General features: G+C 50.2%; 1 protein-coding gene across 2 annotated transcripts; it reads right to left on the bottom strand.

Annotated features, from left to right (window-relative positions):
• Positions 1-11,775: 11,775 nt before the first annotated feature.
• Positions 11,776-45,424, bottom strand: FAM167A (family with sequence similarity 167 member A). 2 transcript variants are annotated; one of them, XM_014456812.2, is made up of 4 exons: positions 45,367-45,424; positions 39,076-39,170; positions 26,583-27,370; positions 11,776-12,474 (listed from the first exon to the last, which is right to left on the bottom strand). In XM_014456812.2, exons 3-4 carry the CDS (start codon positions 26,976-26,978, stop codon positions 12,211-12,213), a joined length of 660 nt encoding a protein of 219 aa, XP_014312298.1. In that variant the 5' UTR covers positions 26,979-27,370; positions 39,076-39,170; positions 45,367-45,424; the 3' UTR covers positions 11,776-12,210. The 2 variants fall into 2 exon arrangements, with proteins under 2 accessions (XP_014312298.1, XP_023611548.1); XM_023755780.1 differs by lacking the exons at positions 39,076-39,170; positions 45,367-45,424 and adding an exon at positions 30,833-30,854.
• Between the last annotated feature and the right edge of the window lie 9,797 nt (positions 45,425-55,221).

Below are 55,221 nucleotides of genomic sequence, written 5' to 3'. Positions count from 1 at the left end.
ATACCTGTGAAAGAGGCTTTCACAATCTGTAAGGAAAGAGAAGGAGACCGGGGACTGTGCTCGCTTGACTTATTAGATTTGGTGGTTACGTTGAAACAACCCCAAACTCTAAAATAACATGACCAGTTCTCAGGTAGCTTGGGGATGTCAAGCTCCAGATTTATGGCCCTGTAAGGAATAGCACTGTGTTCTGGATTCTGAAGGCCGGGCCTGGTTTAAATTACTCTTTCCTAGTGTGACTCCCAGTGCCCTTGTGCTTGTCAGAGCTGCCTCTGTTTGACTTCGGGAAACACCACTGTGCTTCTCAGAAAACAGAAAATCTAGACAAGGTGCCTCTACTGCGCACCGTTCTGTGAGTCACCAGGAGTGATCTGATGGGATTTTAGTAGGAAGTCACAGTTGGTAGTAGGGCCACACACAGGATCCGAACAGGGTTTCACACTGGCTTTTGAGTTCCTGGAAGGCAAGGACTGTGCCTCATTCATTTCTGAACTCCCAGCTCCTAGCAGTGCCTCGTCTGAAAAATATTTGTTGAGTTGAAATGCAAATAAGTAAAGCATAGTTAACCACAACAAATAGGTACAGTCACTCCATCCTTTGAGAGACACGTGTAGAATGGTTTGAGCAAGAAAGTAAATGTTACATTACAGTTCTGCTTCTTAGATCTGCTATTGTTCTGTCAGTGATAGTTACTGCTCGTGGTGATTCCAATTCATTTCATAATAACTGAGTTCCTTTTCCCAGGGTCAAGAGGATAGGGAGTGGATGAATTTGGAAAGCAAAGTTCCTTGCACTTGGACTTGAATCCCGGGTCTGTCATTGGCTGTGTGATCTTGGAAACATCACTGGTCTCTCTGTGCCTCAGTCTCCTTTTCTGTAGTAATGGGCAAAAATATCTAAGTCAAGAGCGGATGTGAGGATTACATGAGAAACACAAGTGAAGATGTCTGGTCACGATCATACAATCCAAAGTGGATACAAAAGGCTCACAGATGCTGATCGTAACTGTGTGTAAGCACAGCTGGCCATTGGCTCAGAGAAAAAGTCAACCAAACCTACAGGTAACAACAGACAGGATACTAAGCTTTTAAGGTAGAAGATTAGAGAATTCATTTTAGATTTTTCTTCCTTTTTAATATAAATATTTAAAGCAAAATTTTCTCTAATCATTGCATATACTGGAATATCATAAATTTGGGTATATCATAGATCTATTTCAACGGGCTTAAAATATTTTCTAATTTCCTTTTCTTATTTCTTCTTTGACTTGTAGGCTATATAGTAGTATTCAGTAGTTATTTAGTAAATTGTTTAATTTCCTAAACTGATCTGGGGACTTTTCAAATAGAGAAAGGAGAGATTAGCATAGGCTCACTTGGTTCCCCTCTCACACCTCGGGTTCCTCTCTAGGACTTGGTATACCCAGGACTTTCTTTCCATCTGCTACCTCTAATGTTTTCTTTTCTGTGTCTGATTTTTTTTCTTGAGATCTAGGTGTGATGTTCTCATGCCAAGGACACTTTGAGGTCAGCCATGCCAGGATGGGCCAAGTTTTATTTGCAGGTGACTTGCCTATTCATGGATCATTAGAAGGAGGAGCACCAGAGACCCAGGCCATAGACTGCCCAGCTCTAGAATGCCCGATTCTGATCCGCTCGATCCTAACTGTGGAGCAGTGCCATTCTGCCCCAAGACTCCGAGGAGTCCCTTTCTGCAAACATCTGAGGTGGCTCAGACTTAAAATAGTTCTACTCATCCTCCCCACATGCATGGAGGGCCCTGGCTGCTCTGGGTACTGAGTTAGGTCCTAGGTCAGTGATGGCGAGCCTATGACACGTGTGTCAGAGGTGATACGCGAACTCATTTTTTTGGTTGATTTTTCTTTGTTAAATGGCATTTAAATATATAAACTAAATATCAAAAATATAAGTCTTTGTTTTACTATGGTTGCAAATATCAAAAAATTTCTATATGTGACACGGCACCAGCGTTAAGTTAGGGTTTTTCAAAATGCTGACACACCGAGCTCAAAAGGTTCACCATCACTGCCCTAGGTCTTTAAGTGGGAAGCTTCCAGTCTAATCATGGACTCACAATAAACACAAGAAGACCCTGGGCAAGACAGACACAGATGGGCAACGTGGAGATGGAAGAGACAAACTGAACCATGTGAGCCACTGTCTTAGAAAGTTGTCCTTCTGGAAGAGAAAGCCAGACTTCAGCTGCAGGCTGAGAAAAACTGTGAGGCTTTGAAACTGAGCGTAGCCAGTGAGGGGAATTCTGGACTAGCCCGGGCATTTTCATATGAAAGAACAGGTGATAGAAAGATGTGTTTCTTGCTTTTCAATTGTAATGGGGGGGAAATGGCTACACTAATTGTAGCTTTTATTATTTTTTTATATTTTTTTCTTTATTGATTAAGGTATTACATATTTGTCTTTATCCCTCCCTATTACCCCCACCCCCCTACTCATGCCCTCATCCCCCTGGTGTCTGTGTCCATTCAATTGTAGCTTTTAATAATGGAGAAGAAAAGCACCAAATTAAACAATAGACTAAAAAACATATCCCACTATTTTCAGATTAACGGCTATCTTATTTTCTTTTTTTTTTAATATATTTTATTGATTTTTTACAGAGAGGAAGGGAGAGGGACAGAGAGTCAGAAACATCGATGAGAGAGAAACATCGATCAGCCGCCTCCTGCACACCCCCCACTGGGGATGCACCCGCAACCAAGGTACATGCCCTGGACCGGAATCGAACCCGGGACCCCCCAGTTCACAGGCCGACGCTCCATCCACTGAGCCAAACCGGTCAGGGCCTTATTTTCTTTATAAAGAATTGCATTCCAGAACTGACATAAAACATGAATTTCCATTTGGATGACAGGAATGAAACACAAGCATTGTGTATATCCTCATTTTCTAGTCATCCTGCTTTCCTAGAGTGGGCACAGTGCTTGGCACGTACTAGGTAGTAAGAAGTATGTGTAGAATTAAAATAAATTATGGCAGAATATTCCAACTGGAGATTTTGTTTTTGAGCGGTGAGAATAGCATCTGAATTCTGAATTTTCCAACAAATATGAAAAATGGTGACAATTGGAAACGCCAAGAAAATGCAAATATCAAGAATATCAAGGTGTAAATTATTGGTGTCGATAAAGGATTTGACAAAAATCTGCATATGAAGAGATTTCTCTGTTTCTCCTGCAGGGGGCACTTTAGGATTTCCTAAACACAGTGGGTTCTAACAAGTCTGACAAAACCATTTGTTTACAGGGGGAACTTCACAGATGTGTTTTCTCAGGCCTCCTTCTCTGCATGGTTCTGGAGAGGAGAATGTGGAGGTCGAAGGGCTGTAGGAAGAGGGGGTGTTGGGAAGAGCTGGGATGAGCAGTAAGGAGGCCATGGACGTTCTCAGCTCTGCACCAACTGGACAGTGACCTTGGCTGGCCGAGTCAGTTCTCAGACCTGCTTCTTCGTCTTAGAAAAAAATCCGATTAATGAAGCCCTCTGACTCTGAGAGCATATGATGTGCCACACCTCAGCAGCTTGGGGTCAATGTAAGGTCATGGCTCCTTTAATATTTTCTCTGACATAATTCTGAGCCGCATTTTACCATGGCAAGCCTGTCTCTCCTCCTTCTTCCCTGAGACCCACCGCTTCCCCTGGCTGCACTTTGCACTCTGCTTTGCCCCTTGAAGTGGAGGCCATCACCTCCTCTCAGCCGGGCTCCCAGTGTCACAGTCCCGCAGGTCTGCGATTGCATCCATCAACCATCCTCCCCGGGAAGGAGTCAGGCGGTCGGTCCGGAGGTAGAGGTGCTTCTGAGATGCTTTCATAGCTTTGACTCTGTAAAGGAGTCGAGATCTCTTTCTCCATGAAGGCTTCTTGGCCTGGCCCCAATTTGCCCACCCCTGCCTAGCCACCGGGAGGGCAGTGTTGGCCAGTGCCAGCAGTCCTGGCTCATCCTCCCCCAGGAGAATAGTTGCTGACTTGTCTTTATCTACTTCCCTGAAAAGGATCACTCAGGCAGCTTTTCCCAGGGAGACTCACTGTCTCCTCGGCGAGAAATAGAAATGGCTAGAAACTTTGAACAAAAGTTGCTCTTAGAAAATCCAGTTCCACCTCCTGGGGTGCCCTGCAACATTTTTATGATGGTTCATTCAGTCTTTTAGAGAGAGAAAGAGAGAGAGAGAGAGAGAGAGAGAGAAAGAGAAACTTTAAGCTGCATGGGGATACAGGAGATGACATTTTGTGTTCCTTTGTCTCCCATAGGAAGCAAGCCAATAGGGACCTCCTCCCTCCCTGCATCCAGCCCCTAGATTCTTCCAGGGTTTCCATGCGCCCCTCCCTCTGTGGCCTGAGCTCTGGCCATTCCCAGAAGGGCCCCCTGCAGGAGGTGGCCTGCCAAGGGTGGGGCAGAAGGAGAGCAGGCACCGAGACCCACAGGCTTGGCTCCAGCTGGGGGTGGGCTCGCATGGGCTGAGGGGTGGCTGGCAGTCCTGTGGGTGCCTGACCTTGGATCTTCTCCTGCCCGCCGAGTCTCAAAGTCAGAAACTATGACTTCTGGGTCTTGTTTGAAGACCTGACCAGGACATTATAAAAAATAGTTAGGGACACAGTGCAGGAAGGGAAGGCTATTTTATGTTCTCTGATTTGGTGCCAACTTGGCCCCTTTTGCTCTTTCTTGCACCTTCTTTCTTTCTTGGCTTCCTCCCCCTCTCCTCTCCTCCTTCTTCCCTCTTCTTCCTCTCCCACCTTCTGGTTTCTGCTCTGAGGTTGGGGGTTGCAGAGCCAGGGCAGCTGGCATGAGTGTTACTCCTTTTATTAAAAGACTAAAGCACCGTGAGGGACCCCTGGAGGCCACAGAGGAGACATTTGGCTGGGGACGTGCCTGCGGCTCAGTCTCCTGGTCTGGCCCAGCCTTGGGTCTAGCAGCAGGGCCAAATGCAGCCCATGACTCTGCAGGCAAAGGCCAGGTCTCCACGCATGTCATGTTGCTCTCCGTCATGAGGTTTGCGCATATCCCCCCAACACATTTGCATGCCATATGATATATTACTGTACCGGCACATTATGCACATTTAAAGCAAATTAAAAGCAGAAAGGAAGAAATTAAAACTATGAATAGTTCTCTTGTCTTCTCACATGCCACCACATCAACCTGGACACTCCCAGGTGCCTATCAGAGTCCACTGGCCAAGCTGTCCCTAGAGCTACAGGCCTATGGGTTTTGCGGGCCGTGCCGGGTGAGGTGGGGCAGAATGGTGGGTGATCATAAATAAACTGTTCATAAACATTCCCGTTCTCCTCTGCTCCTGGGCACGTGGTCAGCTTGCACTTGCTCACCCCTGGAGGTTCGGTGACTTGCTTTGGCCAAAGAAACACGAGCAGAAGTGACACGAGTCACTTCCAGGCAGATGCTTTCAGAGCCAGGGCTGGAGGAAGAGGGGGGCTAGTCTGCTCAGGCTGCCACACGGACACCCCCACACTAGTGGCTTCCGTAACAGATGCATTTTCTCACAGTTCTGGAGGCTGGAAGTCCGAGGCCAGGGTGTCAGCAGGGTTGGTTTCTCCCGAGGCCTCCCTCCTTGGCTTGTAGATGGCTGTCTTCTCCCTGGGTCTTCATTTGGCCTTCCCTCTGTGTGTGTCTATGTCCTAATCTCTTCTTAGAAGGATGTCGGCCCTACTGGATTAGGGCCCACCCCCATGAATTCGTTTTACCTTAATTACCTCTTTAAAGGACCGATCTCTAAAGTCACATTCTGAAGTACAGGGGTTAGGGCTTCAAGATATAAATTTTGAGGGGACACAGTTCAGTCTGGGACAGCGTGTGACTGCGTCATTTCCCAGTGGCAGTGGCAGGCAGAGGTGCAGACAGGACGTCGAGGTGTCTGGAGATGAACCGGGGTGGGTGGTGCAGGAAGCTCCAAAGGCGCCTGCTGAGTTTGCTGAAATCCAGGTGGTTTCAGGTGAGTTCTGTGAGTCATCTCTTCTAGCAGACACTTCCCTGACTCTTCTAATCCTTCTGTAAACCCCCAGCCCCCGGAGCAGGTCCTTCCCCTGCTACAATGCTGAAAGCCGTGCAGGTGGGGCAGGGTTGAGAGGTTTGTCCAGCGATGCCCCAAACAGGGCACCCCTTCCAGGCGAGGCTCGCAGGCCAGTGGGTGGCGTCCCTCGGGTGCCGGCCAGGGGACCTGGAGGTGAGTCTCCGGGAGACTTAACCTTGGGACTCCGGATGCCCTTTGGAAAGTTGTCCTTCCTCAGAGCTTCAGTTGCCCCTGCGAGGAGAAGGGGGTAGGAAGAAGGGCGCTCGGGGGCTCCCTGTCTGACAAAATGGTGTAGGAAATCCACACAGTCCTTCAGAGCGGAACCAGGCCTTTGGGGTTTAGTCCCCAGGGAATGTCCACACCCTCCTGGTGCCGGTCCCTGCTGGTCCGGGACGTGTCCGCAGAGAACTTATCTCCTCGCAGGGAGCAGTGGGCGACTGCTTTCCAGAGCCCTCAAGCGTTTGAGGTTTCTCTTCCTGAATCAGTTTCCTTTGCAGCCCGCCTAGCTGTCTCCATCGCTGTTTGCTTTGAGCCTGTGAACAGGGGATTTAAAAATAGCCAAGCCTGAAAGCTTCCGTGGGCCTGAGCGTTTCTGTCAGATAGGGCCCGCGGCCCTGCGAGGCCTGTTTGTGTTGGCAGGGCCCCTTCGCTGCACCATGGTCTCTCTCCCCCGCCCGCCCGCCCGCCTGCCTGCCCACCCGCCACAGCCTTCTTCCCCAGGCGGTGGCAAGACCACAGGTTTTGGGCGCTGACATAGAGAGTCAGGAAGGGCCGGACATCTTCCCCTGCTGGGAAGTCCAAGGGAATGATGTCAATGGAGTTCAAAACACCCTTTTTAAATAAAGTTGATAAGATCTATGGGAGGCTCTGGGAGCCACTGTTTTTTGTTTTGTTTTTAAAAATTTATTTTATTGAGTTTTTACAGAGAGGAAGGGAGAGGGATAGAGAGTTAGAAACATTGATGAGAGAGAAACATCGATCAGCTGCCTCTTGCACACCTCCTACTGGGGATGTGCCCGCAACCAAGGTACATGCCCTGACTGGAATCGAACCCGGGACTCTTCAGTCCTCAGGCCGACGCTCTATCCCAGGGGTCCTCAAACTACGGCCCGCGGGCCACATGCAAATACAAATATTGTATTTGTTCCCGTTTTGTTTTTTTACTTCAAAATAAGATATGTGCAGTGTGCATAGGAATTTGTTCATAGATTTTTTTTTAAACTATAGTCCGGCCCTCCAACAGTCTGAGGGACAGTGAACTGGCCCCCTGTTTAAAAAGTTTGAGGACCCCTGCTCTATCCACTGAGCCAAACCGGTTAGGGCTGGGAGCCACTGTTTTGACTGGTCACCAGTATGTGAGGCACACATGTAGGTCATGGGGCAGCTAATGCAGCATCAGGCTGTGTCTGTGAAATAGGAAGCTGCCCCCTCCTGGATATGTCACCTCCATCCCCCCACACTCTGATCATCACCTCCCCCTTCCATTCAGTGTCCTTTTCTCCACCAGTACTCTCACTCAGCAACGCCCAGATGGCCCTGTGACCTCCAGCCAGGGCCCCCCCACTCCAGCCCTGTTGTCACCCCCGTCCCCATGTCCCCTCTTCTCTCCTCACTCGGCTTGGGTTCCTTGGTCCAACACTACAATGGCTCCTTTGCAAAAACAGTTCAAAGTTTGCCTTCCCCGTCCTTGTGCGTCCCTGCCTGACACATCCCCTCTGCTGTCCGCCTGGCCTGCGTCTGCACTGGGACAGCTAACCATGGCTGAGAGAGAACTCACTCACCCACACTCCCGGGCTTGGCTTCACACAGAGGACCACGAGCCTCAAACGGGCAGCCCACACCAGAGGAGGAGGATCCCCTTATGCTTCTCTAAGAAATTAACGTATTCATTTTCTGAGATAATTATTTCAAACTTCTTTCTCCTCAATCCTCTGACATTCCATCTGCTCCAAGTCACTTTCCCATTTCGCAGAGAACATAAGAAGGATCCAATGCACAGATGAGGCCCTGCATATATGGGATGGTGAAGGCTTGTGGTGGGGACAGGCTGAGGGGCCAATGGGGGGGGGGGAGAGGGACATATGTAATACTTTCAACAATAAATAATTATGTAAATAAATAAATAAAAATTTAAAAAAGGAATTAACAACAACAACAACAACAAAAAAGAAGGATCCAGTGGGACTTTCCTCCTCTTCCCAGCAGAGGTTTCCCTAGTCCAAGCATCTGCACCCAGGCCCTGCCTTCCCTCCTGCTACAGCGGGAGAAGCATTCTTGCTCCTCCCCTGCTCAACCTCCTACTCATACTGAACCACAGGGCCAATGGTGATGCCAGGTTTCCAAGCGCCCACGCTGCCCCTCAGCTCACAACCCATCCTGTGCGCTCTTTGCGGGAAACAGATCTAGTCCCCCATGTTGTAGGCAGGGGATCAATCTCAGGGGACTGCAGATAGCTTCTCTTGGGCTGTTCTTTCCACAAAATGGGATTACTAACACCTGGTCGGACCCTCTGACGTAGGCCTCTCCTGAGACCCCTGAGGTAGGGAGTGATTCAAACATATCTCCGCTTGCCCACTCCATCCTTTGGAAGGTTTCTCCAAGGCCTGTGGACAATCTGTGCCAGTCTCCTGGGGCGTTTGTTGAAAACAGGTTCCTAGGCCCCATATTGGAGTTCCCATCCCTGCAGAGGAGCCCAGGAATTTCCCCGGGAATATGTATTTGCAACGGGTGCTCCGGGCGATCCTCATGCATGCTTAATTTTGAGGACTGCTGCTTTAAGAGGTTGAAAAAGTTTAAGGCACAGTTCTCAGAGCATGGCAAAGCTAAGCTCCACACTTCAAAGATGGAACTGTGATTTGAAATGCATGTCCTGTGGTTGCATGTTCAGGCATTGCTATAATCTAACCCAGTTACTCTGAATTCAATCAGAGTCACCTCTGGAAGGGACCACTGTGTGAGAGCATGGTGCTGGCCTTGGTGAAATTCAGGATAATGACTGCATCTCCTGATTCCACCCCTTGAGCTCACTTAGCCCACACTGGGAAGCCGCTGGCTGCAACCACCAAGAAGCAGCCCCTTGGGGGAAGGCACCATAGAGGAAAAGAGGTATTATAGTGAATCTTTTTCTCCATTCTTCTTCTTCTTCTCCTTCTTCTTCTCCTTCTTCTTCTTCTTCTTCTTCTTCTTCTTCTTCTTCTTCTTTTCTTCTTCTTCTTCTTCTTCTTCTTCTTCTTCTTCTTCTCTCTCTCTCTCTCTCTCTCTCTCTCTCTCTCTTCTCAATTAAGTGTTTGACCCTATCCTTTAACAGAAACAATATACATCTTCTTTTGAAATATTTTTATTTCACTTTTTCTAACAGCAATATAGAAACAAATAATTGTAAAAAATAAAATTATAAATTGTCCATCAATTATGTAATAGCACTTGGTATTGCTACAAGGAGGAGGCCCTGGCTGGGTCAGGCCGTCTCAAGCCTGCCCAGGCTCTCCAGGCCTCTGTGATCACTGCTGAGCCCATGAAGGCATCAGATGTTACCGCACACGAAGTGTCAATGGAGACTTCGAGTTTACACCCAGGGGTCCTTGGGGGTGGCAAGGAGATGGGTAGATAATGAGTAAAACTGTAAACAGTATTGTATACAAATGGTAAGCGAGAAGGTTGCTCTGGGGAACTGGCATCTATGGACCCACACGAGGCAGGGACTTCACAAAGCTGAATGGACTTGGTTAGTTATTTGTGTTCACTGTGGAAGTAAGGGAAGTCACAGACACTGGACAATAAGAAAACACACCAGTCTTTTCCTCTCCACCTCTCTTCTCTGATCCTCTCTTCTTTCTCCTTCCTTATCCCCAAATATTAAGTTCTCTTGGGATGAACTAAACAAAATAGCTGAAATAACTAACCTATCCAAAAAAGTGTGTCTTGAGCGCAGTTTCCTTTCCTGAAACAACAAAAAAAGTAGTAGGCTGAGCAACTAAATTGCCCAGTTGATTCCGATTCAATTGGGTTGACAAAATTCAACTACATCCTTCAACTTCAGTTGATTCCAGCTTTCTCAGTTACTGTGATGACTGATTTCTAGAAAGAAAAAAAAATCAGTTTGGCTCTTGTTTTTTCAGAATATGGAATGAGCTCTCCTGTGTGAGTAGGTGTATGTGTGTGTCTCTGTAGGGTGTGTGGTGGGTGTGCGTAGGCCCTCCTGACACCCATGACCTCAGGACTCATCTGGGAGAAGCCTGGCAGGAAGGCCTCTGCAGGACTTGGCAGTGCTTGGACGTATTCCTGGGGAGAGGTTATTACTCCCCCATTTTCTCCCCCGTTTCCTGCCTGGGGGAGGGGGAGGGGTGGATGGGCTTCAGACTTTTGTCACTGCTCAGAGTTGGGCCAAAACAAATCCAGCTATGTGGTTACAACTTCTCTGAAGGAAGCATAAACCCTCTGGCTCTTTGAAATCACAAGACCAACCTTCTTTTCTGTCCAACTAGGGACCATTCATTGGCATCTTCCTACTCCTGGCCACAAAAGAAAAGCAACCTTTTCCTAATATGGGTCCTGGTGTGTGTGTGTGTGTGTGTGTGTGTGTGTGTGTGTGTGTGCACCCCAATGAGATTATACAGGAAGACAAAACATGAACATCAGGGCAGCAGGACATCTTACTTCGACTATGGATTTGTGATTGGTAATATGTGTTCTGTGGGTCTGCTGTCCAGACATTGCTCTGAGTTTGACCCAAAGATTCTGAATTGCACAGTGGGAGGTGCACGTGAGGGCTGAGTGAGGTGCAGAGTAGAGGGGTTGGCAGTTTGTAGGTTTGGCAAAGCATTTAGGACCATCTTTGGAGTTCAAGTTCATTGATACATTATCTGTCTAGGCATTATCGATAATGATTTAACTCATCAATATGGTATAGCCACTCATGAGCTGCGCCACCTGAGGGAAGTCATTTTCTCCTTCCCTGGCTTCACTTTACTACTTTGTGAATGAGAGGCCTCGATTAGGTGGCATCCAAGGTTAAAAATTCCCACCTGCTGGGGAACACCTGACACATGGCACTCTACCGGGCTAACTTTCCTAACCTGTTCAGGTCTCAGTCCTCACCTTTGCGTTCCTCATGCAAAACCCTGAACCTCTGTGTTTGACCTACCTAACTGGCTTTGCCATTTGGACAAAAATCAAACAGTTATTAACAGGTTAGTGACAGATTAGTAACAGTCTGATTCCACTAAAATTAGTCATTTAAGTCAGGCACAGAATCTCAGAGGAGCTCAGGGTGAGCATCTGGGCTCCCTCCAGTTTCTCTGGGTGGGCAAGAAGGTGACGTAGGTGACACTGGCAGAACCCACCAGGAGGCCATTGCTGGGCCCAGGGAAAATTCAGTTATGGGAAATCCATGGACAGACCTGCCTGGTTCTGTCACCAGTGGTCTCCTAGGCACTCCCCCAGGGTATGGCGTGATGGCAAAGGGACTCTTTGGAAGTTGGCACTTGTACAAGTGGCCACGCAGGCAACAGAGGGCATCTATGCTTGTACAAGTGGCCACGCAGGCAACAGAGGGCATCTATGCTTGCTCCAGCCAAGCTAGACTGGTGTGTCCCAGCACCCGCTGGGTACAATTTACATTGTATCCTTTTGGTTTTCCTTTCCTGGTGGGTCCCTGTCGGGGTTGCTGAGTCACCCACTTAGGGTGAATTTGAGCCAGTACTTAGAGGACAGCCACAGCATGGGGGCTCCATGCCCGTGGGGAAGCCTTCTGTAATAATCACTGTTTTGCCCACCTCCTCCACCCCCACTTTGGGAGCCCAGTTCTCATAGCACCAGTGATTCCAGGAAGCAGGAACATGGATCACTGAGGGGAGGACTGAGAGGTGTCATGCTGGAAACCCAAGTCTCATTGAACATGTGGATGGAGTGGCCCTTCTGCAGGACTCTTTGGGTATTGAGAGCCAGTCATGGGGATGTTGGGTTCCAAAGCTGGGGCCCCAGGGAGATGCCCTGCGGACAGGCCCTGGGGTCCACGGTTCACCAGTCTCAGGGAAGCTGTGCCTCTGGGGAGACCTACTTGAGGTATCTCAGCCTCACTTCCCTTCTCCCCACGCCCCCTCTCCGCTTCCCAAACCCTCTGTTCTGGCTCCTCTGCCCTGTTGTAGGGCTGCTCAGCAGAGGGAGAACCTCCGGGAGTTGATGTTCATCTTGGTGACTCCAATGAGCTTGAGTGGCGTGGAGAGACTGAAGGAGGAGGCCAGAGGGGAGTCGCAGAAAAGGTCTGACAGCTCATCGCGCTCCTCCAGCTCATAGGTGGCGTCGTTGAGCATCCGCCTGTGGAGGTCGCAGGTCTGCTCTATCTTCAGCTTGTTGATGTCACTGCGCAGGCGCATGAGCTGTCTGGCCAGCTGCTGGTCCTGCAGCCGCATCTCGGTCTGGAAGGGAGGAGGGGGCGTCAGGGCTGAGCTGGAAGGGGCAGGGATGAGGGGAAGCGAGGAAGGGGGAAGGCTGCAGCTCCACAGTCTCTGACAAGCACAGACCTGCTAATAGGAGACTTAACTAATGGTTTGTTTCAGCAATTGGTCCACTTGGAGATATTAACACGTTCCCAGCTCAGGGAAGTGAAAAGGCAAACATAGGGAGGTGACAAATGAGAATGTGCTTGCCAAACAACACTTTGTGCTATGCTAGACCCTATGTCTAAATCCTTTTGGAAGGACATGTCAGTTCTGGTGTATTTCCAGCCCAGTCCCATTGGTTACAGATACGTACAGATGGAGTAAGCGTATAAAGAAATTAATGGGAATGATAAATACCAAATTCAGGAGCATGGTCACCTCTGGGCAGGAAGGAGGGAATGTGATTAGAGAAGGTGTCAGGGGCTTCCACTTGTATTGGTAATGTTTTATATCTTATGTCAGGTGGTGGGTATATTCTTCTTTAAAAAATTTTTTTTATCCTCACCTGAGGATAAGTTTATTGATTTAGTTTTATTTTTTAGACAGAGAGGGAGAGAAACATGGATGTGAGAGAGAAACATCCATCGGTTGCTTCCTGTACTCACCCCGACCAGAGATCAAACCCACAACCTAGTTATGTGCCCTGACCAGAAATCGAACCCACAACCTTTTATGTATGGGAAGATGCTCAACTAACCCAGCCAACTGGCTAGGGCTCTAATATACTTTAAACATTTTAGAATGCTTGCAATATTTCTTAATAAGGTTTCAAAAGAGCCAAACATAAATATATGCTAATATTTATTGAATATTTTCCTATAAGCCAGATACTGCTCTAAGCTCTTTGGGTATGTATTAGCCAGCCATACAAAATACCATAGACTGGGGGGCTTAAACAACAGACATTAATTTCTCACAGCTCCAGAGGTCAGGAAGTCCAAGATCAAGTTGGGAACTGATTCAGTTCCTAGTGAGGACCCTCTTCCTGGCCTGTATATGGACACTTTCTCACTGTGTCCTCACGTGATGGAGAGAAAGATCTCTCTCTTTTTATAAGGACACTAATCCTGTCATGGGGGCCCACCCTCATGACCTAGAAATCTAATCACCTCCCAAAGGTCCCACCCCCACATACCATCATATTGGGGATTGGAGCTTCAACATGTAAATTTGGGGGGGGGGGGAGACACAGACATTCAGTCCATAACAGGGTTTATTAATATGCAACAGTCAATCTTCTACAATTCCATCAAGTAATTTCACCGTCATCTCCACAATTTATATGTGAAGAGGCAGAGGCTCAGCCAAGTAGGTCACTGTGTCAAGTCCCAAAGCACACACATGGCAGAGCTGGGATTAGGAACGCAGACAATGAGACTCAGGAACCCAAGCTACTGGCAACTAAGTCCTGTGCCTCTTCGGGTAGAGTCGGAGCGTGGGGGTGTGGAGTGAGTTCTGTGCTCAGGGACCTCGAAGGAGGCTCCTGATATTTCCAGTGCCTCAGTGTTTCCCATTAGGAAGGGGTGTGATAGTAACTCCGCACCTGGTCTAACATTTACGGTTTCCATCGTTCATCTACATGTTAACCTTGTCGGAGCCACACAGCCAGCCCCAAGGTTCCCCAGGACAGTCTGAGTATTTCACAAATCTGGGGGAGCTTCTGTGATTGCTCAGTTTCACAGCTGTGCGGTGGCAGAGGTGGGACTGGAGCTGAGGGATCTCCCGAGGGTCCTAGTGCGGAGCGTTTTCCATTAACGACACTGTCACAAGGTCACCAGCTGCACCTGCTTCCTTCTCACCCTTTACTCTGCCTGTGTTCGCAAGGGGGTACTTTTTAATGGTTTTGTGTCTCAGCTGTGTCGTTTGTCCAGTGCTTGGAGCCAAACTGATTTAGAAAAATCAACTGTGAGATCCCAGAGGGACCCTCCCCCTGGTTATGTAAATAAATCCAAATGTTCTCACTTCTGCCTGTTCAGATTTGGAATCACGTGCATTGCAGGGTAAAAAATAAGCGACTTCACCAGTAAGCATTTGTTTTTTCTCTCTTTCATTCATTTTTATGTACTTCTACAGATCTCTTCCAATTTTATACATGAGGGAAATCAAGATAGAAAGTCTTGCTTGGGGATAGCAAAGTATTTAATGGCAGAATCAGGATTTAAGTTTACAGCCTTCACTTAAGTAGCGTACTTCTCAATCCTTAGGCATAACAACCTAAATTTATTGCCAATCAGAATCTATTGCTCTAGACCAGCGGTTCTCAACCTGTGGGTCGCGACCCCTTTGGGGGTCGAACGACCCTTTCACAGGGGTCGCCCAAGACCATCGGAAAACACATATATAATTACATATTGTTTTTGTGATCAATCACTATGCTTTAATTATGTTCAATTTGTAACAATGAAAATACATCCTGCATATCAGATATTTATATTATGATTCATAACAGTAGCAAAATTACAGTTATGAAGTAGCAACAAAAATAATTTTATGGTTGGGGGTCACCACAACATGAAGAACTGTATTAAAGGATCATGGCATTAGGAAGGTTGAGAACCACTGCTCTAGACGAACACCAAACTAATGAAGGCAGGTGTGCCCCAGGGTAGCTGGTCATTTATTCATTTGGAGGCCTTAGCCATGCCTGGAACGGGGCTAGGTGCTGCCTAAACCCTCTGAAGGAGACAGTGTTCAAATCTGTCTGAAAGACAAGGCTGGCTCACACCCACTGTTTAATTTGATAAGGTCTTCTGAGAGTTTTACTCTACCACTTCTCTTTTCGGGTATTTTAATTTGAAGAGAAATCTGTGAAAAGCTAGGAACCCTATAATTTCGATTTGAACTTTGGCCTCAGGAATTGGATCTTTGGTCTGAAAAGGTCCTTTAAAGTTGGAGACTTTCAGGTTGAGCAGGTGTCTGAGATGCGATGTGCCTTGCAGTGGGTACCTGGTGGGGGAAATGGGCCATTTTTCTATGACCAATAGATCTGGTCAAAGGCCAGAACAATGAGTTAGAGCAACTTGTGAAAACCCATTAGAATCAGCTGGTCAGAGGGTGATAGTAAGGCACATGCCCAGTTCCCTTTGACCAGACAAAGGCCACCTCACTGGAGCCACCTCATGAACCCATTCAACTCTGCAGAAGAGAAAGAAAAATCACACATCCAGTAGGGCTGGTGACTGCCCATTCTGCTGGTTTGTGTTCCAACACGAGGAGGGGTGGGGAATCTGCAGGTCTGGGCTCTGAGGGCCCCTCATAATGTGTGCGTCCCACCCTGGGAGTCTCTCGGAATATATATTTTGTTATGACCCCCGAACATAAATCAGCTATTTCATTTGATGCTCAAAGTAACAGTGTTTGTTCCAATTCTACAAGAAAAATCGGCAGTGCTGCCTAGTCTCACCTACTCTGTGGGCCACACAGGGGTTTTCCAGGGTGACTTTGCGCCTTAAATACTAACTGAGTCCCTGTTATAAGGTAACCCGACTGTAACCATATAGAAAAAACCGCCCCTGCAGAAACCTAAGCAAAATGTGCAGGGCTCAGAGGTGGTATTTTTTCTAGAAAAATTTTTTCAATTGTGATTAAAGACAAATAACCTAAAACTTATCATCTTAACCATTTTAAAGTGTACAGTTTAGTAGCATTAAGTACATTTACACTGTTGTGCAGCCACCACCATCATCCATCTTCAGAACTCTTTACATCTTGTAAAACTGAAACTCTGGGCCCTGGCTGGGTAGCTCAGTTGGTTAGAACATTGTTCCGATATGCCAAGGTTGTGGGTTTGATCTTCAATCCAGGGCACATACAAGAATCAACCAATTAATTCAATGAATGCTTAAATAAGTGGAACAACAAATCGATATCTGTGTCTGTCTCTCTCCCCCTACCCCTCTCTCTAAAATCAATAAATAAATTTTAAAAAAACAACAACAAAAAACTGACACTCTGTCCCCATTAAACAGTTTCCAAGCCCTGGCAACCACCATTCTACTCTCTGTCACTATGACTGTGACTACTTTAGAAACCTCATATGAATAAAATCTACAGTATTTGTCTCTCTTTTTCTTTTTAATATATTTGCTATTTATTTCAGAGAGAAAGGGAGAGGGAGAGAAAGATAGAAACATCAATGATGAGAGAGAATCATTGATTGGCTGCCTCCTTGAACACCCCCCACTGGGGATTGAGCCAGCAACAGGCATATGCCCTTGACTGGAATCCAACCTGGGACCCTTCAGTCCACAGGCCGATGCTCTATCCACTGAGCCAAACCAGCTAGGGCTACCGTATTTGTCTTTTTGTGGCTAGTTTATTTCACTCAGTACAATGTCCTCACAGTTCACACAGTTAAGAAGCTTTTTATAAATTAAATATTTTCAGAAAATGTAATGAACGTGTCTTTGCAGATCCTGTGTAGAGTAGGTCAGAAGAGTGGCAGTTCCTGAGGATGGTTCCCTAGAGCAGGGTCTGGGGATGAGCAACTCCTTCCTTTTTCTCTTTTCTGCCAAGGAGACACGTGGGGCAGCGATGACAACACCCTGTCTCCTGCCACATAATGCCAGATGCACTTTCCATATATTATTGCATCTTCCCACAACTCTAGAAGGCGGGTATTTTGATCTGCTTTATGGTTGAGGAAGCCACCTCAGAGAAGTTAAGGGACGCGCATGGTGGCACTCGGATCACACTGGGGCCTGTCAGAGCCCAGAGCTGGTGGCCTTTCTGTGACTTCTATTGACCTGAAGGGGGGCTGGGTCCCAGGGGCAGCAGAAACGGGAACTTCATTGCTCTGGGGTTAGAATCTGGGCTCATGCTGAACCTTATTCCTCATTAGCTGTGCGGCTTTGAGCAAGTCACTAATGCTCCTTGAATTTCTGTCTCTTCATCTACAGAAAAGGCATAATGCCTAGTCCAGGACTGTGAGAAGCAAATTAGATGGTAAGCAATATACCAACTAAGCTGAACAATGCCAGTCAGATAAAAGTAAGCGGTTCACAGCTTAAGTCTTTTCTCTCCAGACCAAGGTGTGGGATGTGGAAAGCAGCCAGGGCCTCCCAGTTTTAAGACTTTAGTAAAGAAACTGAGATGCTGGGCCCAGTGACTCAACTAACAATGTGGATTTAGTGCATTCCCTGGCCAGCACCCAACTGCAGGACGTGACTGTTTCTAATGCCCCGTCCCAGGGAGAAAGGCGCTTGCTGGATTCTCAGAGGTGTGGCCCGTAATCCCAGCAATCCTGTAATTAGGGTAGAGCACTTGGTGAAAGAGCAAGAAATGTCACTGCCTCGCTGTCAGTGCATTGTGGTGACAGGGCGTGTTCCCATCAGGGGAGAAAGTACATGACCAGTGGTCTCTTGGAATAACAGTGTTTGTGGTCTATGCTTGACTGTAGCCAACACAGGTGTGTTTCCTGTGTCAGACAAGAATGCTTCTCAAGTTGTTTTTTAAGGTAGAAGGTGAATCCCCCAGGGCAGGATTAAGTCAGGATTAAGTAAGTGAAGGCGGCAGTTGAGCTGCTCTGTAGGAGGAGATTGCCTTGGCTGGGCTTGGGGAGGTGTCGGGGTGGTGAGAGGCCCAGGTGGGGAGAGAGGAGACACCCAGGAGGAAGGCCAGCCAGGAAACTCAGAGGCAGGAAGATCTAAAATGAGTGTGTAAGTGGTTTGCTGTGAGGTTTCTTTAGTCAAGTCTCGTGGGTCACTGATGATTTAGAGGGAGTTAGAAGACGGGCTGACTCCTGCCTCTAGGCTGGTGAAATGAAGACAAAGCCTGCAGTAAAATGATGTGGATGACATATGGCAGTTACTCAATAAATGAAACATAGAGTTACCATATGATCCAGCAATTCTATTTCCGGTGTGTACCCACAAGAAAGGAAAGCAGGGACTCACACAGCTGCTTGTACCCCCATGTTCACAGCAGCATTATTCACAATAACCCAGGTGTCCATTGATGGGAGAATGGGTACACAAAAGGTGCTGTGCTGGACCCAGCTCCACCACGGAACGGAAACCTGGACACTGGCTTTGCCTCCAGCTCTCCTGAACCCCCCGCTGTTCGTTTTCCAGGACTGGATTAAGGAAAACGGGACTTTAGAAACCAAGGGATGTAATTCCAAGCAAATAAAGCTTTCTACCACATCTCATCCTCTTTTGTATCCTCCGGAAATACTTATTCCAGCAGCACCCCAAGAACCCACTTCCACTAGCGATGGAGAAAGACCATCCACACATTTATTTGATAACACCCCCCCCCCCCGCCCTGCCCACCCTGGGCTCTCAGGAAGACTCTGGAACTGTTGAGTACTGTGAAATGTGGCCAGACTGACCGTGGGGGCTGCTGACACGAGTGTGAGACAAGAGAGGGCTGGGCCGGAGCCGGAGAACAGTTGTCTGATGGGCCCTCATAGAATCTCTCTGCACATCTTCCCTCATTGAGAACTCAGGGCTGATCATCCTTTGGTTCCTTCCTGCTCTAGGATTGAAGGTTCTGCTCATAATTCGAACTAGCACTATTAGAATGAGCACAATCAGAAAGGGGGGGTTTTGTCCTCCTCAGTCACTGGAGCTGGGTGGGTGCCTGCCCTGGTGGGAGCTGGGTGGGTGCCTGCCCTGGTGGGAGCTGGATGGGTGCCTGCCCTGGTGGGAGCTGGGTGGGTGCCTGCCCTGGTGGGAACTGGGTGGGTGCCTGCCCTGGTGGGAGCTGGGTGGGTGCCTGCCTTAGGGGAGAGCTGGATGGGAGAAGAGAAGCTTCTCAACCTCCTGGAACCTGCCTTCTCCTGAGCAGCTTCTGGCTCGATAGTCGAGAGCTGTGGCTCCTGAAAGCCAGGCCCTTGGCACAGACATGGAGCCCTTCTCCACGCTGCCAAGGACTTGGCCGCCTTGAATGAGCCTCTCTGTGACTTTTCCCCAGCTTCTGTCTGCTCACTGGCTGTGACTGGTTCAGGCCCGCACACAGGGGCATGACCAACACCCACTGGGCAGTGCCCAGTTTTTCAGACCCTGGCAGCAGCCTGGGAAGAGGGGGTGGGTCCAGAAGCTTGTAAAATAATACATCCTCAGAAAGCAATTGCCCAGCCAAGGACATGCCTCAGGCTTGGACAGTCCCTTCTGAACCCATCTGCCACCAGACCTGGCCTTCAATTATAATAAGGAAGAGAGAGGGGGAGTTCTTAGAAAGAGAGCTAAATTGAGTAAACTTTGGAGAGCAATAGCCCAAAGTTTCAGGAATTGAGAGAACGTGTTGAATGAGCATAAAACTTTATGAAATACAAAGTGTACTCCTACTTGCTCACAGGAGCAATTGGCTGGTAGCAGCCATTCAAAGCAGGGGTTCAGAGGTCAGGCAGATCTGGGTTCAAATCCATGCTCTGCTGGTTGATCATAGGCAATTGCTTCACCTCAGTTTCCTCTTCTGTACAATGGGGGTAGTGATAGTGCCTACTGAATGATGTGATGTGTGTGAGTGCGCATAACCTAGTTCCTTGGCAGGTGCTCAGCGCCTTTCTCCTGCCCTCCTCACTGTCCTCTCATAACTCCCTGCCAGGTATTTATTACCCCCATTTTCCAATGACAAAGCCCAGGGCTAGGCTAGTTGGTTTTCCAAAAGTCACCCAGCTAAGATGTGGAAGAACCTAATTGGAAGTCTAATCTAGTTAGAAATTTTACACTTTTCCCAATCTGCCTGTGACCGGTTAATGAGCCAATGGCCTGAGAATCACCCGCAGGCACCTGTTAAACTCCTGACACCACTGCAGGTGTACCGGATCAGAACTTCTACGGAGAGTTGGGGCGGGCTCCATATTTTTAACACATGTCCTGGAGCCTCGCCCACACTACCCACTGACTACCCACTGTATAGTTATTAAACCAGGAGGGTGGCCATCGGAGGAACTGGGTTTTAATTATTATAGGAGAAATAAGGAGAAGCTTAATGTCAGTTATGCTTAAAGGTGTGGATTTGGTTGCTGAGGAGGTTGGGGGGTTGTGTATTTCCCTTTGGTTAATTTCATTGCCCACTGCGCCTGGCACAAGGTGACCACTCAGCTCCCCCAAGCACTTTGGAAGGACATTTATTGTATCTCTAGTATAGCTCTTGTCACACCTTGTCATTGTTTTACTTGTCTGTCTCCTTCACAGAGGGAGGAACCCCATGAAGACGTGCACCTGGGCCTCCACCCACACCAGCACCTAGGCCCAGGCACTAGTGAACGTGGGTTGTATTGAATAGACAGGACTGGATCAAAGGACCCTGCCTGCGTCTTATACCCCGAGACTGCCTCGTGCTGTTATTCTGGTTGGACACAACCATCTGACCTCTTCTCCTTCCCTCTGCCTCTCCTTTGCACTGCGAGACAGCCAAGAAAAGGAGGGAGGGGAGACCTCCTGATTCCTAGTCCACTTCATCTCATTGGTCCACAGTCCCCACCTCATCAGCTCTCATGCCAAGTAGGAAGTTTTTGGGGATTGCAGGCCTCATTTTTCTTATCTTATTCTAAGAGATTCTATGCCTTTTTTTTTTTTTTAAATCCGCAGACTATAGGATGAGGAATGTGTACCAATTACATTGGCAAGAGAGAGAGGAGTTTAGTTCTTATCTTTCTTTTGTCTTTTATTTTTTTTCTCCCTAATCTATCTATATCAGTGGTTCTCAACCTTGGCTGCACATTAGAATCACCTGGGAATCTTTTTAAAATCCTGATTTCTGGGGCCTCATCCTCCGGAAATTCTGTTTCATTGTTCCTAATGTTGTGGCCACACCCCATAACAAAGAAACAGAATTTCCGGAGGATGAGGCCCTGAAATCAGGATTTTAAAAAGATTCCCAGGTGATTCTAATGTGCAGCCAAGGTTGAGAACCACTGATATAAAGGGTTAATATGCTAATTGTCCTCCCCTCCATCCAGGTAATGACATCAAGTAGCAATACCCGGCTTCCTCTCTAGCTATGACTAGCCTCCTTGCAGTTTCTTCAGCCCAGGAGCACGACTTGTTTTATACCCAGGTGAAAACAGTTTACACTATAACCAAATGTCTGTGAAGCGTTTTCCCGTGCCTCATCTCATTTGATCCTCACAGAAATCCTGGAGTAGATAGATAGGAGACTTGGTGGAATCCTATTTTCTTTTCATTAGCCCAGCGGTTCTCAACCTTCTGGCCCTTATGTTGTGACCCAACCATAAAAATATTTTCATTGCTACTTCATAACTGTAATGTTGCTACTGTTATGAATTGTAATGTAAATATCTGATATGCAGGATGGTCTTAGGCGACCCCTGTGAAAGAGTCTTTCGACCGCCAAAGGGGTTGCGACCCACAGGTTGAGAACCGCTGGTCTATACATTCTGTAGTAACCACGAAGGGCCAGCCTCTGGTCAGAGGAATAGAACACTGTTTTCCTCCTGCAGCTCGCTGGTGTGGACAGGCTGAGAGGCTCGACACAGACTGAAAAGACTTCACCTGGAGCAAAGGGTCACCTGGACTAGAAATTCTCTTGTGGATCAAACCCAGCACCTGGTGGCTCTGAACAAGTTATTATTTTCATCATAGAATGGGCATGGCTGCCCTGTCCCTGCTAAAGGCTGTTATGATGTTATGAAACATTGCTAATAGCACTCTGTAACCCTTTACACATGTCCCTTTCTACAATTGCAGGGTTTCAAATGTGGGCTTTTTGACAAATCATATCCACCCTGACTCAGACATTTGATGTATCTATACCTCGTACCAAGGAAAAACCTCTGGAGCCAGAGCCAGGACATGCAGGTCTATGTCTTGGTTTAGCCACACCCTTGCATCTGACCTTGGGCAAGCTACACCTTGATGACCCTCGGGCTCATCGTTTCTGAATCTCAGCCTTCCTATCTGTAAAATGGGAATAGCAAATACCTCCAAGCCACTCACAGAAAATGGTATGTATCAGGCCTCTGGGACCACAAAATGCTTCCTAGATGGAAGGCATTAAAGTGGCCTCCATCTTCACATTTCTCATCTCCATCCCCCTCGAAAGATGCTTGGTGAGTTTGAACTGTCATTCGGCCATCTCATTCAGCAGAAATGACTGGCCTCAGAGGGCTGGGCTTGGACAGCCCCGTCATCTGCTTGCCAAGCACGGGCAGGAGAGGGTTAACCAGGGGAGGAGCAACTCAAGCTGCCACCACAGAGGGGCCAGTGGAGTCCAGGGCTACAGCCTCCTGCCACAGCAGGCCCTGGAATGATGAAAACTTGTCAGGTTTCCTTTTGTTCTCTCTAACAACCATAAACACCTTTGAGGGGCTCTGTCTGCGTGAAGCTAAAAGAAAAACATCTGCCCACACCCAGGGATTCTCGCTACAAAGACAACCCCTTAGGAGGAACCTAAATGCTTTGTTTTCATTTGGCATCACAGGGGCCAAGCAGAAGATTTCTCCCTTTTCTTTGCCTTACAGGTTGGCAAGGGGGACACTGCAGCAGGATTAAAGAGAGGAGACAGAGAGAGCTTCCCCCACTCCTCCCCCTCTCCCGCTCCCCCGCTAGCTCTGAAATCACACACACTCAGATGCATTTGTGATATTTTCTGAATTCAGCCAGTGGGTTCAGTCCCACAGCGTCAGGGCCGTGCTCTCTCTAACTCCCCTTTCCTGGAACATTGCCCCCACCCCAGCCCAGGCCACTTGACCAAAGGTGGGAAGCTGAAGGCTGCGACCTTCTGGCCAGGTGAGCAGTCTGGAAATATCAGAGTAGCACAAAGGCCACATAACCAGGTTCTGAGTCTGTCTCCCATGAACAGCAGAGCTGGATGTCGGCCTGGAGGAGCCAGGTGGCCCAAAGCCACCGAGGGTAGAGGCGGCAGCCCTGTCTGAATACTCAGGTCTTCCTACCTGGAGGGGCAATGCCAATAGCTACACCTTGATAAGCAACATCTTCCTTGTATCTCCCAACACAGGAGCCTGAAAAAAACATGCACCCATTCTACTCGAAAGTCCCTGGGGGCAGTCAAGAGTGACTGTCATTTCCTTTGGTGGAAAGTGAGAGGGAAAGGAGACCCCTGAGGGAGCAGTTGGGAGCCTTTAAAGCCCTGGAAACAAGTCAAGATCCAGGCAGTCACTGTGTGTCCCTGAGCTGGACTTGCAGGAGGCAGAGGCTAGACAAGCCGATCTTTCCAGACCAACATGGCCTGCCTCTGAAAGGGTCAACACTGACAACCAACGCCTTGCTGGTTGCGGTAACTGCTGCTGGGACCGCCTCATGAAGGTCAGAGAACCACTGGGCACAAACCCACAACTGAGCCAAAACACCGGTCATATTGAGTGTTTGGCTCTCTGTAGGGAAAACAGCCACACGTGACGGAATTACAGATTTCTAGTCTGTTTTCTCGGCCACTTCAGGGGGAAAAACAAATCTGCACCCGAGCTGGACAAATCAGCAGCAAGGGCTTGCTCAGGTGGAGAGAACACTTGATTCTGGGCTTAAAAGTGATTTGAAACTACTTTCATTGAGTTAAAAAAAATTGGTAATTTGAAGTAATACCTTGAATGAGTTAACAGATGATAAATTAGAAAAAACAATGACACGGAGTTTAATGTTTTGACTGAGGCTTAAAAACAGAAGAATGGGTTTATTATTCAAATGTTGAAATCTTGTTTTTAAATCAATCAGGATTTTACGAGTTGCCTTGTTACTGTTTAATCTCCTAAAAGGGCAGAATTGCATGCATTCGAGTTGGCCTGCCTGCCCTTTGGTGTTTGGGTTGCTTTTGACCTTAGACATACCCTCTTCTGAAAGAACCCCATTCACTGGCCGAGCCCCACGCCAAAAGGGACGGCGCAGGGTACAGGCTTGGGGATCCCTGGGATTCCCTCTGAGGTACCTTCTTAGTCCCTTAGCCCCAGTCTTGCCTGCCTATCAGTCCTGATTCTCAAAGTGTGGTCTGTGGACCAGCAAGGTAGCATCACCTTCAAGTTTGGTGGCAATTCAGAATCATGGACCCCATCTCAGATCTTTAGGATTAGAATCTTTATTTGAACAAGAGACCCTAGTGACCTGCATGCACATTAGAGTCTGAGTCGCTGCTCTAAGCGATTCTCTACCCTGCAGCCAGGGTGGCATGTCTGAGCAGCGCCCTCTGCAGGAGGGCTATCTCTCCAGCTTCTCTCCTGGCTCTCTCTCCCCAAAGTGCTCTACTCCCAGTGGGGAAGGCTGAGTTCAAGCTCTGGCTCTGCCACCTACTAATCATATGATTCTAGGCAAGTCGTCTGATTTCTATGAGCCTTGGTTTACGCATCTGTGAAAGGGGCACAATCACTGTAATCACACAGGCCTGTTGTAAGAATCAAAGAGGTAATGGAGTGAGGGCTGGGACTCCCTCCAATCTTGTTTCTCCTTTTGCCCCCACACCCACGCACTCTTAGATAACCTGTTTATGTTAATATAGCACGAGCAAGCGAGTGTCACTAATTGGCACGAGGCTGCTTTTGTTTGAGGGTGTATATAAGCTGCCACTGACCAGCCAGTTGCTGGCTGCTTTGCTCATAATAAAGCATGCCCCACCTACCTACTGTCACTCATCTGTTCTTCCAATTTCCTGCACCCAGAGGGGTCAATTCCCTGGCTGAGGAACTTGCACCCAACACAATGGTTCACCCCCTAGGTCAGTGATGGCGAACCTATGACACGCGTGTCAGAGGTGACAGCAAACTCATTTTTTTGGTTGATTTTTCTTTGTTAAATGGCATTTAAATATATAAAACAAATATCAAAAATATAAGTCTTTGTTTTACTATGGTTACAAAGATCAAAAAATTTCTATATGTGACACGGCACCAGAGTTAAGTTAGGGTTTTTCAAAATGCTGACACGCTGAGCTCAAAAGGTTCGCCATCACTGGCCTAGGTTGTGCTTGTGAAGTACCTGGGAGCTTTAAGAACCACTGATTCCTGGATCCTTAGCCCCCACCCCCCACAAGGTGTTCATTTGATTGGTCTGGGATGTGGTCTAGGATTTGGGAGGTTTCCAGGTTTCCGTGGGGATTCTAATATGCAGCCTGGGTTGAGAGGCACCTCTCTCTGATGCTACAGGACGAGGACAAGCTCTAGAGAACTCCCTACTGGTTTACACACAGGGAATTCCATTTCTGCTCTCCACCCCAAAGGGAGCCAATGGAGAATGCTCACTTAAAAAGTAAAAGCCTCTGCTCCCCAAAGCAATAGAACCTCAAATGAACCCTAACCCAACAAATTGAGTCCTTGATTAATGGAAATAATTTTTTGTTCCTCTTTATGAAAACAAATGAAAGCAGTTCAGCCTCAGGAATTGAAAGGGTAACTTCCAGGGTCTGCCCTGGCCACCGTGGGTCCATCTCCCCTCCCCTCCTGTACCCCCTTGAGCACCCAGTGACACAAAGAACCCACAGATGCCCCATCTTTTATGCAAATCAACTTATATCCCAGTTACTAAAGACATAGAGCAGTGGTTCTCAACCTTCTGGCCCTTTAAATACAGTTCCTCATGTTGTGACCCAACCATAAAATTATTTTCGTTGCTACTTCATAACTGTAATGTTGCTACTGTTATGAATCGTAATGTAAATATCTGATATGCAGGATGGTCTTAGGCGACCCCTGTGAAAGATTGAGAACCGCTGACATAGAGGAATGGCGCGTTTTAAGAAGCAGTCTCAATATCGAAAATTAAAACAAAAAAAAAGAACACCCCCGGCCCCAGCCACGGTTATTTCAACTCATGGGGGATTCCAGGCCCCAGTGGGGATGTATTTTTTGGGGATTGTGCAGGACAACCAAACAGGCTCTGCCTACATAGACTAACGTCAGGAGTGGCACTGGGGAAGGCGGGGGACACCTTCATGGGCTCAGGTTCTCATGGGCAACACTTGCTTCATAAGTACCTGTGATCAGGGGCTTATTGATGCATGGATGTCGTGTAACTACATGGCGATAAAGCTTACCTTTGCTTTAATAGGAAATGACAGATGTGCACTTGGGAGAGGTAGAGATGGGTCAGAAACAGAGAGAGGGGGACAGAGACAGAGACAGACACACACACAGAGAATGGCATCTTGGGATCCTTGCAGGGGCAGCCACTTACCAGTTCCTTCCTGAGCCAGGCTAAGGCCTCGTCGATATTCTCAAAGCCTTCCAGCTTGCCCGTGGACCCGGTCCCGGCATCCTGGCTGGCACTGGCATTAGGTGGCGGGTGCTGTCTGGGCTCTCTCGGTGGCAGGGAGGGCTCTTCCTCCCCACACTCCCGCTGCTCAGCAGCTGGCCTGGGGAAGGGCCAGGCCTGCTCCTCCAGCCTCGCCTGCCATTCCAGGTAGGAGGGCCTGCGGGTCTCCAGCCTCAGTTTCTCAGTCAGGGCCTTCAGGCTCCGGAGGTGGTCGTCAGGAGGCGGGGCTGCTCCCGCCAGCACCTCTTCCCCCACCACCACTTCTTCCACCTGGATCTGGGGCACAGACATCCTAGAGCCTGCTGGGCGGTCGGACATGGGAGGTGGTGGAGGTGATGAGGGAGTCCTGGAGGCTGGGAAGGTTGGGGCCCACTCTGGAATGGTCTCACCCAGCTGGGGCCAAGGCTCCCGTGGGCATCGCTGGGGTGTGAGCAGCTCCTGGAGCCGAGAGGGACTAGGCAGGAGCGCACAGGGTGCCGTCCAGAGCAACGATAGAGCTTTGGGTTTAAGATTCTCTCCGGAGTCCCGTGGGCGCCGTGCTCCGCACAAGGCAGGAACAGACAGGCGTTAGCAGGAATCTTTGGGGCAGGTTTGCCAAGAAGATCTATCAGTCCCGGAGATGCAGGCGGATCAGAGATGGGCGGGGAAGCAGCTCCCTCCTTGTGGGGAAGGGCAGGTGGCGAGAAGCTGCTGGCCAGTCCAGGGAGGCCCTGAGGAAGGATGCGAACAATGTCAGCAAAGGCTGTGAGCAGGGCCTGCGCGCTCCTGGGCAGGGGACACTGACAGGTTCAGTGACAAGGCTGCTAATTGCAACTTCAGGACTAGACATGAGGACTAGACATACCTTAACCTGGTGCAGAGGAGTTCATAATAAGTCAATACTTTGTACAGGGTTTCACGATTTATGAAGTGACTGCGCCTCTGTTACTTCATCGTCCTTACTGCAAGTCGGTGATTCCTTGCTTTTGTCCCCATTTTACATGTGAGATACCTGAGTCTCTCAGGGGTTAAATGACTCACCAAAGAGCTCCCAGCAATTATCCAGGACAGGGGCAGGTGGTTGGATTCTGAGGGCTCAGGTCTCCGTAAGGGCAGCTGCCTGAGGGTCCCCAAGCAGCGCAGGTGTGCCTGGGGGCCAGGAACCACTGACCCCGCCCACCTCACCCACCACAGCACCTGTCCTCAGGCACCAGCTCCTCAAGGCCAGTTCTACAGCCACTCTCAGCTGCTTCCTCCCAAAACAACACCTACTTCACTCTTCCGAGGAGGAAGCAAATAGACCTGCAGCCCAGGAAGAGCCGTGAATTCAGGGTGACTCACCGTTCTGGGAAGATGGTTATCACGGTCCTGCCCATACAGCAGTGCCTCCTGGGCAAGGGCTCCAGCTCCCTCATCTGATTTGGCCTCCCCACCTCTGGGGAGAAGGTTGAGCCAAGGTGCTCGCCCCATAATATCAGGGCACAGGGTAGAGAAGTGGCCTGGAGTTAGACCTTGCCGCCCCCCCACCCCCATGTCCCTGCACCCACAGGCTCTATCAGAGCAGGACCATTTGACTCAGACTATGGAGGGAATTTCTTGGCTTTCGGGGTGTTTAAAAAATCTGTGCTGAAGCAAGCTGTGAAAAAGAATGAAGGGATATGGAACAACGTCCAAGACACAGCCTCCCTGGAAAACACAGGGCATTTGCAGCCTGGAGAGGGTGCCACCTTGGTGTGGAAGGTCGGGGAGGGCGGAGGAAGAGACTTTTATTGACTTGTAGGTGCCTTTTAAAAGGTCTCTGCAAGGAAAATAAAACTGGAACTGAGAGTGCGCTTGCTTGTCTGGGGTGAGGGGACTGGGCACTGGGTGATGGTGGGCAGGCATAGGACGAGGCAGAATTGGAGGGGAGCAAAATGAAAACACAGGCGGGGCCACTCAGGGAGGCGGTGCGGCTTCTCTCCCACACAGGCATGGAGGTGCTCAAGAAGAGCAGAGCTTGCTGTCCGTTCCAGGTGTTTGTACAATGCCCGCCTGTGCTGTAACCTGCCCAGAGGAAGACTGGCTGCCCTTTTCCCATGCTCTGCTGCCCCTGCTTTGGGGCACCCCTGAGGAACAAAGAGGACTATTCCACCCCAATTGATGGCAGAGAAACCTGGATCTCACCTCCAACCACGCAGGTGGGGAGCCCCTGAGGAATTTCCACAAATGGTGCATTGCCAGGCCGCACTCCTGGGGGTGGGAACTCAGTTAATCTGGAGTGGAACTCCGTGGATATTAAAGCTCCCCAAGGGGTCTGAGTGAGGCCGGGGTTCCTAGATAGAAACACCAGATGTGGAATCAGACTGCCTTCGCTGAGGGTGCTGTCAGGCTGGCTGAGCCTCCGTTTCCTTGCCTGTAAAATGGGGCCATAATACCAACCTCCTGGGTTTGGGGCATTGGCAGAACTAAGGTTGGTCCATGTACTCTGTAGGCTTAGGTGGGGTGTTCTCATGGGTGTCTTTCTGTGCAGTCACGTGGTCACACAGGCGTCTTTAGAATCTCTTCTAGTAAAGACCAATTAGTCACTTTCTGGGGCCACTCCCAGGCGCCGTCTACCTCTTTGCTGAGATGCCAGAATCTGTTTTGAGTGTGCCTTGGGGCAGCTTCACCCCAGAAAGGCTTCTTCCCACTGACACAGGAGCTCTGATTATTTCCAGCAATGCTTTTTGGAGAGGATCTAGTTGCAGGCAACCATGAGCAGATGAAACTAATGGGAAGTCTCACGTGTCCTCCGTCTCCCCCAGCTACACACCCACGGAAGACGGCAGGGCATCTATAGCGGAGGGAGAACCTGTTAGGGAAGGGTCTCCCTTTGGGGTGGGCGAGTTATGACTGGATGACTTTATGAGGCTGCCTCCTTGGGAAGGGGGAGGTTATGTTAATTATCAGTTTCTGAATCAATTCAGAGAAGGCCTGTGAAGACAACGTCAGGGCAACTTGGGGCATTAACAGGAGCACCAGCGCACTGTGAGTCAGCTAATGATGATCCTTCAATCCGCTGAGCCTTAGGGAGTGTGTAAAAGCACCCCTGTGCACACCACTGCTCCTCCCAGTAGCCCCGAGCAGCAGGAGGGATCACCCCATTTCACAGCTGGGAGGGCTGAAGGGCCCGCCCCTAGTCCCGGGCAGGTGGCAGGAGTAGGACTTAGGCACAGTCTTCAGACTCTAATCAGCCTCTTTCTACTCTAGAGGGTGTGGGCCTTCGGATCAGACTCCGGGGCAGCCAACTCTCTGATCGTGGCATATTGTGTTATGACCACGCTGCTTCTGCGTCCTCTTCTGAGAAGTGGGGGTCACCAGGACCGGCTATGGAATTTGCCCGACTCGGTGCAAAATGAGAATGCAGGGCTCCTTTTAAAAAGAACGAAGACTTTTTAAGATGGCAACAGCAGAGCGTTAACCCAGGCGCAGGGCCCTGCGGGACTGCCTAGGTCCCTCACTCATGAAGCAGACCCTGGGGTAATACCGTGGGCTTCATCCGTCATTGTGAGGATTAAAGTAGCAAATAGCGAGCCCTTAACCTGGTGAGTGGTATACTTCAAAAAAGTATACCTCTAAAGTGACACTTTAAAAAGTATTATTCTTAACCTTTACAATTTTATTAACCAATGTCACCCCAATAAATTTAATTTAAAAAATATTATCCTTAAGATGATAAGACCTATCCGTGCCACATCAGTCATAGCCCCAGAAGGCCCCTTCGGGCTGCCCTGAGCAGTCATCCTGGTGGCCCCTGACCTGAGCCCATCTCCGCACCCTTCCCTTCCTGGAAAGCCAACTGAGATGAAGTCGGTGGACCCCCCTCCCCCCTCCCCCCTCCCACCCGATTTTCAGGTCTCGATTGCATTTTCATCATGCCAGACGAGGTCTCCCATAGCGAGGAGGAAAAAGAGCCCAGTTTACAAAATCACCACAATATATCCACTCCCTTCCCTTCCTGCTCACATTTTACTAATAAACACCCCAGCTCATGGCCTGGGGCCCAGGTGACCCAGGTTTGACTGTGTTAGCCACGAGGTGAGAGCAAGGACTGGGGTGGGATGCAAGCCCCTGGAATCAGCCCTCTCCTCTTGACCTCAGTTTCCTAATCTGTGCACTGGCGCCCCCCTCCCCATCTGCCTCTCAAGGATGCTGTGAGAATTAGCTGGACTCACCTGTGAAAGCTCTGCAAACTGTAAAGAGCGGTACCCACCTGAGGATTATTACTATCATCACGGCACGTGTGGTGGACCAGGGACTCAGCCCTTTAGAAGGTGTGGTCACGTGCAGCCTGCAGGGACCAAGTCCTCGACTGCCTCCTATCGCCCCCAGCACTCCCGGGATTTGCTGAAACCGAATCTGTCCTCCTGGTCACTGAACCAGGGAACACTGCCTCTCTGGATGTCCCAGTGCCCCAGGGCCCAGGGGGGTTTCTCCCTCCCTCCCAGCTAGAATGTCGCCCATGCAGGCCAGGCCAGGCATGACTGAGTTGGACCCAGTCTGAGCTGCAGGAGAGGTGCCAGCCAGGTGCAGGGGGCAGAGGAGCGCTGGCCAGCTTCCTGGGCCGAAGGGCAGTGGGGGCTTCCACTTATCTGGACAAACCAGGAACTTCCAGGGTGTGGGCTCTGGAGGAGGGACCCTCTAATGCCTGGACAGTCAGGCTTTCTTTACGCCTAACCTAAGTCCTTCCTACACACTTTCTCTCACTCGGCTTTGCATATGCCAGAGCCTGAGAAGGAAAGCCAGGCCTGGGACCTGGGGAAGCCGGAAAAACAAGGTCAGACCATAGTCCCCCCAGGCCCAGGTGAGGCCCACCAGGCAGTCCACCCCACCCCCTGCAAGGGACCAGCCCCGGGGCATGTGGGCCTTTTTTGCAGTGGGGACATGCCTTTCTGCACGCAGCGGCTGCTGTTCAAGCAGGCTGCCTGGCTCGCTCCAGACCACGGTGGCTGTGGGAGGGAAGGGCTGTGCCAGCCATGAGCTAATTCCTCTGGCTGCCGGAGGAGCCATGTGGGTGCAGCTCAGTCACTCAGCCAACACCTCGCCTCATGATGACCTAATCTGTTCACTTGGACAACTTTCAAACCCACTTCCTAGATGGGCTCCGAGGGCAGGGAATGGTACAGGGGGCTGCTGGCCCATTTTCTGTCTCTGTCTGTCTCTCTCAGACCTGTTGCCCTGCCTACATTCTTCTGAGAAACTAGAAAGCTGCCCGCTCTCTGCTTGGACTTATGGGCCTGTGCCTGCTCCTTCCGGTCTTAGGTTCTTCGCTAGAACCGTTCCATTTCTTCCCCATAAAGGCCCACCTGTCCAGCACTCCCGTCCCACTGAATTCCACGCTCTCTCAGGCCCTGTGACTTTGTACCAGCTGTTCCCTCAGCCTGCAATGCCCTTCCCTTCCCTCTATGCCTCAGTTCTCGGGAATTTTCTCCTTCAGGAAGTTTTCCTTAACTTGCCCGAGCAGTGTGTGTAACAAGAGCACTTCAGAGAAACAATGATGTCATCACAACAATATTAGCTAATGCTTACTCAGAGCATACCACGCCAGGCATTGTTCTAAGAGCTTTACATGCACTAACACATTTAGTCCCCACAACAACCCTCTGGGGCAAGTATCATCATTGTCTCCATTGCACAGACGAGGAGACCGAGGCACGGAGCGACTGAATAGCTTGCCCATGGTCACAGAACTAAGTGGTGAAGCTGGGATTTGAACCCCTGCAGCCGGCTCCACCCTGGCTTGTAACCACTAGGCTACCTGGCCCTTTCAAGCCACAGCACTTCTACTAGGGACCTTCTTTTTTTTCTTTTTATGTTTTTATTGATTTTAGAGAGGAAGGGAAAGGGAATAGAGAGAGAGAAACGTCAATTTGTTGCCTCCTGTACACACCCCAACCTGAGACTAAGCCTGCACCCTGGGTATGTGCCCTTGACCAGGAATTGAACCAGTGACCTTTCAGTGCAAGGGATGACACGCAAACCAACTGAGCCACACCATCCAGGCCAGGACCTTCTTGATGGTGTCGTCCACCAGACTGAGCTTCGTGAAGGTGAGAACCAGGCTCTGTATCCTGGAACCTCCAGCACTTAGCGCCATGCTGCTCTCTTTAAATGTTCATGGGCTAAATGAGCAAATGGAACAGATTTCCCCTCTCCTATCCCCCACCACCAACACACACTCTCACTCACTGTGACCTATACTTGCTCAGGTCTGAGCCGGTCTGGACAGGCTCAGGGAAGCAGAGTGGACCTGGACTTCCTGCGATGGCACCTTCACCACCTGTCCTTATCAGACCTGCCCTGACCTCAGAGTCCTGGACACAGGCTTTCAGGCCCTAGGAAGACAGGAGTGGCCTCACCCTGCATCAAGGGCCAACACTAGGTGCTGGCACACAGACAGGGCCATTCAGTATCCCACGTACAGCTCTAGGCCCTCCTCCCTGTCCAGCATCATCAGGCAATTTCTACTCAACATCCCTCCCCTCCTTCTTGAAGGAGCATTTTTTTTTCCTATGGGGAACCCCTCCATGTGCTTGCTGAGGACTGACAGTCCCTCTCTGGCCTCAGGGCGGTCACATGTCTCGAGCTGAGCCAATCAGAGCCCTCCTGGGGTTTTGCATCAGAACCATCCTGGAGCTGCATGTTCCCTGCTGGCTGGGGCTGCTGGCTCACCATCTCGCTCACCACAGGCAGAGGGGCTGCCTGACGAACCAAGCCAAGCATGTGAGATAGCCAGAGGCCCTCAGCCCTGTTGGAAGCCACCACCTAACCTTGATTATATAGCTTATATACAGTGGGGCCTTGACTTACGAGTTTAATTCGCTCCGAGACCGAGCTCGTTAAGGAGCTCATTAAGGAGCTCTTTAACTCAAATTACTCTATCAACTCAATGCAAAAAATCGGACGAGAGACAGCTGGTATCTCAAAAAACTCGTTAGTCGGGACACTCGTAAGTCAAGGCCCCACTGTACTCTCTTTGCTTAAGCTTCTTTGACTGGGTTTCTGACCTTTGCAGCCAACATAAGCATGTGTTGGACAAAGAATATAGAATAACATGGGCAATATTTGTTGATATTTGTCTTTGGTTTGTTTGCCGTTTACTGTTGGTAGGGAGCTCCCTGTTTTGTGCGGGAGAGCAAACAGGCCGGGCACCTGCCCTCTGAAACCAGAGGATCACGTCCTCCCTCCTTCCTGGCCACCAGGTGCCGTGGCAACCAGGTGCAAACATGTGATCTGAACTTGGCCAATCAGATGCCCAGGCCCAGGCCTCTGAATCTGGTGTGTGAGGGCAGAATGGAGGGTCAGGTGGGGTTCATTTGTAGCCATATTCAGCCTCAGAGGCAGATGTGACCTGTGGGGAAGGTGGGATTAGCTAAGCCATTCCCGGAAAAGGACTGTTGCGGGGTCTGTTATTGTGATATAATAAGAAATATATTTGGTCTCTATCCCCAGCTCCTGAGACAGAACTCCTAAAACCCTTTTTAAATATATACTTATATTTACATTTTATATTTATATTTGATTTCAGAGAGAAAGGGAGAGGGAGAGAGAGAGAGAAACATCAATGATGAGAAATCATTGATTGGCTGCCTCCTGCACACCCCCTACTGGGCATTGAGCCTGCAACTTGGGCATGTGCCCTAACCCAGAATCAAACCGTGACCTCCTGGTTCATAGGTTGACACTTAACCACTGAGCCACCACTGCTGGGCTCCTAAAAACGCTTTTCATCTTCTAGGTGACGAGAGTGATAGGAAAACCTGTGTTATAATGTCTGCTTTTTGTCCCCAGCTCCTGAGACAGCTGCATACTGATACAAATGAAAGGAGCATCTTTTGTTACTCACAGCAAGGCTCTCTCGACCCCACTGGAGCTCATGTCAATGAGCTGACATTTGGATAGCCCCTCAGGATAGGGCCGGCGGCCAGGGGAAATAACCAGGTGATAGATCATGCCTATCTAATGAGGCCTCCAAAAAAAGCCTAACTGAAGGGATTCAGAGAGCTTCCAGGTTGGGGAAGATAGGGGGTGCTGGGAGGGCAACATGCCTGGGAGGGCCTGGGAGCTCTGCACCCCTCCCTCACACCTGATTGATAGCCAGTCACTTAGAAATACAGGTGACAACCTGGGACTTGCGATTGATGTGTGATGTGGGGGACAGTCTAGTGCAGTGATGGCGAACCTTTTGAGCTCGGCGTGTCAGCATTTTGAAAAACCCTAAGTTAACTCTGGTGCCGTGTCACATATAGAAATTTTTTGATCTTTGCAACCATAGTAAAACAAAGACTTATATTTTTGATATTTATTTTATATATTTAAATGCCATTTAACAAAGAAAAATCAACCAAAAAAATGAGTTCGCGTGTCAGAGGTTTGCCATCACTGGTCTAGTGGGACTGAGCCCCTAACTGGCGGAATCTGATGCCAGCTTTAGGTAGACAGTGTCCAATTGAGTTAAAGTATAGGCTACTCAGTTGGTGGCTGCAGAGAACCGGGGAATCGGTTGGTGTGGAAACTCACACGCCTGGTGTCAAAAGTGGTGTGGGGCACTGTGTGGGTCACAACCTAGCACCTCTCTGAACGGTCTCAGCGGGTCATTTCACTCACAGGACTCTCTCCTGTTTTCCCAGAGGCCCTGCTTCTGCCTGTTTGAGTCTTTACCTCCTGCCACTTCTGTGAACACCTTACAATAATGTTGTCTTTTGATGCTTACAACCAAGAGCCCTGGCTGAAATGAGGGGAACGTACAATTCATTTGGGGAGGCGATATGTATAACTGAGGGCTGAGCAGTGTCATGAAACAGGGTGACTTCCCTCCCCACAACTCCATGTGTCCTTAGAGGGGCTGGTGCCACCTCCAGGGAGAACCACGGGGTGGTGACCATTGTCCTCTTAAAGAAGCTTTTACCAGGAGTCCATCTGCATTCATAGCTATGTTTCCTAACTTACAGTCTACTACAGGCAATGCTTGGTGAGGACATAACAACTTCATGCATGTGAACTTACACTCTTCCTTCCAGCAGAAGTGCCATCCATGGGTCCTTGTGCATAAACTGACACACTCTGGTTTTAGGCTTGGTGACACCCTCTGTACGCTCAGCAGAGGAGCCACAGACTGCTCTGCACAGGCATGTGAGGCCCTGCCTGCAGTCCAGGCCGGCCCTGCTCCCAGCAACAGAGCAGTGGATAGTAGGCAATGGTGGGCACATGAAGGCAGGGAGACATCCCATCCCCCCAGTCCAGCCTTGCTGAGGAAACTCAGATCCTGCAGGATCCTTAACCACAGTATGGCCAATGCTTCATAGCAGAAATGTCCCCGCAGGAGACAGACCACAGCAGCGGGCCTGCTCCGGGGGCACAGTGCCTCTGGCTCTGTGTCCGCTGCTGAGCCTTCTGCCACCTCTGAGCGTTCACCCCCTTCTGAGGCTGTCATGCTCCTCAACCAGGTCAGGGGTCACTCCCGAAAGCCAGCACCTCTGTTGAGTGTGCTCAACAGAGGTGACTCCTTAGAGAGAGTCATTCCCTGAGCTCAGGAGTGGCCTAAGGATAAGCAGCATCTGCCCCAACCATAGCCAGTGCTTGTGTGGGGGGCGGGGGGCAGTCAGAGGGCTGCAGGAAAGTCAGCTGAAGCCCCCACTCTGACTCCCAGTCTTGGCCAGGCCAGGCCACCCCCCTCCTCTCCGCAGAGCCGCATGTTCCCACCTCCTACCTGAGACCAAGGCAGGGCCCATGTGATGGAGAGCCGCTCAGAGGCTGAGATCAAAGGGGGACCCCAGCTCCCCAGGCTGTGGGTCTGCATTCTGAGACCAGAACCACCCCTGGTGGGAGCAGTGAGACTTGGGGAGTCACCTTGCCTCATTGCCTGGCTCTCTGCCCCTCTTTTGAAAATGGGGTGATGCAGCATCCACCCTGCAGAGGCATGAGAGTGAGGGAAGGGCTCGGTGGACTAGAACCTGTTTTATAAACAGAAAGAAATTCAGGGTGGCTCAGGCCACACTCATACCTCAGTCTTTTACTTTCCTTTTCTAAAGCAGATAATGCTTTCCTCCCAGGTGGATATGGGGTCATTCGGCCTGGGACTCTAACTCGGAGCTGTGACAAGGCAGGCTTTCTGGTCTGGGTTTACTCATAAATCCTGGTGCTCAACTAAAAAAGGGAGCTCAGGGCCAGGACTCAGGACTGACCTCCGGCGGCTGCGTTGGATGGAGGCAGTGAAATCCCCGCCTGTGTTCTGCAGACTTGTAGGAGCACCAATGCTGGGGCTGAGAGGCTGGGGGACACAGGCTTGCACCCCACAGAGCTGCCCACAGGAGCCAGGGAGCTTCCAGGAGCTTCCAGAGATTGTGTTTTCTCTCCTCATCAGAGGTTGCCATGGTGACCGAAGCAGGAGGAGACACCCGCTGGTCTGGCTCTACACAGATCATCTATCCTGGCTCATCTTTATTCCAGGTCTTGGTCAGAGCTGGTACTTCGAGCGCCTGAGAGGGGGGAAGGACATCCAGAGGCAAGACCCTTGGCACCAGTTAGATGTGCGTGGTGGGAGAGAATTGTGTTGGGACATTGTGTGTGCTTGTGTACAGGTGGGGGATAGGGGTGGGTTACATTGCTGCGTGTGTATGATGATGTGCAGGGGGGATGCTAGTGAGAGAAGTGGGGTGGTGTCAAGAGTGCACATGATAGTGAGGCCTTTCCCAAATGTGCCCTTGATCTACACCTCAGGGGAGAGCACACCTGCCGGCTGCACGTTGCCCACAAAGGAGAACCCTCCACTTCCACTTCCTGGAAGCTATGGATTATTCCTCCTGTCCTGGCAGCAAACCATTGTGAGAATCCAGCCATTTCTTCTAGGCTGTGTTCCCTGCTCTCAAGCCTTGGCTCTCTCACCTGACTTCTCCTTGAGCACAGTGACTTTCTCGTGTTTACTGCTGTGCCTGGCACATAGTAGGTGCTCAGTAAACTTGTTGAATGAATGAACGAGTGATTGAATGGATGAATGAATAAAGGAGAACTTTTATCCCTTTGTTTGTCATTGGCCCATTTGGGAACTCCCTGATCCTCACCAATTCTAAAGCTCTGCTTTAGGGCTTAACTGAAGGCTTGCCTCCTCTCCTAAGCCCTCAAAGACACCCCACCTTCCAGGCCATTCCTTGTCTGAATTCTGGCACTGGCTTCCATTACGCTCATGGCTCACTGGCCTGTATGACCTTGAACTGTGAGAGTGTCCTGTCTCCTTGACCAGATGTCTAGCTCCTCAATGGGAAGGATATTACTTTCTCTTTTGTGTCCTGAGCACAGGCCTCTGCAAACAGCAGATGTTCAATGAACGCTGGAGACTGCAATGTTGTGAATCAGTGAACAAATTCTAGCCTGAATAGTTCACACATCCAGGTGGTTTCCTGCCCAGAAGACCTCCTGCAGGTTCATGGGTAAGATTTGCAAGATCAAGATGTTTCTAGTGAGTCTGAATTAGGGGGTGGGGGCAGGGATTTGGGGGAGGCTGGTCTAAACTCTATGCTTTATCCTTTCCCCATAAACTCATGTTTGAATTTGACTAAGTCTTTGAGCCTAGTTCACCACCTCATTCTACAGTCATTGCTTTTTCTGAATGGAACTGACCACTTCCTCTCCAAACAAAATTGTAGCACTTTTCTACACCAGTCTTGGGTACTGACCCTGGTCTTCCTACGTTGCATGACTTAGTTACATTTCTGATGTACCTGTTAGGCGGGTCAGCTATGTCTTTGTTTAGCATCCCTCTGTGGGCACCACCCCTGGGTCAGGTGATCTGAAGGGACTGTGAGTTACAGCTCCCTGCCCATTGCCACCACCCCCAGGAACACTCATGTGACCCAGACAGACATTCCTTTTAGGTCTTACTCTGGCAAGAGTGACTGGTCCATTGGATGAACACCTGGCCAAGCAAGGCCATCTGGATATTTTCATAGGATTTAAATATAGACGCATAGAAACAGGGTGTCTTTTCAGATGAGGTAGCTCAGCTGGAAGGATCTAAACCTGAAGTTTCCAGGGTCCATCTTTCTCAGCCTCATGGAGAAAGCTCCTCACTCCCCTTGATTCTCCTGCTCCAGGCAGCCCCAGGCCACCTTCTGCCCGGGGTCCTAGCCCTACTCCTGGGAGATGGGAATGAGACAACCCTTTTGGATACCCAGCCAGGGGCAGGAGAGAGGAGAGCTCCTGGCCTGGGAGACAGCCCCAAGGGCCCCATCCCACCTTCAGTTACTATGGCAACTCACTTCCCCTCGAAAGCTCCCACTTCTCTCCCTCAGAAATGTGTTTTGGTGCAATGGCCTTTACACTTCCTTGTGCCCCAAGCACAGACTTTAAACCACAGCATAGACTCTGTCACCACGTCGCAGAGCCACACCCACCGGGAGCAGAGGCAGAGGCACCGACCTACCTGTACTCCTGGATGTGTCACTCAGTGCAGGTGGGTTTGCAACATCCTGTGCTAATGGCTGTACCTCAGCGTATTCAAAACATCTGTTTCCACACCTGAAACAACAAGAGCAATCACTAACAGTTTGAAATCACACTGCAGTATACAGATTCCGCCCCCGCCCCCCCCCCTCCCCCACACACACACAGGATGGCCTGGGCCGGAGAGACCTTCCTGAGAGTTATTACAGAACAACCACAAACCAGAGAAGTCGCCAGACTTGCCAGGGTCACACAGCACCGTTAGTGTGGCTGACTGGCTTGGGTTGATCTTGGTTCCAGGTTGAGCTTCTGTTGTCTCAAATACAGGGAAACCTTGCTTCGTCTCACTAAGCTATTGTGAGGCTAGAATCTATAAAAAATACTTGTTAAGACCTTTGCACATTCAGAGCTCTCAGTCTGTGCTGAATAATTGATGGGTGCTGCTCCTGGCTGCTTAGAGCAGATTCACAGGCCTCTGCCATAGGCTGGGAACGTGGAGACCTTTCCCATCATTTTGCCCAGTGAAAGAATTTGCCGAGGAAATCACCACGAAAAAGTTGTGTTCCCTGTTGGTGTGGGGGAGACCCTGGCTCCCAGGAGCCATAGATCTAATCTAATTTATTGCCTCACTGAAAGGAGAGGAGAAAGTGCAGGCTGCTGCAGGGAGGGGGCTGCAGGCTACCCAGAGTCTCTGCCACGGTGGCCTTTCCAAGGCTGTGAGGCCCTGGGAAAGGGTTGCTCTGCTCTGACAGGCAGGAGAAAGGTGCCTGGGAATCTGAGAGTTGGGTGGGGAGGCACGGAATCAGCCCTGGGAGAGGAAGAGTATGAAGCAAGGTTTTCCTCCATGAAAACACCTGACAAGGCAGAGATGTCCGGGAAGGGCAGAGGCAGCCTCCGTGGCCATCCCTGCCGACGGCTGCATGTGACCATAGAAACTTCCTGTCCAAAGGCCCTGGCAGCAAGGTTCAGGGAGCAGAAAGTAGACACAGGGTGGCCTTTAAAGCAATTTGCAGAGATCAAAGTAGGCACAGTTTGAGCCGGTATTCTGGCTATGAGAACAGGGAACAGCTGGCTAAAACTTGCGGAACCATTCACGGCTCAGGATACCAAGGATGCACAATCCTCCCGCAGCGGGATGCGGCCTACACAGTGTCTCCTGACTGGCATTTGTCTCAGTCCCCCAAACAAGACCGATTTAGGACTATCCCAACCCACAGGATAATTGGCTCCAACTTCAAATGAGCAGAATCAACAAGTCCCAGCTCAAGTGGGTTTGTTCTGATGACTGGCTTTCTCGCTCACTCTGCAAGTTCCAACTCACTGGTTTCAGGAGGACTTCCTAAGTAGTCTCATGGTGTGCTCCGTGCTCATGCAAGTCACTTCGCTTTCATACTATGTCTGGACCTGCCGGCCTCCCAGGCGGCTGAAGGGCCCTTGGAGTTTGTGTGTGTGTGGGCAGGGCCCCGTCCTAATGACTCCAGGATGGGGAGTTGAGGGTGGTTCCAGCTTGGGCACAGCCTGACCAGCAACATTTGGCGCTGCCTGCCACTCACCCAAGGTGCCCCCGCCCTGGGGCTTGGAGGGGACATTTGGCTCAGGCACTGCACAAGCAGAACAGAAAGCAGGACCTGTGACCTCCTTCCACATTACTAAGAACACTTAGTAATTCTATGACCTTGGGTCATTGGTTTAACCCCATAGTTCTCAGGTTCCTCATCCATAAATTGGGGATCATAATGGAACCTACCTCAAAGCTTTGGAAGGATCCAATGAAGTAGAGTGTATGCAAATTCTTAGTTTGGCCTCTAATAACACTGTCACCCCACTCCAGTGGACTATGGCCAGCACTTTAGCTGTCTTTCTGTCGGCTCAATACCAGGCATTTGATAATTAGCAGAGTAAACATTAGAAACGCATTCTCCTTGGTGAAAGCAGAGGTATTCAAGACATGTGGGTTGGCCAAATGAATTCTGAGACACACTTGACTCTTGTAAGAGCAGGTGAAAGAATGCAGTGAGACCTCAAGGGATATGCGGTCAGGGCATCTAGAGACGCAGATGGCTGCAACTAGCCCACAGAACAAGCTGTGTGAGCGCTGCTGGACCCATTTGCAAGTAAATAGTTGCTCAGAAAATATCTGCATATGTGGCAGAATTTGGTCAAAGGCTTGCTTTTATTCGGCTTGATAACGAGGTCTGCCTTCACGTCCTCAAAGTTTTCAGTGGCTGCTGTCAAACAAATAAACCAAACACCCAACACAACAAAACCTGAGAGATGTGACCAAATGGATTCAGGTCAGTTCACAGTATGGTGCTGTCTCCAGAGCATAGCACATGTCAATGCTCACAGGAGAGGGAGGCAGTGCCACTTTTAACTTGATGGTGGTCAGGGGCACCAGGGCCTCACTGGCCTCCAGTCCAGGATCCTGATCCAGAACCTTCCTGAGTACTCATCTGTTGGGGTCCAACCCCAACGGGTCCAGGGATCCCCAAAGGTGTGGACGGAGTCGGCGAAGAATGAATGACATGGAAACTGGGTTCAGTTCATCAGCATAGCGAGGTTCTCCCTCCAGGATCTCCAGCGAAGTTCTGGTCAGGATCTCCAACCAAGTTCTGGTGCCATGTTCTCTCGCCAGGTTCTCCAGCCAGGTTCAGTCACCAGGTTCTTTAGCCAGGTTCTATCCAGGTTCTTTTGCCATATTCTGTCTAGGTTCTCCAGTGAAGTTCTGTAGCCAGGTTCTGTCCAGGATCTTTTGCCATGTTCTCTGTCTAGGTTCTGGTTAGGAGCTGATGAGGATGTGATGAGGATCTGATGAAGATGTGATGAGGATGTGATGAGGATCTCATGAGGATCTGATGTTTATTGTCTTGTTACATCCGTATTTATACCAGCCGATTTTAATCCTGTCAATTTCTATTACAAAGGTTAGGGCGTTTCTTATCTCCATTCCAGGGAGTAAAGATTATGTAGCTTAACTACCCGCCTGGCACTTAATTAAGGGGTTGTATCCCCTCCCTAACCTCAGGGAAAAATCCCCACCTGGGGAAACAACCTTTCTCGGAGAGGTGACCTTGGTTAAAACACATGGCCTAAAGAGAGCAAACATATTAAGAACAATATGCTATATATGCCAGGTCCCTTGAAACATATGCTGTGCAGATGTTTCTTTCCTGCAGCGACTGTGTCAAGCAGCAAGGATGGACCGGCTCCCGGCACTCATCCCCCTGAGAACTCCCCAGTTGGCCTTCCGGGTCACCCTGGGTCAGACTCACAGGCTCTGTTGGCTTTCTGGAATGAGGAAATGCTGCTCAGTCTTCAAGAAACCCTGAAACTGTGGCTGAGGCAGAGGTCACTGTCTGGGCCCATGATGTATCTGGAAAATCAGTTCTTCCCTTCGAGTTCCCACAGGACAGGCCCTCTGAGGAAGTCTTTGGGGACCCATTACCAACTCCCACACTTGGACCAGAATATCCGAGGAGAATTTCTGGCAATACTAGAAAAATTGCCTTGAAGAAATGGGGCTCAGTCTGCACCCTGGGAGAAACTGAACTTCCACACCTTCCTGGGGCTCTGCAAAGGCTGCTGGGCAGGGACCCAGGTGTGAAGAGGCCCCTGATGCTGGAGAGCTCACTACCCTTCTACCACTAGAGATGGGAGAGCCCTTCCTTGATGGGCAGGGCCCACTGGGAGATGGGCTGCTGCTCTTTGCACTCCCTTCTCCAAGGAGTTTTTCATGGGTGAGCATGTTGCAGGGTGCGGGTGGGAAGGTCAGGCAGCACTCAGGAGGAAAGAAGATGGGCTTGGGGCAGCCCAAGCCTCTAAGTTCTCCTCTTGCCCACCTCCCTTCTCCCTTTTTTCCTTCCTCATCAATGAGAGAAGTATGTGTGTCTTGGGGGAGAAGAAGGATAAAGACGGGGAAGTGCTGGGCTTTCATGCTCCAGGGCCACTCTCCTAACCATGGAGAAGCTCATATGTGTATCCTTCCCAACTCAAGTTGGTAGCTTGACCCTCTGCAGCAGCTCACATTCTGCAGGCTGATCAGAAAGTTAGCCAGGCTTACATGTCACCCCCCTTCTGAGCCTCTTTCCCACCTCCAGTCTCACCCTGCTCCCATGTACCCACTGCCCTCATTCAACGCATCCTCACCCCTTCAAGGTCTGCTTCAGAATTTGCCTTTCCCTCCTTACTCCTCTCCCCTATCCAAATCCTAGGCTACATTTGCATTTTAAGAGCCGTCCTGGTTAATCCTTAAGAGTTTCCAATTCATGAGTGAGGACTCCCCCACCCCTAGTCTGTAAGCCAGAGAGCAAGCTGCTCAGATTATCATTCATCTTCTACCTTTGCAAATAGCTCAACCTCCCAGTCAAGCAAAGCGCCATTGTGGGGAGAACACACCCCCAGCGGGTCCTGGGAATTCCAGATGCTGTTATCGGGCCAACGGAGTTCTCCCCTAGCAAAATTTACCTATGGAAAACTACCCCAGTGTGTGAGCAGCCTAACAAGCAGTTTCTTCCTCGTTGACCTGGGGCTCTGTGGATCTACCTCAGGAAATTCTTAGGCTCTGCCTTAATTTACTTCTCAGCCAGAGTTCCTATTAGAGGCCACGCTGGTGAATACGGGAGCGGGACTGATAATCTAGTGGAAATCCATGCATGTAATTGGGAGAACAAGGAGAGATGAGAACAAGTGCATGAGAACTTGAGGGTCTTCAGATGGGCAAGGGGAAAAAGGGGGGGGGGGAGGAGGACCCTTCTCTCTGCTTCAGGTCAGCAGGGCAGAAGCGAGCCAGGCCCGATTACAGAGCCTTTCAGACTCCTGATACAGCAATGGCTTTCCTGGCTCCACAGGGTCTCTGGAGATGGCAAGAACCTTCCCAGGTCACAGGACGAGCCAGTCACACAGCTCTGGGTGAGACTGGCTTCCACCCCCCCTCTAGGTCTCTTTCCTGGGATCTGCTAAAGCAGCCATCCTTTAAGGGCACTGTCTTAGTTAGGAGTCAGGCACTCGAGGTTGAATGACTCTCTCTGCTCTTCAGCAGCCACGTGAACTGCACCAAGTTACTAAATTTCTCCAGCCTGGTTGGCAAAACGGGGATAGTATGTCCCCTGGAAGGACAATTGTGAAGATAAAATGACCAACAGATGTGAAGGCATCTCAAGCAGTGCCTGGCTGGTAAATGCACTCAGGACAGAAGAGCTGTCATCTTTCCCCTCTAAATACAGCCCGTGGGTGCTTTGCCAAGCCCCTCAGACATGCTGGCAGCAGCTCCCACCCTGAGGATGGGGTCAGGCCAGAGGTGCGCGCCACCTCTGCTCTCCCAGGACTTTGCCTACACTCTGCACTCCCCATCTGTGCCTGGTGGGCAGCAGGACTGCCTAGGTCAGAAGGGAAGCTGCTTCAGAGCCTGGCCTCCCTGAGCACTTTGGGGATGGCCCTGTGGATGGGAACCTGGGCTCATCCCACCTGAGACTCACCAGGAATGGCTGGGAGTTCGTGGAAACCAACCTGCCTACCAGACCTTCTCAGGAGGAACCACACACACCAAGGCGAATGAAAACCAGATGCAGGCAATAGGGGGTTGTGTGTGTGTGTGTGTGTGTGTGTGTGTGTGTGTGTGTGTTTTAAAGCAGAACATCCCACCTGCCTTGATGGGAGGAGACACCTGTTCACTCCCAGGGACTACAGAACTTCCTGCCCTCTCCCAGCGACCCAACCTCGGGGCTGGCCTGCTCATTCCTGCGGGCCCTTTGGGCTGTGCATTTCCCTCTGATCACATGGGCCTCAGCCCTACAGAGCACCCTTGGGCCCAAGCGCCCTCGGTGGGTTGGTCATGTCTCCTGAGTTACAAATGCAGCTCGGGGCAGGAACTTTGTCACTGAGTCTGAAGTAGACAGAAGGGACAGGGTAGCCTTGGAGATGACCAGCGGTCTGGAGAGGCTGAGTGGGGCTCCTCCCTCTCAGACCCGGTACCCCAAATCTCCACGCAGATCTTAACCCTGGAGGTGGCCAGCTGCGATTTGGGAGACGGAGTCCAGCCACTTGTCCCACGCCCCCCGAGGGAAGAGTCCCAGAGGCGGGTGAGGTGGGGTGTGCCCTTACAGCGCCCTGAGATCGGTGTTCCCCGCAGATCCAGGCAGGCTGCTTCCCGCCCCTGCCGCCCGGGAGACCTGCGCGCCCCGAGCCCCCTCCCGGCCCGCACCGCCGGCCACAGCCACATCCCCCAACCCGATTCCCAGCCCTGGGATCGCCTCCGCCCCGGCCGCAAACCCACCTTCCGGGGTGCTCAGAGGCCCCTTCCAGGGGTGTCACCGAGGTCCCCGCCTCCAACTGCAGCCTCTGGCCCGGCCTCGGGGGCTAAGCCGGCTCCTGCCTCTCTTTCACTCGTGCTCGTGAATCTCGTGCTCGTGAATCTCAGCACTATTCTTTTTTTTTTTTAAGGGACTTTTTTTTTTTTTTTCGTTGCGTCAGGGCGGTTGCCTGGCGACGGCAGAGCTATTCCGCGGGCAGCCCTTTCAGCCGGATCCCCTCCAGCCTCCCATTCAAGCCTCTCCTCCCGCGGCTCCGGGACCTGGGCGCGCGGGGTCGGGAGACGCGCACCGGGTCCTAACGCCCCGCTAGTTGCACGTTCCCCGCCCAGACCTGGACCAGAGCGGCCGCCCCGCCACACGCATTTGCCAAACCCTAGCCTAGACGAAACCAAATCCAAATATCCTTTTCTTTTTTTGTTTTTAACTCGAAACCTAAGCAATGTTCCCATAAGCATGGCAACGTGGCTTTGCCACTGTCAGCAATTTGCCTGCGTGGAGGGGGCAGAACCCCCGTCGGGCACCGCCAAGCCCAGAGCTCACACTCCACCCACCAGCGGCTGGAGTTCAGACTGTCAGCAGCAACTCCCACTACCCAGTGCCTATCCTGTGCCCCACTGTCAGTGAAATGCCCAGCAGGCAGAGGGGGCATTTCCAGCTACAGGTGAGGAGACGGAGGCTCAGAGAGGCCAAGTAGAAACCAGAAGTGGGACGGAAAACAGACGTTCTTCCAGGTCTGTCTCCTAGACCAGCCGGGAGTAGTTCGAGGGACCTGCCCCCAAGCATGTGTTCCCCCCACTAACCACAGGGTGCCTCATGGCATATAATACTATGTGCTGTGTCATCCACTAGAGGTGGTTATATTCTAAATCTAGCTGCTGCTCCGCCAGAGCCTAGAGCTCCAGGTACCTAGGACACAAGACAGACGCCAGGGCAGCCCCATCCTGGCTCAATCTTTTTTTTAAAAATTCTTTATTGATTACAGTATTACATATGTCTCCTCCCCCCCCCCCCCACATTGACCTCTCCCCGGCCATTTCCACCCCCAGCATGTGACAGCAGACAGGGTTCTCCAGTCCGGACCCTTGGGCTCCGCCTCCTCCTGGGACCACTGGCTGATTCCCGAGACCCTTGTGCTGCCCCCTGGTGCCTGTGTCCTTCACTACTTCTCCCCGTCAGGGCCCTTGACCCACTTCCTTTCCCCCTTCATTAGCACCTCCGCTAATGGAACTTGCCTAAGGAGGCACCCTGCTAATGTGAGCACCTCTTCATGCTAACGGGGTAATGCTTCCAAGCTAGCAAGTCTACTTGAACAGGCGTCTTCGGGAGAGTCACAGCACCCACCCAACCTTTTGATTCCAGCTCCTAAACAGTGATCCAATCCTCCACTTCTTCCATCCCCTCTGCCTCTGCCCTGGCCCAAGGCACCACCGCTTGCCCCACCTCCAGCAACAGCCTCTTATTGATGCCTGCGCCCACTCTTGGCTCCCCACCTGCCTCCCCCTGAGCCAATTATTCCTCCACAGCCAGAACAAATTCTTTGAAATGCAAATCTGACCCTGGCATCTTCCTGCCTAAAGCCTCCCAACAGCTCCCATTCCTCGGGGATTAAAATCCAGCCATTAAAACCCAGCGAGGCCCATCAGGCCTGCGTGGTCCAGCTCCGCCCACTGGGCCTGCCTTGCGCCTTGCCTTGATGTTCTGCTCTCCAGACAGACGCTCTTCCGGGTCCTTTTACACACCTGCTCCTCCCACACAGGGCTGACCCAACTCCTGCCTCCTGAGAGAACCCCAGGTCACATGTCCTTATAGCCTCACCGACCTCTCCTTCATGGACGAGCTGTCATCTTATCTTTTTCGGTGAGGTTATTTGATTGGTATCTGTCCCCTTCGAGGCTGTAGGCTCCGGGTGGCAGGAACCACGTTTGCAAGTTGAAGGCTGGGTTCAGACTTGGGGACTTGGCTTCCTCCTGTGGGGGGCTGTCCCTGGCCACACTGCCCTGTGCTGAGTACTGCTCGTCAGTGTGATCTGGCCCCAGCATGTGGTGGTGCTCCAATGTCTTCTTGGTGGAGCCATTCCAGCCCATCTGGAAGTGCTTTCTCCCATCTTCAGCCTCCTCGCCCCTCATGTGGCCTCGGCTCCTGGTGCTGCTTTCCTGTGGATGCATTGTCTTCCTTCTTCACATTGATAACCTGCCCAGGGCAGGGGCAGGTCTTACCCTCATGCCTCCCTTTCTGCCTGGCATTTGCCTGGTTAGGGGGGTGGTCAGTGATGGGGACCAGGAGAGCCAGCGAGGGAAGGAAGAGGAAGAAGAGGAAGCTGGGTTTCTGTTGGAATAGTCTCACTCTAAGCAGATGCAGTGCTGAATGAGTTCTTGGTAGAACTCTAGCATAGGCTAGTATATGGCCATACAAATAATGTTTTCAAAAAAAATATTTGATGGCATAGGAAAATGCTAATGATTTCATGCTAAGTAAATAAGACTGGAACACCAAATGTCTAAGTAAGCAAAACATTGTGGAAAGTTTAATTCCAATATCTAATTCCTCTAAATGTGCAGAAAAAAGATTGGGAGGGTATATATAAATATTAGCTGTGGTTATCTCTGGGTGGCAGGATAACAGAGATTTAAAATTTCTTCTATAGACTTCTATTAATGTTCTATGTTTTCTACAATGAATAGTTTCTGTCACTGGCAACTTCAAAAACACTATTACAAAGAAAAGATGGCCCTGTGTTTGGGGTAGCTGATGCCTGCTGCTTTGTGTGGAGCTGCCATTTATATGTGAGGCTGGACAGGAGCCCAGTGATGGGTGGAGGTATCCCCGGGCCCAGAGCCACGGGGCCACCTGGGGACTCTTCCCCTCCAGCTGGCCCTTTGGACCAGGGAATACTGGGTCAAGCCCATGAGTCTGGACTTGGTGACAACAAACTGGTTGTAGAGCTGCCTTTTGGATCAGCCCTATTGATCCAATTTGATTTTTAAGATGTAATGTTGTGTGAGATGGCTGGCCCAGGCATCTGGACCATTTTAGTGAATGCATATGTCGGCCAACAGCCGCCTCACTGACAGGAGCACAGCACTTTACAGGTTACAGAGCAGTTTCCTTTCCATTGGTCCCAAGACGAGTGAACATGGTCTCCTTTGGACCTATAGAAATCCTGTGAAATAAGGGAGTCAAGAAACGTTTTCCTGACCTAGCCAGTTTTCTCAGTGGTTAGAGCGTCTTCCTGTGGACTCAAGGGTCACAGGATTGATTCTGGACAAGGGCACGTATCTGTACCTCAGTTGCAGGCTCGATCCCCAAGTACAGAAGGCAACCAATTGATGTGTCTCTATCACATCAATGTTTCTCTCTCTGTGTTTCCCCTCGCCACCCCCCCCCCACCCCCACTTCCACTCTCTCTAAAAATCAGTGGAAACAATATCCTGCCCTAGCCAGTTTGGCTCAATAGATAGAGTGTCAGCCCACAGACTGAAGGGTCCTGGGCTCAATTCCGGTCAAGGCCAGGTACCAGTTGCAGCTTGATCCCCAGCCCTGGTCGAGGTGCATGTGGAAGAAAACCAATCAAAATGTGTCTGTCTCACATAGGTGTTTCTCTCTGTCTCTTCTCCCCTCCTTTCCACTCTCTCTAAAAATCAATGGAAAATATCCTTAGATGAGGATTAATAACAACAAAAAAAGAGAATATATCCTAGGGTGAAGATTAACAAAAACAAAAGAAACATTTATTTTATCTTACCTAGGAGGACGCTAAGCTTGAAGAAGTTTGGGGGCTTACTCACACGGCTAGTAGTGGCAGGGCTCCCAGGGCTGTCTGGCTTTGAGTCTAGGGCCCTTCATACTGCATCACACTAACCCTGCAGTCCTCCCCGCCCCCCACCCAAAAAAATAGCCAGGGCAGCCTCAGTGACCACAGTGTGCTTGAGCCATGCTCGGTGGTCAGGGATGACCTGATTAATAAGGTGATGTTTGGGCAAAGCTGTGAAGATGTGGGAGTTGGTTATGAGGTATTTGGGGGAAGGCTGTTCCAGGCAGAGGGACCAGCTAGTGCAAAGCATGCCTGTTGCAAGCAAGGAAGAGCAAGGGGCCTCACATTGGAGTGCAGCGAGCAGGGGAGAGATGAGGGCTGTGGGAGATGATGCTAAAAGGTGGCAGGGTGGGGGTGCTGGAGCAGATCCCATGCATAGACCATTGTAAGGACTCGTCTTCCCCCAAAGGAACACAGAGAATGCACAGCTGGGTTGGGTCTCTGCCTTCCTGTCACTCCCACAGCACAAAGCACTCTCTAAATTAGTCTTCCCAGTTCCCACCAGAGTTTTTAAGCTACTCAAGGGCAAACTCCATTGTCTAAGGCTCCTGGCTATCCTTCCTGGTGATTAAAATTTGGTCCCTATTGACTGAATGAGAGGAGGAGGAAATATATTTCTGATTGGCTCTATTATACGTAGGACATGGAGGGGGGGTGACACCCTCCCCTGCTTCAGGGAGCAATTAGAACTCACAGTCCTGGGCCGGAGTCCACTAGCTTCTAATCTGCCTTTGAGAGAGACTTTTCCATTCCGGGGCCCAGCGTTTCAAGAGGATCCAGGAAACGTTTGTCATTTGGCACTGCTGCTGGCGTCAGGAATGGCTTTTCTCTGCCCTTATCTCTCAGGAGGGGCTGAATCAGGCTGAATCACAGAAGGCTCCCATCTTGTAGGGAACCCATTAGTTCAATGAGCAGTATGGGTGGCTCGCTCTGTGCCACCTGGTGCTAAGCATGGGGATATGGTGCCTGCGGCTTATTAGTGTAGAAAGATCATTTAAAAAGCAGCCACCTTGGAATTGGAGTTAAGAAGGTGACAGCTGCCATCTGAGCCCAAATGAGGGGGATGAGTGGGAGCTGGCTGGGAGAGGCGCTGGGGAGGCCTGAGGGAGAGCGTGGCAGGAGAGGAAATAGCATTGGCAAGAGCAAGTTGAAGACAGAGAGGGATTCGGCGTGGCTGAGAAGAAGAGTGCAAGAGGGTGTGATGGACCAAGGTAAGGTCTGTGGACGTGACCCTGAAGGTGAGGGGTGAAGAAGGGAACATGTCATGGCTTTTATATCTCAGAGAAGCTGGATGGATAAGGGGACAAGGCAGGAGGCAAGGAGACCAATAAAGAGGATGCATCCATTTCACCAGCGGTGAGAGGCGATGGAAGTCCAGACCCACAGCAAGATGGGGCTCACTGAGTTTCCAGTGGGACAATGGGAAATGTAGCACTGTGAGGGGGCACAGCAGGGGATCTGGAGGTAGGCTGACCCAGGTTCGAGTCCTGACTCTTCTGGCTACTGGTGTGTGCCTGTAAGAAGTCATGCAAGTTTTCTGAGTGGAAGCTACTTCATCTATAAAATGGAAATAATTTTAATGATACTGTTTGTATACATGGGTAAGGGGGCCTGGGCTTCCTTAAGGTAAGGTGGCTGTGCGACATGCCCACTCACCGATCACTCCTTTTCTTCTACACCGTGCTCCAAGGATCAGGGCCTGGAAATATTCCGGCCAAGGGGCCCGCATTCAGGCCTGTGCAGACCTATTATCTGTGGAGTGTGGGAGAAGGTTGCATTCTCCCACAGGGCCCTCAGGTGGAAGGAGAAAGAGGGAGGGCCATGGGCAGGGCTGAGGCCTCACTTCTCCTGACCCTACAAGTTCCAGGGTTCAAGGATGCAGAATTATAACCTGCCTTTGAGGTTGTTATAAAGGTATATTTGTCAAGGCAAGAGGAAAGAACAAACATTGCTTAACCGTTTGTTAGCTTGATTTACAACTCTCAAATATTTAGACACATGGCATGTGGGCCTGCGTTTGTGCACTTGCTTTGGACCTCTCCAATGTTAGGGTGGGCCTGATTGTGGTCCTGGCTTGCTGGTTTGTTTAAGAAGCAAAAGACACTGCCCGGCTGGTGTGGTTCAGTGGTTGAGTCTTGACCCATGAACCAGGATGTCACTGTTTGATTCCTAGTCAGGGCACATGCCCAGGTTGCAGGCTTGATCCCCAGTGTGGGGCGTGCAGGAGGCAGCCAATCAATGATTCTCTTTCATCATTGATGTTTCTCTCTCTCTTTCCCTCTCCCTTCCTCTCTCTGAAAGCAGTTTTAAATAAATAAAAAAAAGAAGCAAAAACACTGTACACAGCACACAGACATGAGCTATTGCCATGCGAATCTCTCTCCTCTCCATCATGGCATCCCAGCAACTCCCACAGAGTTCGCCCTTTTATCTTGTGGACACTTGAAGGAATAAGCATCTGGAAGAGGCTGCAGAGAGTATTTCCAGGCCCAGGCCCAGCACATACTGGTGGCAACTGGAAGGAGGCATGCAAAGCATTTGAAGGAAATCAGAAATGATGCCACTAATGACTAAAGTGAAGCAGCCCTGCTGGGTGATGGAGAACCTCCTAGATTCTTCCAAGCATCATCTCACCCATAGAACCGGGCTCCTTTGAACAATGGAAACAGCCCTGGGTAGGAAACAGGAGATCCAAGTTCCAGACCAGGCTCTGTTACTAATTAGACCTTTGTCAAATCACTTTCCCCGATGGATGGTTTCCTCATCACTGGCACGAGGAAGCCAAGCTCTGGCATCTTCTGACCCACGATTCCAGGATGCTCCCCACCCACTGAATTGCTGGGCGGGGCCAGGAGGCAGGACCAGAAACTGCAAAGTGGGAGGATCTGGCAGATACTGAAAGTCTGAGGTAGCAAGAGATCAAGGCCAACTGGACAGAGAGAAAGAGTCTGGTGGGCTTGCCCTGAGGCTGAGGTGAGAATTCACAGGTGAGACACTCATGAACAAGGCTGCACCCCCATATCCTGGGGGAGCTCCTGCTTGTTCTCTGCCCTGCTTTAAGTTCTGTGGGTGGGATGGGGGAGATGAGGTCACGTGGTCCTAGACCAGAAGACAGAATGAGGAAGTCTAGGATCTCCAGTAGAACTCAACCCCTTATGAAAGTGAACAGATGCCCAACTGCTTTATGAACTCAATAGCGCTCCTAGTGGTTGAGCCAACAGCTGCTGCTAATGAGTTCATTTTCACCAGCCAGTCTTTGATGATACTTTAGGCTAGAGATGGGTGTCAGGAGGAGAAATGTCACAAACAGGGATGAAGTGGAACCTGATCATTCTATCACTAAGGAAACCTAGACCATAACCATGGGCTTTAGAGGCAGGATCAAGACCAGGTCATGGAAGATAACGCGTGCTTGTCATCCATCACACAGAGAGCACTGGGAAGGGGTTTTAGGGGAAGCTGCTCTGTGGATCTTCATATTCAGCCCCCTTCCAGAAATTCTACCCCATGTACACAACTGCCTAACTGGAAGCAGAATCTCCCTTTTACTTAGCTGCTCTCTTAAAATCAACTCAAAACAACTTCCCCCATAGATGTTAAAATAAATGGAATACACCCTTTTCCCCCCACCCCATCTTAACCAGTGATTGAGGTGGAAAGAAAGTATAGTTGACTTGAACAACATGGGGGGGGGGGAGGGGATTAGGGGCGTCAACCCCTCTCACAGTCAAAAATCCTAGTATAACTTTTGATTCCCTCAAAACGTAACTACTAATAGCCTGCTGTTGACAGGAACACACACTTGATTAATGCATATTTTGTATGTTCGTGTAGTACACACGGTATTCTTACAATAGAGTAAGCTAGAGAAAAGAAAACGTTATTAAGAAAATCATAAGGAGGATAACATACTTTTACAGTATTTATTGAAAACAAATCTGCCTATAAGTGGACGGACGGACCTGTGCAGCTCGAACCCATGTTGACCAAGGGTCAACTGTATTATTACATTACTCCAGTCAGGCTTTGGGGAGCTTGGGTCAATTTCCGGCTCTGTCACTGTTATCGGCCTGTCTCAGGCAACTATCTAACCCTTTTGAGCCTCGATTTCCTCGCCCATATATTGGGGGTAGCAATACCCCCACTATGGGTTGTTGTGAGGATTTGAATTAATGCCTATGAAATGCCTGACGTGGGTTTGGCACAGAGTAGCCACCTGATAAATGATGTTTCTTATGTCTTGTGAACCAACTGGGTCTTCAATTGTGCACAACCTGAAATGGGGCGTGCTTGAGTCTCATTCTAGCCTAATGCACAGCGTGAGCAAATATTAAACAATCAAGCCGGCAGGGTTTCCAAATACCTCAGCTGCCTTATTTATCTTCTTTGAACACGAGGTAGCTCTGTTTGGAATCTGACACCAGGAAAACAGGCTGGAGCACGGAGCAGACAAACACACCCCGCGGGTCGGCCACAGGTTCCAGGCACAGACTCAGTGCTCCCCGGCGGGGATGCAGCCAGCCTCTCCGGCACGGTCGGCTGCCATTGTGCTGACTAACATCTTATGACTATGACTGTTCCTGGTTCCCAGAGAGAACTGGCGGCAGACAGGGAGAGAAAAATAAATGCGGGCACACAGAGCAGGACTTATTTAATGCACTCTGGGATGAGAGAAACAAGATACAGATAACAAACTGATGAACGCATAGGGAAATCACGTCTGCAGGACCCCCTGATGAATCGCTTTCAGGTTCGTGTTTCCTGATCAGATCGAAGTGTTTAGCAAGCAGAATCAGCCCTCGTTGAAAATGGTTGTTGGGGATGATGCCATAGGCTTATGAAAAGGAAAGAGAGTGTAAGGGAGAGAGAGGGAGGAGGGAGGAAGCAAGTGGAGGGGAGAATAAAAAGGAGGAGGAGGAGGAAAGGAAGAAAAGAGAAAGGAAGGAAACTGTTCAGAATGGGTGCTATGGTCTGAATATGCCCCCCCCCCCGAAAAAATAATTCATATGTTGAAATCCTAAGCTCTTAGGAGAATGGGGCCTTGGGAAGGTGATTAGGTCTTGAGGGTGAAGCCCTTGGGAATGGAATTAGTGCTTCATAAAGAGACCACAGAGAGCTCCCTCTCCCCTTCCACCAGGTGAGGACACAGAGAGAAGCACCAGCTATTTACCTGGAAGTGGGCTCTACCCAGACGCAACATCTGCTGGTACCTTGATCTTGGACTTCCAGCCTTCAGCACTGTGAGAGATAAAATCTTGTTGTTCATAAGCCCCAATGGATAAGACAGTGGGACTAAGACATTCTTCTCCTGGGGCCTGGTGTCCTGGAGCCCGCAGCCTGTGAAGTGAACAGGGCACTGCCAGAATGAACTAATAGCCTGACTGCTTCTCCCACTTCTCACGAAGGCCTTGGCCATGCCAGCCTGGGCGGTCTAGCTGTTACAGGTAGGGCCAGGTCAGCCTGGGGCTAAGAGTTCTGCAGCCAAGCCCCACCTGTGGCAAACCCCCACCTCAGGACAGCCCCATCACTCCTTCTCTCTGCAGGATTCACTCTCTTCTCCTTGGACTTGACCTCAGTTTTCTGAGCTGTGGGCATTTCTGCATCGTTGCAAGTGAGGGCTCATGGTGCTGAAGGGTTTAGGTTATTTTTGAAGTTTTCCAATTGGCAAAAATGACCTGATGGCAGTGGGAGAGAATAGCACCTTAGAGTGTACAAAATCCTCTCAACCCCTACCCCATCCTCAACTGGCCCTTCTTACCCCGAAGTCCAGCCGTGCAAACAACTCAGGCCTATGGGACCTCAGAGTCTAAGACCAATCAGATGGAGGCAAAAAGAAAGCAGGCAGAGGCTAAGTTTAAAAAACAGTTAAGGTCCAAACATCACAGTCCTTCTGAACTCTGTCTTTACAAAAGACTTTTTGCCTTGAGAGAACCATTAGATTTTTGAAACACATTTGTAGTCAAACAAGCCCACACAAATACATTCAGTACCTGCAAAATGCTGGGCT

Source organism: Myotis lucifugus, unplaced genomic scaffold (assembly GCF_000147115.1).
Source record: "Myotis lucifugus unplaced genomic scaffold, Myoluc2.0 scaffold_1, whole genome shotgun sequence".
Lineage (NCBI taxonomy): Eukaryota > Metazoa > Chordata > Mammalia > Chiroptera > Vespertilionidae > Myotis > Myotis lucifugus.
Note: the sequence above shows the minus strand (reverse complement) of the source record. Positions and strands in the feature narration are given on the sequence as shown.

Bases quoted from the DNA above. Each gene is read 5' to 3' on its own strand.
- FAM167A (XM_014456812.2), bottom strand. From the start codon at position 26,978: ATGTCCGACCGCCCAGCAGGCTCTAGGATGTCTGTGCCCCAGATCCAG. The intron at 12,475-26,582 runs GTAAGTGGCTGC...CCTCCCTTCCAG, and splicing joins CCTGGCTCAGGAAGGAACTG to ACCGAGATGCGGCTGCAGGA.